We start from the raw sequence: 72089 nt of genomic DNA on the forward strand, positions 1-72089 counted from the left end.
ATTGATATTTCTTCCAGCAATCTTGATTCCAGCTTGTGCTTCTTGCAGCCCAGAGTTTCTCATGATGTACTCTGCATAGAAGTTAAATATGCAGGGTGATGAAGTCTTACCAATTTTCTATTCTCCTTGGAGCCCATCATGACATTTCCTTAAAATGCAAAGTACTGGAGTGGTACTCAGGCCCCAAAGCTATTCCTCCAGCCTTGTTTCCCTACACATTCCTCTACAATCCTCAGCTCCAGGTACTCATCATTCTCTGGCTTTACTTTCCTGCCCTGAAGGCTTTGGTCCTGCAGTTGCCTCAGTCTAAAAATCCAACAAATTTTCACCACTGAAAACCCTTCACATACCTCAGTGCCAAGCTTAAGAATGACCTCTTTCACCCATACCCCAAGTTAGGATGACCTATTCCTTCTTCTGTGTAGCTTACTCAGAAGACTATATTACCCTGCTTTATAACTAGCCATTTATATGTTTATTTCCACATAGTCATCTCTTAATTCCAGGGCCTTCTCATTTAATTTTTTGTTTATTTTCCTCTCATCTGTTGTAACAGTGATGTTAATTTGAATGGCTAACAGCTGCAATAGTAATCGTGGTAAGTAAGGAATGGGGTTTCCCTGGTGGTTCAGTGGTTAAGAATCTGCCTGCCAACGCAGGGGACACGTTTGTTCCCTGTTCCTGGAAGATCCCATATGCTGCAGGGCAACTAAGCCCATGTGCCACAACTGCTGAGCCGCAAGTTCTAGAACCCGTGCTCTGCGGTGAGAAGCCAGCACACCACAGTGAAGAGTAGCCCCACTCTTTGAAAATACATAAAGCCCTCAGGCAACAACAGAGACCTAGTGCAGCCAAAAATAAGTAAAATTAAAAATATAAAATAATAAATTAAAAAAATCATGATAGGAATGTTAACAAAACTTTGCTATGGTTACACAACAGCTTCAGCAATGTCTCTTGGACTGCAAGGAGATCCAACCAGTCCATTCTGAAGGAGATCAGCCCTGGGATTTCTTTGGAAGGAATGATGCTAAAGCTGAAACTCCAGTACTTTGGCCGCCTCATGCGAAGAATTGACTCATTGGAAAAGACTCTGATGCTGGGAGGGATTGGGGGCAGGAGGAGAAGGGGACAACAGAGGATGAGATGGCTGGATGGCATCACTGACTCGATGGACGTGAGTCTCAGTGAACTCTGGGAGTTGGTGATGGACAGGAAGGCCTGGCGTGCTGCGATTCATGGGGTCGCAAAGAGTCGGACACGACTGAGCGACTAATCTGATCTGATCTGATCTGAAAGTCACTTATTTAAAAATATTGTATCAAAAAATAAATAAAAACATTGTATCAGCTTAATCTGTTTTTTAAGATTATATTTAGTACAATTTAATAACCTTATATTTCTTCATCTGTTGACTTATTCTGATATAACGTGAGAACTTCATTTGAAATATGTTTCTATTCAACTTGATGCTCTGTGTGATAGGCTCATTTATTTCGTGGTAACATCAAAATCTGCCCATTATCCCTTAGAAATAAAATGCTTCCAAAGGAGGCCAGGGGTAGGGTTGGAGGGCAATCACTTTGTTTTTCTACTCTTCAGAAGGTATTCCCTTCGTTCCTGGATCTTGAAGCAGGTCTGCTTTGTTAGAGATGTTAGGTGATGTCCTGGCCAGTTTGCAGCTAACTAGGACTCAGTTTTATTTCATGATAGGGAATCAGTAAGTGCATCTCACTGCCCTCACCATTTGGACAGCTTGAATCCAGCCCTTATTTATTTTGGAGGCTTTGAGAACTGACATAAAATCAAATTCCATACTTCTGGGCAAGCAGAAGGAACCCAAAGAAGAAAACAGAGAAGAAACTAAATGAGCCCCATGGGAAATCAAGCCAGAGTGGACATTCAGTCCAAGTGGCAGAAATAACTTTCTGCTTAGAGGAAAAACTATTTAGAAGTCAGTCAGTCACGTGTGGATGATGAACCAAAATGGTTCTAAATGTGACTGCTTTAATAAAGAACAGAAGAAAATTTAATAAGGACTTAACACTTAATGAGGATGGAAGAAAATGATTCGGAAATAATTAAAAGGAAAACAGTATATTCTACAAAGCAGAAAAATGTGATGAAAAATTAAGTGATCACTCTTCCCCCTTGGGCTTTTTAATTTTTTTCCAGGCTGGAAAAATATTCCTGCTTCTGCCCATACTTTGAAATATCTAGAACATTGAATTTATTGATGGAAAGTGTACTTACCAACTAATCAGAGAAATTCTAAAGGGAAAAGAGTGCTGTACACATCAGAGGTACCCTAGAGACTCAGCTGTTCATAACTCTGCATGAGCAGGGGGAAGTGCTATAGTCCCATTAAAGAGCGACAGAGTTGTTTAAAGAATGAACAAAAAGCAGCATTTCTTCATTACTGTCATTGCAGGAAGCTGATGCTGTGAAAGCTGGAGGCCATCAAATGGAATATTGCAGCAATAAAACAGAATGAAGAAACAAAATGCTCCATTCTCTTGTCAATCTCACACGCTTGTCTCTTTCTTTTTAATATATTCGACACTCCCCTGGTCAGCTAATGCATATTTGCAGTTTCGTTTTGTGCTCAGTAATTGTGCTACGGGCGCTTATTCATTTGACAGAATTTGCTTTAAATGAAGGAAACTGGCAGGTTGGAAGACAAAACCCCAATGTTGCCAAATCACCAATTAAGGAAACTGCCAGAGGGAAGACTGATCCTGAGACTGGTGTCCGTAAAAATGATATAATGATGCCACACTTCAGAAGATGTCTTAAAGAGACACTTAATGAAGGACGTAAGAGAGGTGCATTATGGGCTGGCTAATGTATATGACTGCCAAATGTAGACCATGAGGATGGATACAATGGGGTACAGTCATTTTTACAAAAATCTGGACAAGGAAACAACAAATACATCCAACTGTAATGCAGTTGACAGGTTGATTGTCCCTCCATAACTGGAAGAAGTCAGCCTTATGATCAATTCTGTTCAAAACCCCTGTGACGGGATGTCACCTTGGTAGACAGTGCGTGTGTGGGTATCAGTCAGTAGAGACATGAAAGTGAAGGGGCCACATGGCTCTGGCCCACCTTCTTGGATCTCATAATCTAGCAAAGGAGTAGGCAGGCACATGGGTTCATTGGATGAAGGATGAAGCATGAAAGTGACTGCTTTTCCCACTGAGTCACCTGCCAGTATCAGGGTAACTGTTCTTCCTCTGGCCTCCGTCACCCTTCTTCACTATAGCATCCTTGATTTTGTTCGATTTCTCCAATTTCCCCCAGTATCTGGCTCCTCCTGGAGAGGCAGCATCAAGTCTTTCATGTCTTGGAATTGCTGAAGAGGCTTTTATTTATTCCTTCCTTCACCTTCTTAAATAAATGCACCTTTCTTTCTCTTGCTAATATGATCACTTCTATGGGTTAATTTCAATGAATTGTTTCACATTTGATAATATACATGTTTCAATGCTATTCTCTCAAATCATACCACCCTCACCGTCTCCCACAGAGTCCAAAAGACTGTTCTATACATCTGTGTCTCTTTTGCTGTCTTGCATATAGGATTATCGTTACCATCTTTCTAAATTCCATATATATGCATTAGTATAATGTATTGATGTTTTTCTTTCTGGCTTACTTCACTCTGTATAATTCGATGCACGAGACAGGGTGCTGAGGGCTGGTGCACTGGGATGACCCAGAGGGATGGGATGGGGAGGCAGGTGGGACGGGGGCTCAGGATGGGGAACACATGTACACCCATGGCTGATTCATGTCAATGTATGGCAAAACCACTACAATATTGTAAAGTAATTAGACTCCAATTAAAATAAATAAATTAAAAAAATAATTTCAATGAACTGTTATGAGCCACATCCTTGTCTCTTCAGTTTTACAGAAGGCCCTCTCCCCCAGGAAGTGTGGAGGAGGAAGAGATGAGAGAAGCCCCATCTTGCCACAGATAACAGAGACCAGAATAGTTGTGTGAATACAGTCCTGGGAAATGACTGAGAACGTGGAAGACTTCATGGAAGAGGTGATGTTTGTTGAGTGGGATACTTATGGTCACCGCTGGGCTGTATATAGTCAAGCTATGGCTCCTGTCCTGAAAACATTCTGAATCCAGCCAAGGAGATAAACATGCATGAAATAGAGAACAGAACAACCTATGGTTACATGTGTGATACAAATGCATTGAAATTTTTGGAACCGAAATTTATTTTCCTATCTCTGTGCTACATAAGACATTTAAAAAAAAAATTAGGACTAGGCAAAAGCAACTTAGCTATTTGTTCTGGAAGAGACTTGCTTCTGGAAGTTAGCACTGAACAACTAAAATAGCTCCCTTGTCAAGATTAACAGCTTGCTTGTCGATACTCTAAGACTCTTAATTTGTGGGGTCATCAATCAAAAGCTCTTGTGTCATTAACTCTCTTCAGTCCTAACTATTCTCTGCCTTGCAAGACCTGCCTTAAATCATCCATCCTTGGCCCTGAAACACTCAAAATATACTTCCCTGATGCCCTGCTCTGAGATACAATTAAGACACTCAAGTGAGTTCAGTAAACTTAGTTTTGCTTAATTGGAAGTTTTTTCCAGCGGCCTTTTTGAGAATTGACAGAATTTAATAATTTTCCATAAAGACAGTGTCTAGGTTATCTGGTAATCTCTGTAGCCATACAGTTTGTATATAAATACTTCCTTTATCTCAGGGTCATCTGAGGATGGAGCCTAGAAATTAAGCATGCTGTTGTTTAGTCACTAAGTAGTGCCTGACTCATTTGTGACCTCATGGACTGTAGCCCACCAGGCTCCTCTGTCCATGGAATTTCCAAGGCAAGAATACTAGAGGAGGTTGCCATTTCCTTCCAGGGGACCTTCCTGATTGAGGGATTGAACCCACGTCTCCTGCACTGCAGGCAAATTCTTTTCACTGGGAAGCCAGAAATAAAACAATAACAGTGACCAAAAGGTCACGCGGCTAAAACACTAATAAATAATCTAATAAATAAACTAAAAAAAACACTAATAAATAAACTAATAAATCCCTGGACTATGGTAAAGCATTCATCTTAGCGGTACCCAGAGACTGGTGGGGATGGCACTTTTGTTTCCTGGGGGCACTGATGAACTGGAACTGAGATTTAAATGACAGCTTTGGGTGAGGTTTTATTTATTAATTTATATTTTTATATTTATGGCTGAGGTTTTATAACCTTACCTTATTCCTTAATCTCTAGTAGCCAAGGTTCCTCCTGGAGAAAAAGCAAAGGCTTAAGTCATGTCAGTGCCTGGGAATCAGATGTACATTCAGTTATCTGACAAACTAGGCACAGAAGGACTCTCCCAGGGGCCAACTTCCAGATAGAGGGAACAAAACTCATTGTCAAGGCACGTGCAGGGATACACAGCCCTTCGTTCTTGGTCTTACCCAGGCCCCATCATTCTAGGAGTGCATGTATACTCTCGGCAGTGCTTACAACTGCAAACCATCTTACCGGACTCAGCAAGACCTTACTGGGGCCCAAACAACTCTGCTGTGGTGAAACAGCCCGACTCTTGGCAGGTCAGGGGGCTTGAGGCTCAGAGGGTTAGGAGCAATGAGGGCTGGGCATCTCAGAGGCTCCCAGAGAGTAGCTTGTCAGAGCAAGAGAGATCAGAGAGGCTGGCCCTAAGACCTGAACACATATAAGACATCCTAAGCTAACCTGACTCATTGGAAAAGACTCTGATGCTGGGAGGGATTGGGGGCAGGAGGAGAAGGGGACAACAGAGGATAAGATGGCTGGATGGCATCACTGACTTGATGGACGTGAGTCTGAGTGAACTCCGGGAGTTGGTGATGGACAGGGAGGCCTGGCGTGCTGCGATTCATGGGGTCGCAAAGAGTCGGACACGACTGAGCAACTGAACTGAACTGAAGCTAACCTGAGAAGGTAAAGAGACAGTCATCACTCCCGGTGTCTGATTCTCTGTGTCTGATCATATCCGCACTTGGGGGGCTGAGACCTTTATCACCTCAGTGTTATTGTGCTTGAGAGTCAGGAAGGAAGGCAGAGGAGTTGGACACAGTCTGTCACTACCTTGTATTTTCCCCATTGACTGCACATATTGATGTTAATTACTAACCCTAGTTTTTTTCAGGGCAGTACTGATTTCAAGTGATCTGCCCCACTGTCCCAGGAGAGCACTGGGGATAAAGAAAAGAACTGAGGAGCCTCAAAACTATCAGTACTAAAGCTCCAGTGCTACTCCTAACCAGCTGTGTCTTTGAGGAAGTCCATTTCTCTCTCTAAACCTGCTGTAGAAAAAGGAACTAATGTGAACCCTATGGAACGATGACACAGATTTCTGCTTTCATGTCTCGCTTTTCCCCAGAGTAATCAAAGTGTGCTAAGGCACAGGGCTGACTGGCTAGTGGACCTTTCACCACCTTCCATGCAGAAGATGTGACAGCATTCTCCCCAGTGATGTGTGGCAGAAGTGACGAGTCCCCTTCCCGCCCTGGTGCCTTGGGACCAGACCAGGCGAGGTCGCGTTTTCCTTTTCCATTGGCTGCACTCCTGACAAGGTACCCACTCAAAACTGGACAAAGAAGACTTCCCTGGCAGTCCAGTGACTAAGACTCCACGCTCCCAAAGCAGGGGGTCCTGGTTTGATCCCAGGTCGGGGAACTAGATCCCACATGCTGCAATTAAAGATTCCACATGCCATCACAACAAAGACTGAAGATCCCACGTGCTACAGCTGAGACCTGGTGCAGCCGAAATAGATAGATATTTAAAACATCAACAACTGGACAAAGAAACAAGATGGAGAGGACCCAGGGCCCAGAATAATTACAGGGAGGAGAGCAGCCTACTGAGCTGGTCTGTTTATGTGAGGAAGAAACAAGGTGTCTTGCTTGAGCTACTACATTTTGGGGATCCTTACAGTTTAACCTTATCCAAGTTGGGTGGATTTCACAGAACTGTCAGAAGCCAAAGAAAATAAAGGATGTGACATCCCCTTGTAAACTCACGTGTTTTACAGAGAGATTACTGCAGCCACATAATTGACTGAGCCATCAATGAAAACAAGAATTTTGAAAAACTAAGAATACTCCAAACTTGGAAAAACTGCCAAATGGCATTATCCAGCCTAATCTTCCTAATGGAGCAAATTAAACAAGGGTACAGGCACAGTGTTGCTGCCTGAGTGTTTGGTATCCATCCTGTCTCGGAAGTAGTGGCCACTGAGCCTGAGTAGCCACATCCCCGCTCTCTGCTTCTGCGCATGCTCAGGCTCATATGAGGCTGGCCCGAGTTCACGTCCATCACTCTGAGAAGTGGTCTTAGGACTCCAGATTGTGCCTGGGGCCTGCTCTTGGCTGAGGCCCCGCGCGATTGTCTGCTCTCCACTTCCAAGCTCGCTCACAGACACAACTAAAGCAATTAAACAAGATCGACCACTAGAATCTCCCAGTTCCCTTCATTACAGCCCTTCACCAACTCCCTCAACATCCGTGAGAAAGCGGAAAGCAGGTGTAGCTCTCTTAACCTGATAGCAAACAGATGTTTGAGGACGGAATGAGCCAGGCCACGGGGGACCTACGGGAACAAAACCGAACTCAGCACAGCTGCCCTGCAACGGCATCTGGCCGGGGCTGCCAGGCCCACTGTCCACCCAGAAAGCGTGTCACTGCCGCCCCATCCTAGACCAAGGCACTTGGCGTTTCGACTGTCAGAGATAAAAGACTCATTTCTTTGGATTTCCTAGGAACTATCTTTTCAGAAGATGCAACAAGTCCTGGGGGAGGGGCCCTGCGTATTTCATTATTACTTGCGCTGCCGAGTCACAGTGGAGGCTTTGAGCCCTCACGGGGAGGCGCACACAGAGCCCCCAGCTACAAATGACAGAACTCGGTGGGTGCGTGCGTGCTCAGTCGCATCTGACTCTTTGTGACCTCACGGATTTGTAGCCCACCCGGCTCCTCTGTCCATGGGATTCTCCAGGCAACCTACTGGAGCGGGTTGCCATGCGCTCCTCCAGGGGATCTTCCCTACCCAGGGATCCAACCCGCACCTCCTGCGAGGGCTCCTGCATTGGCAGGCGGATTCTTGACCGCCGAGCCACCTGGGAAGCCCCTTGACAGAACTGGGGGACAGAACTTTCTCTCCCACTCTCCAGCCCAGGCAGGTCCTTTCCATCTTACTGCACTTGGTCCCCAGAGCTGAAAAGGACAGAAGTCAAGAACATTAATTGGGTCCAGTTTCTGAAACCCCCTTTGTTTACTGCAATTTAACCTCCTGAGAAACTGAGTTTTGCTTCAGGGCCTTCTCTGCCTGTCTGATTGCCCCTGTTTCACTGTCTTCTCATCAGGTTTTCTTCTTTGTCATCGAGCAGTACAAATGACAGAAATTTTCCAGTAGCCCCGGCAACGTGAAAATGCCGGAGACAGAAAAGAGCTCAGAGCTCAGACCTCAGAATGCAGTAAAAGACCAGTGTGTTTCTCACCCGGGCACAGCACCACTGAGGCTCTGTCCAAAAAAAGTTGTACACAAACTTCACCTTTGAGTCACAGGCCATCCACCTACTGATGAATTTATACCAAACAAGGCACAGTCTGAATGCTTTGGACCAGTTTTGGAAGCAGAAACCTATTTCTTTCCCTTCAACTTTCAATGTGACACACTTAAGTTGGTTTCTGATCTTTCTTTAAATTCGTTCCCTGCTGTAGGCCTTGATTCTCCTAAAGACCAGTTTCTCCTCCCAGCCTATGATCATTTGACCTTTCTTGGAGGAAAATGTCATTTACTTCTTCAGAGAGAAAAGGAAGATCTAAAAGCCTATTTCCAACTTGTACTTTCACCGTATTCCATATCAAGATAGAAACTTCCTTATCAAAGGACCCCATTAGTCAGACAGGCTCCTTTTGACTTGAGGTAGGTGCCTTGGAGGAGAAATTCTGGGAAAGCAGAACCTGAAACAAGATCAGTAGTAGGTGGACCTGGAGACGGAGCCCAGGTTGGATACTCACTAGCTGTAACAATACAAGCTAATTACTTCATGACTCAGTTTTCTGCTCTGTAAAGTGGAGATAAAAACCGCTTTCTCAGGGGTTTGGTGTCATAATTAAGAGAAATAACACGTTAAATGCTAGGCCGTTGTTTAGTCACTAAGTCGTGCCTGACTCTGTGACCCCATGGACTGTAGCCCGCCAGGCTCCTCTGTCCGTGGAATTTCCCAGGCAAGAATACTGGAGTGGGTAGCCATTTCCTTCTCCAGGGATCTTCCCAACCCAGGGATCAAACCTGAGTCTCCTGCATTGGCAGGTGGGTTCTTTACTACCGAGCCACCAGGGAAGCCCAAGTGCTTGACACTAAATAATTATTAATTCCCTCATTTCCCAACATTCCGTAGATTAAAAAATTGGAGAGGTTAGTAGCATTCAGACTGTGGTTTCTTGAAGTATCATCCAGGACTGTTTCCATTATAAAATACAAAGTGACATTACAGGGAATTCCCTGGTGGACCAGTGGTTAGGACTCCACAGTTTCAACTGCCAAGGGCCTGGTTCAATCCCTGGTTGTGGAACTAAGATCCCTATAGCCTTGTGGCACAGGGGGAGATAGGAGGGGAAAGGGTGGCTTTCACACACTTGGCTTCATGCAGTGGATGCTGTAGTCTCAGGAGGATCTGGTCACACAAAAACAACTTTGTGATGGCAGGAGAACAGAGTCAAGGCAGAGTAAACTAGACTTGGTTTTGACTGAAGGCAGTACAGACAGAAGGTATCGAAGATGACTTCCAGGGGACTTCCCTTGGTGGTCCAGTGGTTGAGATTCTGCGCTTCCACTGTAGAGGGCACGGGTTTGATCCCTGGTTGGGGAACTAAGATCTCACATACCACAACTACTGAGCCTATATGCCGAACTAGAGAATCCTGTGAGCTAGGAAGATCAAGCACAGCCTAAATTTAAAAACAAACAAACAAAAAAAACAACAACCATGACTCTCAGGTTTCTGATAGGAGCAATGGGATAGACAGTGGCGGTAACCAGCCTTGAAGACAGCCCTTGTGATCCTTGTCTCCTGAAATTCACACACTTGTGTAGTACCCTTCCACACTGAATCGTGGCTAGTCAGGGTAACCAACAGAATACTGAGAACCTGATTCTGTTTTCTTTGTGAGTCTGAGTCACGATGGATATAACAGCTTTCTCCTTGTTCTCCTTTGGATCAACTTGCTCTGGAGGAAGCCAGCCTCTCTATGGAGCCCAATAGAAAAGCCTACAATGGGGAGGAACTGAGGTCTCCTACAGACAGACACCATCAACTTGCCTGTCATATGAGTGAGCCATCTTGGAAAGGTCTGTACAGTCAAAGCTATGGTATTTCCAGTAGTCATGTATGGAAGTGAGAGGTGGATCATAAAGAAGGCTGAGTGCCAAAGAACTAATGCTTTCAAACTGTGGTACTGGAGGACTCTTGAGAGTCCTTTGGACAGCAAGGAGAACAAATCAGCCAATCTTAAAGGAAATCAACCCTGAATATTCATTGGAAGGCTGATGCTGAAGCTGAAGCTCCAATACTTTGGCCACCTGATGTGAAGAGGAGAGTCACTGGAAAAGACACTGATGCTGGGAAAGACTGAGGGCAGGAGACAGAGGTGAGAGGATGAGATGGTTGGTTCACTGACTCAATGAAATGAGCTTGAGCAAATTCCGGGAACATGAGTTGAGCAAATTAGTGAAGGACAGGGAAGACTGGCATGTTGCGGTCTATGGAGTTGCAAAGAGTCAGACATGACTGAGTGACTGAATAGTAACAACATCTTAGAAGGTGATCGTCCATCTCCATTCAAGCCCTCAGATGACTGTAACCCTGGCCAACATATTGGCTGAAAATTCATGAGAGAAGTTAAGCCAGACTCAGTGGTACAGTGGTAAAGAATTCGCCTGCCAATGCAGGAGATGCAAGAGACCTGGGTTCAATCCCTGGGTCCAGAAGATTCCCTGGAGGAGGGCATGGCAACCTGCTCCATATTCTTGCCTGGAAAATTCCATGGGCAGAGGAGTCTGGTGGGCTACATCTATGGGGTTGCAAAGAGTCAGACACAACTTAGCTAAGCTAAGCCCAAACCCTTGACCCAGAGCAACTGTGAGATCATCAATGTTTATTATTGTTTTAAGCAATTAGATTTTGCAGTGATTTTTTTCACATCAATCGATAACCAATTAAACATTAATGTCCCATTGGGGTTTTTTGAAGGAAGAGTGATGTTTGGTTTGGGCATGTTTTAAAATGCCATCTAAGTGGAGATATTGAGTAAACAATTATATTAACACATCAGTGCCTGAAGCTCAGAAGAGAGCCAGGCTGGAGATTTAGATTTGGGAGTCCTTAGCATATGGATGATACTTGAAACCAAGAAAAAAGTGTGAAGAAACAGAAGAGAAGAGAACAAGGCTTCTGGGAAGAAGTGATAGCTGAAATAAATGTTTCTGCAGGAGGAGTAGGAGTGAGTCTGAACAAGGAGCTGGGGATGTGAATCGAACTGGGCGGGGGGAGAGGGGAGGAATTCCAGGGCCTTCAGGAATTTAGGGTTTAAATAAACTACTTGTGGAAAGTGGATTAAATAAACTACTTGTGGAAAGTGGAATCTGTTTGAACTGAGGCCATGTCTATTTCTGAGTATCTCCTGAGTGGATAATAAATTTCTCAGTCCATACAGGCACCCCCTCCAAAGGCCATTCCTGGTTTAGTATTAAAGGAAAAATGAAATTGAAACATAAATATAAATAAAATATTTGTGGTTAATAAAAGACACACATGCAACAAAGGAGTCTGTTTTGCAGATGGAAAAATTAGAATTAGAAATAACAAAGGAATTGGTAATATATTCTGTATTTCCTCAAGCCCCTTTTCACAAGCCACGTGGTTTTGGGAAATATGTAGTCCACTCAGCTAACTTGTTCATTTCTATGTGTCCTGGTTGCTACATTGAGTCTGTATTAAAATGAAGTTTTCATGTTTATGTATGGAATGCTATATTAAAAATGGTATAGAAAATACCTGGAAAGATTTTATAAATGTGTTAGATTATAAGACTCAAGTTAGTACAGAAGTAGCAATCAGAAAAAATGTATAGATATTTACAAGTACTCTATACTAATAGATTGGCCCAAACAGCAAAGGTCTATATACATAATCCCTGTGTTCAATAGAAAAGAGGAATATGTTTTCTTCTCTGACCATAGACATGTGAGAAAGGATTAACTCAGCTACCTGACTTTTGAAATTTAATGGATGTATTTATGGAAGAATATTAAAGACGACTGGTCTTGGTTCAAAAATGCTAAATTTCCTGAACCTGGACTATGTTTTCTAAAATTCAAGATGCATTTAGCAAAGCAAGGAAAAATAAATTCAGGCTGCTAGCTTGGCAGCTGGTCTGGATACAGTATTTTGCTCTGTTTACTCTGTCAGGAAGCCAGTTCCATTTGATTAAATTCTGAAATTAGAATGCATGCACTCTGGAAGATACCAAGCAGCTTCATGCTTTTACCTGTATGGAAAATGTGATTAAGGAAATGAACTCAACGGCTGTAGCATCCGAAGAGATCAATGCAACAGCTGTATTCAACTAGGCTCAATGGGCTAGACCTTTACTTTATTAAAATGGATGGCTTTAGCATAGAAACTGTGTCCACACCACAGAGCTGCTATATTGCTCTGAACTCAGGCCGAGAGAGGAGCCAAGTGGAACTGCCATCCAACATTATGGCAGCAGTGTAAAATGCAGAGCCACCGTCCCACCACACAGCTTAAAATTAGCCCAAAGAAGAGATAATCAAAGAATTTATATGCACAGTCTTCCCACATCAACGTACTGGATTACTTTCAAAATCGCTGGTATGTCCTAACTTGGCAAGTTTTACAGAACTGCCCCACAACAGTCTTAAAATTCTCTGTGCTATGGCAACATGTTTTGCTTTGCCTGAAATGAAGTAGGCTATGAATAATCATTTATATGTGAAATACTGTCAGAGGCCAGATATAACCAGATATCCCAGGCAAAAAAATACCTCAATGTGTTCATTTACCTAGTTAACACGAGGTAAATGGTAGGATTTTATTGGACTATACTTAAAGTGCGCCTATGAGTGCCAAGTCTTCACTTTGGCCATAAAGGCTTGTTAACAATTTGAAAAACGGAAATAGAATTGGGTATTGTCATCACACCCGTGAAGCACAGAAGATCGGAAGTGAATGTGATCCAAGAGATGCTGACTGAGGATAAGACTTCCTAGATCCAGCAGTACACTGATATGGATCCCACATTCCAGGGGCTAATCTTCAGGTTCATAGTCAAGGAACTCTGTGCAAGGGACTTCAAGTGTCATCAGATTCTCTGGACTGTTTCATGCTAACCAAACTCATAAAAAGTAAATGCATAAAGCAGAATACCAACAATCATGGGACTTGTAAAACTCAAGTAAGTCGATGAGTACATTCTCTTCCTAAGGACATGCTCCGCAGATGTTTGCTTGGTCAGCTTGGAGCCAGAGCAAGAAGAACTGATGGTTCTCACTTGTCAGTTTTATCTGGCTTTGTATTCATCTCTACAGATTAGATGTTCGTGTTCCTATATCGGTGCATGCTCCTCAACAGGAGAAAGCCTGTTAAATTCTTTCCTCTTGTACTGCTTTTTTAGAAGTACCACATAGGCTGTCCTTTCTATTAATGCCATTTCTGAAACAGTTTAAGACAAGTAATTCAATAGAGCTGATACTGTTGTTCATTAGCCTAGACTGTACCTTGTACCTGGTTATCATCTATGATTATTTTGAAAGGATCTATCAGGAGAACAACCAGACATTGATGGATTTATGTTATGTCTTTTAAAATATGAACATAACCTAATTGAAGTTAACATGATTAAAGAATAAAGAGAACACTAATGTCTTTATTAAAACACTTTACAGATGGGCTTTCCCTAGTCATCCAGTGGTTGAGAATCCACCTGCCCATGCAGGGGACATGAGTTTGATCCCTGCTCCAGAAAGATCCCACATGCCTTGGGGCAACTAAGCCTGTGTGCCTGGACTATTGAACCTGTGCTCTAGAGCCTGCAAGCCACAACTAGTGAGCCCACGAGCTCTAGAGCCCATGCTGTACGATGAAGGAAGACACCACGATGAGAAGCCTGTGTACCACAACTAGGGAGCAGCCCCCTGCCTGCCGCAACTAAGGAAAGCCCGTGTGCAGAAACCAAGACCCAGTGCAGCTAAAAAGAAATAAAAAGTTTAAAAACATACTTTACATATGCTTTGAATTTAAGCAAATATTTTCTGATAAAAATTAAAAATTATTTTGTAAATTAAAAAAATGTATTCATCAGATATTACAAATTTTACAAAATGTCACCACTCAAAAATAACATTTTGGCAAAATTATTCCTAGTCTTTTCTATATATATATTTTTTATATAGGTTAGAGCATATCATATATACAATTTTATATCCGTTTTTTAAATCATATGTAACATAACTGACATTATAACACACTGTAACACAAAGAAATTCTTATGTTGCTAAAACTTCATATTTGAATGGCTCAATGGAATTCTATCTTATATCAGAGACTGCAAGCTCAGATGGCTTCAGGGACCAGGTAGGTAACTAAAATATGAGAAATGTAAGGGTATAAAACACAGGGGTAACTAAAAACATATGCCTCACTAAAGGCATTCAAATTTAGTATTATTTTTAAATATGTGCTGGCAAAATCTAGAGGAGAATATAAGCAAGTCACAGAAGAATATGTACAGTATAATACTGTTGAAAAAAATTTGCACAACCTGAGGTTGTGAGTTAAGTTTTACGTGGGGCAAAATGAGAACCGCAGCCCAGGAGAGAACATTTCAGATAGCTCTGAGAAACTGCTTCTAGCCGGCAATGGGAGGAGGAGATAGGATATATATTTGCAACGGAGGGCACATAGGAGGGATCAAAAGATTACTCTTAAAGAAACCAGATATGTCAAGCTAAGGGATTTAGCACTTTTCTACGTATGGGAAGATTCAAGAGCCTGGGCTCACTGAAATCATTCCTTTGATAGACACCTTGGCTATCGAGGGCCAGTATCCTGTGCTTTCCCATCCTGAGGGCCCTCTGGATGGCCACTGGGAGGCTGCAATGGCTGAAGGCTAGGCAGTGGGCAGGCCGGTGGTCCACATTCTGAGTTCCCCAAGAGCTCGTTATTGGGATGGCTGTCATGCTTGACGACTGCAGCATCCTTTGTTTACTGATATGGCAGGATTCATTTTTCATTCATGTGGGTAGTGGTTGCATTTTACTTAACACTGTCTTGTACATATCATTGTGTATTTTAAAGGGGAAAACCACCACCTCCCCCAAACTGCTAGCTAAAGAAAACTTCTGCCTGGATTTGGCCACCAATCGCTAGCTGGCTACCCCAGCACCAGTTGTATAGCGTAGGCACCGAAAGGATTGACTCTGAGGCCAGGCTGCCTGGCCAGACTTCAATCTCCACTCCACCACTAAATAGTTTTGTGCCCTTGGGTATACTATATTTCCTAAATGCAGTATTTCCTACCATGTCAGTAAACAAGGATGTAACAGTCAATAGCGATTGCAGCTCTCTGGTGTGACTTGGTGAACTCTAAGGGAATACAGAAAGGAGAATACCTGCTAAAGGCCACTGAACTGCCACCACTCCCTACAGTGAGCACAGAGGAGTGGGAGGGGGGAAGGGGAAATATGAGAAGACAGGATACTAGCCCCAGATAGCTGAGATGTATTTGAAAAGAATGATTTCAAAGAGAACAGAATCTTGCAGAATCTTTCCTATTCATAGAAAAGTGCTAACGTCTTTAACTTGAGATATCTGCTTTTCCTTAATTAACAATAATATATTGTTGTTCAGACTATTTGACCCTTGCTGCAAACTTTTGTATCTCCTGATTCCTCTGCAATCCCTTAGGAGCAATTTTCTCAGGGTATCTCGAGAAGCTGTCTCCCAGACTTGAAGTCCTAACAATTCCCACCAAATAAACATAACTCACAACTTTAATGCAGGGTTCATTTATATATTTAACTTACATGCAGAGTAGATCATGCGAAATGCCAGGCTGGATGAAGCACAAGCTGGAATCAAGATTGCCAGGCGAAATATCAATAACTTCAAATACACAGATGACACCACCCTTATGGCAGAAAGTGAAGAGGAACAAAAGAGTCTCTTGATGAAGGTGAAAGAGGAGAGTGAAAAAGTTGGCTTACAACTCAACATTCAAAAAATGAAGATCATGGTATCTGGCCCCATCATTTCATGGTAAATAGATGGGGAAACAGTGGTAACAGTGACAGACTTTATTTTCTTGGGATCCAAAATCACTGCAGGTGGTGACTGCAGCCATGAAATTAAAAGACGCTTGCTCCTTGGAAGAAAAGTTATGACCAACTTAGATGGCATATTAAAAAGCAGAGACATTACTTTGCTGACAAATGTCCGTATAGCCAAAGGGATGGTTTTTCCACTTGTCATGTATGGATGTGAGAGCTGGACAATGACAAAGGCTGAGCACCATAGAATTGATGGCTGTGAACTGCGGTGTTGGAAAAGACTCTTGAGAGTCTCTTGAATAGCAAGGAGATCAAACCAGTTAATCCTAAAAGAAATCAACCCTGAATATTCATTGGAAGGACTGATGCTGAAGCTGAAACTCCAATACTTTGTCCACCTGATATAAAGAGCCAACTCACTGGAAAAGATGGATGCTGGGATCTTTGATCTTTGATCCCTGATGCTGGGAAAGATTGAAGGCAGGAGGAGAAGGGGACGACAGAGGACGAGATGGTTGGATGGCATCACCAACTCAATGGACATGAGTTTGAGCAAGCTCCAGGAAACAGTGAAGGACAAGGAAGCCTGGGGTGCTGCAGTCCATAGGGTGTCAAAGAGTCAGACACAACTGAGCGATTGAACAACTCAACTTTTAGGTTGCAGGTGGTTGCTAAAATTCTCTGCAAACTAAGGCTCAAAGGCGTCTGGCATCTTCCCATGCATGGAAAGATGCAAAAGGCCAGCCCTTTGCCAATTTTTACAGACACTTTCAGCTAAGAATGGTTCATACTTGCTTTTTTTTTTGGCCATGCAGCATATGGGATCTTAGTTCCCTGACCTGGGATCAAATCCAAGACCCCTGCAGTGGAAACGTGGAGTCCTAACCACTGGACTGCCAGGGAAGTCTGGGTTTGTATATTTTTAAGTGGTTAGAAGAACTGCCCTAGACCACTGTTATGGAATTGTGAATGACTCTGGAAATTAGCTTTTGCTGCAGGCTTAATAATGTTTCTCTGTGAATTAAGCCTAAAGTTATAAAGCAAAATAGAGCTTTATACACCAAACCTATACTGTGGTAGAGTTATTTCCACAACTAACCTTGTTTGAATCACAAGCAATTTCAAGCTGCTTTATGTACTTTACTATGCTATTAATAAGTTAAGAAGTGAGTTCTCCATATTCAAACAAATTAGTAGAAGACATATTTTCTGAGTTCAAACTACAGTTCCATCAGTCTTTTGGATCTAGATCTAAGTGCAAAGATAATTTTCATATAATTGAGGAGCTTCTGCTTAAACTTCAATTAATCTACAATGCCATGACATGCTAAAAGGCAAATATCAAAAGAAGAATTTAATAGAATTATATAAATGCTTTCCAATGAATATGTTCAGTTAAAACCATATGCTCATAGGCTAATATCAGTATTTGGTGGTACAGATGAAAATCTCAAAGATATTTTCAAAGATAAAATATATACAATTCATTAAAACCCATCATTTTCAGATGAGCATTTGCTTTTGATTCTGATGATAGGGAAGACCAAGTTTGAATTCCAGCTGAGCAAAAAGAATTCCATCTTCTCAATATTATTAGTGTTACTGAATCAAACTTGGGTCTGCTTGCCTGTGAGCGGTAAAGCCAATCTACTGACACTTGGTTGTGGTGATAAAAAGTGCAATGTTTATTGTAAATGTACTAATACAAGGAGGACAGTGGCTGGTGCTCTAAAACCCCAAACTCCTCAAACTCTTTTAACAAAGCATGTTTAAAGGCCAGGTGAGGGAATTACCAGGCAGTCCAGTGATTAGGACTTGACACTTTCAATGCCCGTGTCCAGGTTAAATCCCTGGTGGGGAAACTAAGATCCAGAAATCAGCACAATGTCATGTGGCTGAAATAAAATAAAGGCCAGGTGAGGGAGGAAGGGTTACAGGTTATGTGATCAGCTCATGCACAATTCTCTGACTGGCTGATCATGAGGTAACAAGGGTGGTGTCACAGGGGTTAACATTATCAGTCCTTAGGCTCCAGTAGGTTTGGGGCTCTGTGCTCATGGTTGTCAAGTAGTTAACATCTTCCATTTGATGTGGGGGCGGTGGGGGGCGGGGGTGGTAAATGTGCATAAATACTGTTATTCAAGCACTTCAGAAGGGAACTAAAGTAGAAGATATGGAGGAGGGACTGACCACAGGGCCCTGATGAGTTACAGTAGTGACCTGGCGTATAGCAAGTACTCTGGTTTGTTCGTTTTTTTTCTTTACTTGTCGTCTATTTTAGACACTTCAGTTAAGTTCAGTCACTCAGTCGTGTCCAACTCTTTGTGACGCCCTGGACTGCAGTGCCCCTGCAGGCCTCCCTGTCCATCACCAACTCCTGGAGCTTGCTCAAACTCATGTCCATCGAGTCGGTGATGCCATCCAACCATCTCATCCTCTGCCATTCCTTTCACCTCCTATCTTCAATCTTTCCCAGCATCAGGTTCTTTTCCAATGAGTTTTCACATCAGGTGGCCAAAGTATTGGAGTTTCAGCTTCAGCATCAGTCCTTCTAATGAATATTCAGGACTGATTTCTTTAGGATCCAATCAGTTTAGGATTGACTGATTGGATCTCCTTTTAGTCCAAGGGACTCTCAAGAGTCTCCAGCACCAAAGTTCGAAAGTTAGCTTTCTTTATAGTCCAACTCTCACATACATACATGACTACTGGAAAAATTGTAGCTTTGACTAGATGGAACTTTTTTCATAGTTGAAAATTATAAGTAGGGAATTTTTAATTAAATTAAATATTTATGTGCATAAAATGTGCATGCATGTGATCAGTCGCTTCATTCATTGCAATCCCATGGACTGTAGCCTGCCAGGCTCCTCTGTCCATGGAATTCTCCAGGCAAGAGTACTGGAGTGGGTTGCCATGCCCTCCTTCAGGGCATCTTCCAGACCCAGGGATCAAACTTGAGTCTCCTGTATCTCCTGCACTGCAGGCAGATTCTTTACCCAACTATCCACCTGGGAAGCCCAATCTGCATAAATATTAGTGCATATCTTGGATTAAGTGTAGGATTTTGTAGGTTATTGGTAAAGAATCCTCCTGCAGTGTAGGCAACTCAAGTTTAATCCCTTGGTCGGGAAGATCCCCAGGAGAAGGAAATGGCAACCCACTCCAATATTCTTGCCTGAAGAATTCCATAGACAGAGGAGTCTGGCAGGCTATAGTCCATGGGGTTGCAAAGAGTTGGACAAGACAGGAACTAACATTTTCACTTTCACTGGATTAGGTTATGTTCCTAGCGACAAACTGATTTTAAATTGAAGCAAACCTTCAAACAAAACTAATTTTTTTACTTATAAACTGATATGTTTATTTAAGTTATTTAATAGAATGAAAAATTCAAACAATTCTAAATACTCAGCTCTTGGAGGATGATAAAATAAATGCTATATAATCAGAATAATAGTCACATTTGGCCTCCAATGAAAATATAGAAGGTGAAGAGCCTAGTTCTCACTCATAACAACAGACCAAGTAAGTGACAATGGCATGGCTTTTTTTTTTTTAATTGAAGGAAACTTACTTTGTCTTATCATTTTACTCTAATTTGCTCAAGCAACTGGATACCTAGACCAAAGAGACTACTGTCAACTACAAATTCTCACTTGCCATGGGCACTTGCCATTGACCCCTAGAAAGACGAAATCACGTGCTGCTGCAGTTGCTGAAAGGCGTTCAGGATGGACAGCAATGACACCCTCCATACCGGGGAGGAGGTGGACTGGCAGGACAGGTCTTCAGATAGATATTTTCAGGAGCCAATTTTATAAGCCCAATTCTTATATCTTCTCATATCTAGAAAAGTACTAAAATCCTTCATGGTGATGACTGTTCTTCACGACTAGCAAAGGCTTCATGAGAGCAGAAGAAACCTTCAGGAAAAATATGTGCGTGATTGCATGTACTCCCCCTACACCAAAATCTCATATACACTGCCCTTCCCACTGCTTCTTTGGAGCAGTTTCTCAGAGCTACCTGAGGTGCTGTTTCCCAGACTGCAGTCCTCATTTCACCCCAAATAAAACTTAACTCTCAACTTTCATGATATGTGTGTGTGTGTGTGTGTGTTTAAGTTTACATTATAATTCCTGCACTTCCCTTCCTGGAGTGTTCCATTTTTGGATTTTGAGTCCATGGAGAAATAGCCGATCTGTGAAGTTCATTCATTCATTTAACAGGTATTTATTAAATTTCTACTTTGGGGGCACTTAATATGTTTGAATATATATAAAGATTAACTTAGACAAGTGGTCTGCCCTGAGACAATGTAGTAAGGGAGATAAGACCTAGATTACACCTCTATTCTTGAAGCTAGGTGTGACGCCTTACTGCAAACATGTGAACAGAGGATGAGGGAGGTGGTTCCAAAGAAAGGAAGAACCAAGGTGTTGCTACAGACAATGTATAGCTAGTTAGGTAGACTATCAGAAGTTACCACACTTTTTCTCTTCTGTGAGTCAATACAGTCCATGTTTTGCTTAACCTCGTTAAAAAGGGTGTGTTCCTTTGCAACAGTAAAGAACTTGAACCAATCTGGATGGATGAACTTAACAGGCAGAAAATGTGAAGGACAAGCAATTTAGTTAAAGGGATTAGGATAGGCATAGATATAGAGGCAAAATAAGAGCAGCAACCACCTGGAGGAATTAAGAATAAGAAAGAAGACTGGCAATATAGTTTGGTCAGATTATGGGAAGTCTTAAAAGTCAGTTTAAAGAACGTACAGTTTTTAAAGCTTCATTGCTTCGGCTACTCTCAGGTCTTTGGGGAGACAAAGACCCGACAGCAGCTTACTGTATTCATTGGCAAGACGGTGAAGACAATTATTTTTCTCCTCTGATTCAGAAGAAGTGTATTGTGAAGTAGGGCTACCTTCAGATATTCTAGTGAAATAAAAGCCAGGCAAACCCTAACTTTTTTTAACAGTACATTATTAGCATACTTAATAATTGGACCTAAGCACATACACTAGGGGAGAAGGCACTGGCGAGCCACTCCAGTACTCTTGCCTGGAAAATCCCATGGACGGGGGAGCCTGGTGGGCTGCAGTCCATGGGGTCGCAAAGAGTTGGACACGACTGAGTGACTTTACTTTCACTTTTCACTTTCATGCACTGGAGAAGGAAATGGCAATCCACTCTAGTGTTCTTGCCTGGAGAATCCCAGGGACTGGGGAGCTTGGAGGGCTACTGTCTATGGGATTGCACAGAGTCAGATACGACTGATGTGACTTAGCAGCAGCAGCATATACATTAGGGGATATTCCTAAATGCCCTTCCTTAGTAACAAAGCCAGTCTTGATCCTCCGTGGCTGGGAATCTGCAGCAGCATGCTTGCCTCCATTCTCCCACCCACTTGCCAAAGACATAGACAGGCACCAGAAATCATTTGGAATAAAGACACTGGCTTGAGAGACTTCTCTCGTGGTCCAGTGGTTAAGACTCTGAGCCTCCAATTCAGGGCGCATGGGTTTGATCCCTAATCAGATAACTAAGATCCTGCAAATGAATTACCAGAAATTTTAACAAGTTATTACACATTATGTCTCCCTAAGAAGGTGATAAAACATGCACTTGTCAATTTTACTGACTCTATGTCTTTTTTCAAAACAGCATCTTGTATTTCTCATACAGATTCTGTGGGATATACTATGGGAAGCACTGGAGTAATTTACAGTCAGTACTGTAAAGCTATAGTTTAACTGTGGGATCAGAGAGAGATGCTTTGAGTTTACTGGTCTGCAGCTATACACATTTAGGATGCAGAGAAACAGGGCAAACAAAACAGGACAGATGTTCAGGTAAATATAGTACAGGTGATGAGATATATAGAGAGAAATGTTAACATAAGTACATTGTGAAAATAAGAGGAGCAGGACTTTGCAATTGAATGGACACAGACAATAAAGGTAGGAAAATAGGTAGTATGGAGTCATAGGCATTCAAACTTACACATTGGTTGGCTAGGGAAATAAGAGTACTTTTCATGGAAAATGGGATCCCCAGGTGGCATTAGCGGTAAAGAACCCACTTGCCAACACAAGAAACTTAAGAGACAGATTCAACCCCTGAGAAAATCCCCTGGAGGAGGAAATGGCAACGCAATCCAGTGTTCTTGCTTGGAGAATTCCACGGACAAGAGGAACCTGGTGGGTTACAGTCTACAGGGTCACAAAGAGTTGGACACAACTGAAGGGACTTAGCATGCACACTTATGGAAATGGGAAAGAAAAAAGTTGCACTTGAGTGTGATCTGTATAGATTCACCAAAGGAATAAAAGACATAATTTTGTTTGAAATACAGCTAAGCCTCAAAATTAAGTCTACCTACTCTTCCCTCCCATTGGACTTTCTTTTCTGCTGAGTTACTCCTCTCAGAATTAGGCTTAGTACCAAATCCAGCTCCTTTTCCTGTACCCCAAATGGTCATTCTCTTCAAGACTTTTAGAGCTGATGAATAAAGGAAGTAAATATACTAATAGAACTTACCTTCAACACATACTAGTCAGTTGCCTAGTATGATACAATAAACAAAGGTCTATAAAAACAAAGTTACCATGGCTTTTTAAAAACTTACAATGGAATATTGAGGGACTATTTTTTGTCTTAAAAAATTCGTCTATTTTAGAATGGTAACATGCTACACAGGCAGTGATACCAAAAGTCATTCTGTATACCAACATATGGATTTTTAATAACATGGACTGCTTTTGGGAAACTTAGTTGTTCCTGCTTTAGATCATTTCAAGAGGTTTCTATCCATCCTTGCTTCCACAACACAGTCTTTGTGACTCTACAAAGATGTTGTAACTTGGGACACTTGCAAATGTTAAGAACAAGGAGAAATTAGACATTCATCAGCTTAGATTTAAAATTATGAAGCACTGGGACTTCCTCGGTGGTCCAGGGGTTAAGTAAGACTCTGCACTCCCACTGCAGGGCGTGTAGGGTTGCTCTCTGGTCGTGGAACTCAGATCCCGTAAGTCTGGTGGTGTGACCAAAAAAATAAATAAAATGATGTGGAATTTATGTGAACAAGGTTCTACTCTTATCAAACAAATTTTTGCATCATTTTATTTCTGGCACATGTACACTATTTTTTAATCAAAGCCCTACTTCTGATGACCCTATGTGAGAACAAACAGAAACCAAGTCACGTCCACTGGGTTCTGTTCCTCTTGCATGCTTCTGTGCACATTTATGCCACATTTTTGTCCCTTCCTTCACAAATCTCAGCCTTCTTCCCCTGAAGCTAAGGAAAATGCCTCAAAGGTGTATTTAATGCTGTAGCATCTCCTAGTGTGATATGACCCAAACTGGCTGCCTAGGACAGCCCTTTTTTTTTGCCTTTGCTAAAGTAAACATAGTTGATACCCACCACCCTTTCCTTCCTAAGTGCCCTGGTTTGCACAGTAAACATAGTCATCATATGTATCATACTTCATTTTTCTCTTCTTGCCCCCTAGTTCTCTCTTTTCAATTTTAATCAAGTTTTTAATTTAAAGTGTAGAATTAGAGGTCAAATGGGAAAGAACTGAAGAAGTCGTCTAGTCTGATTTCAAAACTGACACAATTTAGCCTCTATGAGAACTTTGGGCAGTTAATTCATTATCTTGTAAAGTGGTATTTTCCACCATTAGGCATCTCTAAGTTTTATGAAAATCCTTCTTACCTTCAGTCTTAATTTTACTATTCTTCCCCAAACTCTTCACATATAGGTTTGGGATTCTTTCTCAACCACATCCAGCCTAAGGAATCCATATATTATGAACTAACTTCTTTTCAGCTATCTAGAATAGCATTAGTTAGATACTATCTTTGGGAGAATTGAGAAAATAGTCACTCAAGTCCTTTTTGGTGTTACATTAATTCTAATGAGGAACCTGGGTTGAATGGCTTCAAGGTTCTACCTAGCTGCATGACCTTGGAAAGTTTACTTCAATTCTTCATACCTGGTTACTTAGCAATGAAATATAATACTTTTGTTATGGGCTGTTATGAAAATTAAATGACATATATAAAGCTCCATAAGAGCAGAGGCCTTATCTATCCTGTTCACCACTTTAGTCTATACCTAACACAGGTAGTAGCAGGCACAGAATAAGTTCTCAATAAATATCTGAATAAACAATAAAAGCCCCTAGCACACTGTCTTGCAAACAGTACTCAATAAAATGTAGCTATTATTACCCTGTCAAACATTTTTCTTAAGAGGTGGTTTCTAGACCGCTCACTACATTAATCACTCATATGGACACTCTTTGGTTTGTCAGAATTCTTAGAATGTAGTTTTCACGATTCAATTCTGTTTTGTGTGTGGTAATTTTGCTTTATCTAACACAATTATAGACCAGAGTCCACTGGGAAAAAGCTAGACTCTTACCTGCTTAAGATTTGCCACTTACAAAACCCACTTATTTTCTCCCAATATCACCCTTTAAACCTTGGGGAATATATGATTAAGATGAAATTATTAGCAGATTAAAGAGTAGTTTTTCCTGGTGGCTCAGATGGTAAAGAATCTGCCTACAACGTGGGAGACCCAGGTCAATTCCTGGGTCAGGAAGATCCCCTGAAGAAGGGAATGGCTACCCACTCCAGTATTCCTGACTGGAGAATTCCATGGACAGAGGAACCCAGTGGGTTACACAGTCCAAGGGTCGCAAAAAGTCGGGGTGGCTGAGCAACACTTTCACTTTCAAAGTGTAGTCAGCCAGGTTAAGAGAAGAACCAGGATAGTGCAGTACTACGGAAAGCCATGGCAACTAGGGTTATTTTCATCACTTGACCTAATGAACAATCCAGCCTGGTGATTTGTTGGCCACTAACTCCAAAGTATGCTTCATCTCCTTGTTAGCAGGGCTAGGAAAAGTTCATCCAAAGTGCTTAGCACTGGGAAGATCTTCAAATATAATTTCATGTTTGAATGGGAAAGACAAACAGGAAAGTTTAAGGAAGATGCTAGAGTGAATACATGATCGGCTTCCTAACAGTTGTAGACTGTTCCAATTTTTGCCTATTTGGGAACAAGATTCAGATTAAGGAAGCTGGGATTGACTGTGAGTAATAAAATGACATAGTGTAAAAATTAATTTGGAACCTTTGGCAAATCAAGAAACGTAAATCCGTTAAAAAATTTGAAGGGGCAGTAAGGTTTAGGTTTTGCTTTTGTTGCTTTAGTGTAGTAGAGAGTGAAGTTTATAGACATTCCTTAAGAAAAGATGAAGGAAGGGGATGAAGAAGTGTAAGGGACAAAATGATAGGCTTAAGTGTAGGACCATAGATGGGAGGATATGCCAGTAATAAACCAACAGAAGTAAAGGTAATATTAGCCTGAGGTGGAAAGGTAGGCAGTTAACGAAGCTCGGAATTACAAGTCTCAAAGTGGGAGAATCTGCCAGGGAGGTCCGTAAGACTTGTGGAAAGCGAGAAAAATGTGGTTCTTTGTTGGGAGGATAAAGGGACTATTGACCTCTGGGAAGGATGAGCCAATCAGCTCAGCTTTGTGACCACCTCAATAAAATCTCCGCTCCTCCTCCCTTCCAACCTAATCATCATGGCTATTTAAAACCCTGTGACTCAAGTAACTGCAAACACTTTCTTTTGCGCTAGGCTAGAATAAAGACGCCCCTCTAAAAAGAAGACTTCGGTTGCACCAAGTATTTTAGAGAGAGGCCTTGTTTACACGCTAATTGAAGGGCCGAGAGAGGTATTGGTTTTAAGCTGAAAGACGGGCTACGATAACTCCTCCAAGTGCCGCCAGACGCTGTTGCAGGACACTTCTTAGAAGGTCGAGTTTCACCGCAGGGCCCGGGTAAGGTGAGAATCTGGCCTGGCGGCTTCGGCTCCGCGCCTCCATTTCCCTTCCCTCGTTAAAGCGGGTCGGGCTTCGGCCGCCACCAGGCGCCCGACGGCTCTCGGTCCGGAAGTTCAGCCGCACGGAGGATCGAGGAACAGGCTCTGGAAGAATCGCCTCGGGCCTGGTAACGAGGAAGCTGTCTCCGGAGACCATCGCCAACGCTAAGGCCGACGAGCTGAGGTCACCGTGAGAAGAGCTAAGGTAAGCCACCCGGCTCCTTCGATCGCCGGCGGACAGGGACACAGAGTTCTGCGCCATCTTCAAACACTTCCCGTAGTATCTAGTGTTACGTCTCTCGGTCAAGGTAGGCCCTTCGCGACTCCGCAGATCAGTTCAGCGGATCTCGACAGCGCAGAACGACTTCACAGGAAGCCATCGCTACAGCAGTGGCGACCAGGAGCCTTCCCCCAGCTCTCTCCTCGGAGCATGCGCAGTCCGTCAGCGCACGTCAACGCCGCGGAGAGCCGGCGTGATTGACGTTTACGTCGGTGACGCCTGAGTGCGCGAGGGCGTGGGGTTTCTGAGAGTGCGCAGTGCGTGCGTCGGCGGCGACCCTTCGGCCTTTTTCGGGAGGGGGCGACGCTGAGATGGGGGCGGCGGCAGCCGAAGCGGATCGCACTCTCTTTGTGGGCAACCTTGAAACGAAAGTGACAGAAGAGCTCCTCTTCGAGCTTTTCCACCAGGTAAGCGGCTGGGATAAGCCTCTTCCTTTCCTTTTCCGGCCCGCCTAGGGTCCGGCCCAACGGCTTTCCGCGCTTCCTTGGCGGAAGCGGGATCCTGGTGCGTCCCGGCACCCTGACAGGTGGGCGGGCTGGAGGCGGGGGTCACGCTTAGAAAGGGAGGCGCTCGCTGCGTGTGCCTTTCTGAGAAGAACCCTAATTAGTTCAGGCCAAAGTGAAGACTAAAGGTGGTGGTGGGTTCTCAATCGGGCATTCCTATGGTAAAGATTCAGGCTCTTTAAGGGGCCTCAAACGTATGGGTCTTCGTTGAGCTGTACTTTTCCTCCTTTTCTCATCTTCTGCTTGTGAATTTTATTTCAGTTTGTTTGTGGTATCCATTTTCCACTTAAGTTTCTTACGAAGTTGCAGCAAAGACAGACTCATAAGGAAAGACTCCATAGAAAAAGCTTAGACTCCGTAGGAAAGCGGCATTGTAGTGTTTCTGTATTAAGATCTTTATTAAAACGTGCTAAACTTGTTCCCTCCAGTTGTACCCTCCAACAGCTGGTAATGGTTTGATTGATCGATGCAAAAGTGAACTTTTAGCCCAAGTAAACTTTCTCTTGCTCTTGATAAACGTTAATTTGCACAAAGTGGGAAAACGATGGGTGTTGGCCTCGACGTTAAAGTCATAAAGGGCAGTGAAGTGTAAATTCAGTGATTGGGTTTCCAGTTCATTATGGGCTCCCTCCCCCGAAGTAAGTTAACCTAATTTTCAGTTATAATCTATAGGATCTTTAACCGTGAGGGAAATCCCTGTGTATCCGGTTTTTAAGAGTCCATGGTTACATTATAAACTTCGTAACATTTGAGTATTTTCTGAAACTGCCTTACTGAAATTCTGAACACTTTTTTGTGTCTGTAGGCTGGTCCAGTAATTAAAGTGAAAATTCCAAAAGACAAGGATGGTAAACCGAAGCAGTTTGCCTTTGTGAATTTCAAACATGAAGTATCTGTTCCTTACGCCATGAATCTGCTTAATGGAATCAAACTTTTTGGAAGGCCTATCAAGATTCAGTTTAGAGCAGGTAACTATTTACTGATGATTTGGGGAGAGAGATTGTTCACTGCTTTGTTTTTTGTTTTTAATTTTGTTATTCAGTTTTAGAGAACCTCTTTTTTTGAGAACCTCTTTTTGGGTGAAAATGCTTTAAGCTTTATAAACAGTAAACTATATATCGCTAAAAATGGGTAACATTGACAGTATGGATTTTGAAAGTGGTAATTTTCAAGAGAGTTAAAATTTCAATTTGGGTTGGTGAAAAGAACATAAACCTTCATTGTTAGAATGACTGATTTTGGTTTCATGCTCTAAAAGCACAAAGATTATTTCCTGAAAGTCTTCCTGACTGTTTTGTAATTTACTTTTACAAATTTTGATGTGAGATCATGTGAGGATGAAACTTTCCTTGTATTCAGTTTTACAGTTTAGTGTGGGGATCAGAGTACTATGGCCAAATTGGGTGTTTATACATTGTCTGTTGTACATTGGGTAGTACCTTATTTGTAACCCTTTGTTTTAAATATATCTGGTATTAAACACTTAGTTTTCACTCTGATGAACTATAAAGTGATTTACTGAAATTTGAGGTTTTCACCTTAAGTTATGTCCACCTGTTTTGGAATGATTGGGCTGAGGAATACAAAGTTTCAAATTAAACTTTCTAACAATAAGAATTTCTCAAATTGTTTCATTTAGGAAGTAGCCATGCCTCACAGGAGGTCAGTTTGTCCTATCCCCAGCATCATGTTGGAAATTCAAGCCCTACTTCCACATCTCCTAGCAGGTAATGTTTTGCACCTATTTTAAAAATCATTCATCAGAAATTTTTTTTTAGGTTGTGATCTCAAAAAATACATGAGTGATTGGCTTCCTTCATTATGCTCCTACCTCTTTTTTCTGCTGCTGTATTTGCTATTTTGGATTATAGTTACACATAGTATCTATTCCTTGGGGACTGTATGCCCATTGTATATAGTTCCCTTAAAATAAATACATGTATAACTATGTTCATTGTAAATACATATACCCAAACCCACATACATGTATATACTGACACAGAATTTCTCAAAACATTACTTAACCCTTGCTATTTGTACTACCCTCTGTTTTCTGTTTTATTTTTTTAAATTCAGTTTAGTTCTATGACCACTAATTGGTTGTTACTTTCAGATTAAAAATACCTATTAGTAAACAGGCTAAGAGTTCATAAGGCTGGATTCTAAATACGTCTCTTAATAATTGTGTAATCGTGAGCTAGTCTCTGGCCCTATCTTTCCATTTGTAAGGAAAAAAAGTTGATTCAGATGATCTCTAAAATCCCTTTTAGTTACTAAGGATTAGAAAAGGTACCATATTTGTATCTACTTAAATAGTTTTCTTTGGGGAGGCTGATTTTTTACTAGGGATAGTTTTTTCCTGGTATGTCCTTAGAGCAATTTATCAATCATAATGGGCTTCATTCAAGAAAGAGTTAAAAAATCCTGTCACCTGTCAGATTTGTCACCAAGTCCTTTGTATTTATGGTCTCATTTATCCCTCACAGCAGTCTTAAGAGGTAAGAATTATCTCTGCCTTACGTATGAAGAAAATAAGGGTTGGAGGTTAACTTGCTCAAGTATGAGCTGCTCATAAGCATTGAGCTTGTTTTCAAACCGAGGCAGTGTGATTGAGCACACCCACCATGATATGAGTAGGAAGTGTTTAGAAAGTTTTATAAGGAGAGATAAGTGAATGAGGACCTGAGAGAGGCCAGTGTACCTAGATCATAATGAATGAAAAATGGAGAGTAGTAGTTGATCTTGTCAGAGTAAACAGAGGCCAGATGGCATAGGGTCTGTCTTATATGTCATAATTAGGATTTTGGAATTTCACCTTAAGAACAGTAGGAAGACACTGAAACATTTTTGGTAGGATAGTAAAAGGAACAGGTTTGTATTTTAGTGAGTTACTTGGTTGCACTGGGAGAGGATGGACTGAAGGAGACAGGGGTGAAAATAGACCAATTAGGAGTCTGTTGGTAGCAAAATATTGGTATTAGAAGCAAGGAAGCTGTTGCAGTTGAGTTGATAGTTTGGATTAAGGTGGTGCCAGGAGCTGAAGAGAAGTGGGTGAATGAATATGAAGAGTCTGGAAGGTGAAATTCTAAGAAAGCCGTAATCTGGAAGGGTATGCTCTTCTTGCCAGCTGAAATTGTGTTTAAATGCTTTTCAGTACAGTTGGAATTTGAAGCATCTCTAACCACTATGATAGAAACTTGTAAGTTATCTTAGATGGAGGGGGGAAAAAAAGTTTTTAACCCATCTTAGAAATTCTTGGGGGGAAAAATACACAAGTAAATAGTTATAATCAAGTGTTAGTGTGTACCTGATTTTTATACTCTCTACAAGTAAAATTATACTTTTTTTCCCCTTGGCATGCAGACACATAAGAAAACAGAATATGAGACTTCCCTGGTGGTCCAGTGGTTAAGACTTTGCCCTTACACTGCAGCGGGCATGGGTTTGATTCCTGATCAGGGACCTGAGATCCGTGTGCTCAGTGGAATGAATGAACAAATGTGTAAATAGCTTGCTTTGTAGAGTATAAGTAAAATCAGTTCTGCTTTAGAAAAGTAAGAAAAAAGAACCCTAAATAAAAAGATCTAAACTATAAGATAAATCAATTGGTGGTTTGATTCCAATGGTGTATTTTAAAATAAAATTAAAACCTTTTCTGAGCTTTTCTGTAGAGCAAGTTACCTCTTAGGATAGGAAGTGAGGAATAAGGTTTAAGTCCTTAAGATTAATATTCTGTTTATGTTATAGAATTCCTTATTCCCCAAAGCCTATTATTCTTTCCTGTCTCAGTAATTCTTTTCTTTGAAAGTCACTCAGTCATGTCTGACTCTTTGTAACCCAATGGACTATAGCCTACCAGGCTTCTCTGTCCATGAAATTCTCCAGGCAAGAATACTGGAGTGAGTGTTGTTCCCTTCTCCAGGGGATCTTCCCAACCCAGGGATCAAAGCCAGGCCCTCGGCAGTGAGAGCGTGGAGTCCTAACCACTGGACCGCCAGGGTATAGCCCTAGATTTTATCCTTTTCTTCTATTTTCTTCACCTATTATGTCTAATTGATCAAATCCTTTTCATTTTAGTGCTCGGTCTAGGCCTTCGCACTATTGGCCCAGGGATTGACAAATTTTTTTTTTTTTTCCTGTAAATTGACAGGGTTTTTTGGTTTTTTTTTTTTTTTTCCTATAAAGAACTAGTTTCTTCTGCCATTGTAGCACCACACAAAAACAAAAGAGGTTGGCCGTGTTCCAATAAAGCTTTGTACAAACTGGGTTTGGCCCACAGACTATAGTTTGCTCCAGCCCTTCCCTCAGCCGGAATGTGTTGTCTTCAGGTAATCTTGTTCAGCTCTCACTTCAAATACTTCCTTTTTAGAAGGGCCATTCCTGACCAGTCAGGCTAAAATAGAATCCCCTCTCTGTCACCTCAACTTATATAGTTGTATTTTACTGTGTCTTTATAACCATGTGAAATTCTCTTATTGTCTGAATCCTTACCCCTGGCTCCTTGAGAGAGCAGATACCTTGTTGGTCTTATTGATTCCTATCTTTGAAGACTGTGTCTTACTCATGATTGACATGTTTATTTGTTGAATGAATGATTATATGTTGGTTTTCTTATTTTTCACTTTTCATGAAAGGACGGTGGATAACATGACTCCATCAGCACAGACAATTCAAAGATCTTTCTCGTCTTCAGAAAATTTTCAGAGACAAGCAGTGGTAAGCTGATTATTCAACTTGAGTTGCTAAAAAAGAAAAATTATACTTAGTTAAAATTCTTTTTTAACTTCTTAAATTTTAGTTAGACTAGCATGGTCTTTGTAGATTTCAGTTTTCACTGGGCTGAAATACATATTTATAAGATCAAAGATAAATAGAAGAGCTGCTTCTCACATTTGTATTATTTTTCTTTAACCATTGTTGGTGTGTGTGTTGCAAGTATTGGAAATGCATTCTCTGATGTTCTTGTAACCTATGCTGAGTAATTTCTATCATATACTGTCTTTAATACTTAATACCGTAATATACTGGCATCTTCTAGATCCCTTTCCTTGTGAACTTTCCATTTTTTTCTGTAATAATATCACCAGTAATAAAATCTTAGATATCTTTGCTGTTTCTTTGATCGGTCTCCAAATCTTTCATTGTATTCTTTTTCTTACATTTCTTTCTTTTTATTTTCTTTGCCCAAATCACAGTCTTGGCTCATGGTACTTAGACTTGTGTATTTCACAGTCTGCAGAATAAAATACAAGAGTGAAATAAAATTAAATTGAGAAATTAGTATAAAGGGATATGAACTTTTATAAATGTGTTTTTTTCATTTTGCTATAAACCATTAAAAAAAATCATCATTGTCTAATATCTTCCCTCAGGCAGAATTTGAGAACCAGTGATCTAGTCACTTAGTACTTACCTCTGTTTTTCTCCTTACTAGTCCATTTCACTCACCATTTCTACTATTTTTAGTTGTGTTTAACTTAAAATTCAGATAGGCAAGAATGATTTTGCTTTTCCATTATTGTGTTTAACCATGGGCTAGATAGCTGTTGCCTTTGATACCTAGAAATATTTGTGCTTAACATTTTCTTCTTTTTCTCTTCACTCAGATGAACAATGTTTTGAGACAGATGTCATATGGAGGGAAATTTGGTTCTCCACATCTGGATCAGTCAGGATTTTCCCCATCAGTTCAGTCACATAATCATACTTTTAACCAGTCTTCAAGCTCCCAGTGGCGCCAAGATACACCATCATCACAGAGAAAAGTCAGACTGAATTCTCATCCCTACGTGATGGATAGACATTACAGCCGTGAACAGCGTTACAGTGATCTGTCTGACCATCATTATAGAGGAAACAGAGATGATTTTTTCTATGAAGACAGGAATCACGATGGCTGGAGCCATGACTATGATAACAGAAGAGACAGTGGTAGAAATGGAAAATGGCGCTCATCTCGACACTAACAAGTGTTATAAGGATTTTTCATAGGGTCATTTTAGGTCCTTTTTGTTAAGTTGTTTCTGAGAATGTTTTCTTAAACTATAGAGCAGCTTTACAAGTTGCCACATTTCTTTGTAAAAATTTTAAAACTCAATAGCAATTCAATACAGACATGAGAAGAATTGTGGTTCTAGTTTCATTACATTCATAGCCTTTCACCTCAGGGTTTTAAAAAGAGGAAAGGGTTTTATGCAAAAGAAAGTACCACAGTTCCTAATCATTTTAGACAATTGACTAAAGGATGTATTATATGGATTAGTTGTATTACAAAGAAAATATTTTAATTATTTTTTTGTATTGCAAGAAGCTTCTTGGTGGTGAATCAGATTTTTGGTGTATATAATGAAAAATATTCAAGTTGATAGTCAGAACTGACTCAGTATTTTGTTAATAAGAAAATGTTTAACTTCAGTGATTCATTTTACTAACATATGAGAAAGCTTTTTGATAAAGTTTGGGGATAAACCATATTTAACTTCTCAGAGAACTTAAGTTTAAGTTCTGTGACATGATCTTGAGCATAGAAGTGTACATCTAAGACATGCTATTTCGTTGTAAAATTTTAGAATTTGCTAATTAAATCGATGTAGGACTGAAGCCACTCAGGAAGTTAAATATCACTAAATGTATTTTTTTACAGTAAAAATACAGTGTTAATATAAATCCCCTATTTCTGGAAGAACAAAAATATAAATGCATAGTTGGATAAATGGTAAAATGTTTTACTGAAAATGTACTTTTTAAAGTACTGCCTCTCTGACTCAAACTTTGAAAATTTTAACATTGTATCCAGGACAAGTGTACAGGGACACATTTTATTATGGATAGTGTACAGGTTGCCTTTTGTTTTTGTTTGAATTTGAAAGAATTTAGTCTAATGATTTAAAAATTTTTAAATCTTGTTTAGCAACACTTTTATGTATCAAGATGCTGTTTCCCTTTCATTGTAGAACTTGTTTATAAAAATTAATTCCTTGTAAAATTTGAGTCCTTTTTAATATTAACTACAGCATTTGTACTATGTTGCTTTTTAATATATTGAAAACAAAATGAAAGAATGTCTTTTTTTTTTTGACATCACTAGGGACATTGCACACAAAAAACTAGCAACACACTTTTATTCAGTGATTGCCTGGTGTTAAAGGTGTCAGTTTTTAGAGTATCCTGAAATATACCTTTTGAACATACCAAACTTAATATTTTAGAATCAGATTTTCAGTAACACATGGTTTATGTTTCTGAGCACTGTAAACTAATTTGGTTACTCTCCCTGGTGTCTAGGAATTTGTACATTTGGTTTTCTCTGTTTTTAAATATGCACAGCTTTTCTGTGCCTAGGTTTGTGAAGCCATGCAGTTACTAGCACAGAGAACATTAAGATCAGAAGTTTCTGTCCTTTTAAGCAGTTCTTGAGAAGAAAAGGCAACCCACTCCAGTATTCTTGCTTGGGAAATCCCATGGACGGAGTCAGGCAGGCTGCGGTCCATGGGGTAGCAGAGGAGTCAGACAACCTAGCAGCTAAACAGCAACAAAGCAGTTCCCGTAAAGCGTCTGCCTACAACGCCGGAGACCCAGGTTTGATCCCTGGGTGAGGAAGGTCCTCTGGAGAAGGAAATGGCACCCCACTCCAGTACTGCTGCCTGGAAAATCCCATGGATGGAGGAGCTTGATGGGGGTCGCGAAGAGTTGGACACAACTGAGCAACTTCAGTTCATGGCTGATTGATGTTGAGGTTTGACAGAAAACAACAAAATTCTGTAAAGCAATTATCCTTCAATTGAAAAGAGTCTTTAATGAAAGTGAAAGTTGCTCTGTCGTGTCTGACTGTGACCCTCCATGGACTGTACAGTCCATTGAATTCTCCACGTCATTATCTCTAATGAGCCTGTTATTTTCAGTTGTCTTACTGAAATGGAAATTTATTTATTAGCATTTGTAGATAGTGACAGATTAATACTATATTGTGATTTACCTGTGGGTCAGTTCAGTTCATCAGTTGCTCAGTCGTGTCCGACTCTTCACAACCCCATGAATTGCAGCACGCCAGGCCTCCCTGTCCATCACCAACTCCTGGATCCCCTTATATTGATTTACCGGTCACTGGTTCAGAATAAAATTTTTCTTTTAATGTTTTTTGGGACACCCCTTATGAGTTCCCAGGGAATCTTTTTTCTCTTCAGCTTCACCCAGTTGAAAGTAACCTAACTGAATATGTGTGCTGTGTAAGGCAGTGGTTCCTAACCTTTTTGACCCCAGGGGCTGTTATCATGAAACACAATTTCTCCATAGACTGGAGAGCGTAGGGGGGATGGTTTTAGGATCATTCAAGTTCATCACATTTACTGTGCACATTATTAATACATCAGCTCCACCTCAGATCATCAGGCATTATATCCAGGAGGTTGGGAACCCTGGTGCAAAGGGATAGAAGATAGCCATAAAGAATTGAATAGAGTTGGTGAGACTGTGCACTGAGGTACTGAGAGTTGCAGAAGCAGAAAGGAAGAAATTTTTTTTATGGAGAGCAATTTCTCCCAGTGTGTGTTCCATGAAACTACTCTCATAAGTTCTGCAAAACAGCAGGGTTCTGTAGTCCAGTGTTGCGTAAGCATTATATACTAACATTGACTTTTTCATAGTGACAGAACAGTGCCATAAAACTTGCTGCAGTAATGTTTATACCTAACAGTATTTTTCAAACCTGACCTTTATTTTACCCTTCTATGCATAACAAATGTATAAATTAATACATTAATCTGAATACCTTAAGATTCCCCCCAAAGAATCTTTTGACTCCACCCTCCTCCATCCAATCAGTCGTCAGAAAATTTTATACCACTGTGTTGTGTAGGGCCTTCGTCTCTGTATCCACTGCCACCATCCTAGAATAGACAATCATCTCAACAGGAATGTTCTAACATCCTAAAGTTTACATGCCAATTTATGTGTTCCCATAGTACCCTGCATTTCTTTTATCATAGACTTTACATTGTATTTAAATTTTCTTTTTATTTGTATCTATATTTGTATTTATATATCTATTTGTATTTATTTATCACTAGACATCTCCATGACGGAGAAGGCGATGGCACCCCACTCCAGTACTCGTGCCTGGAAACTCCCATGGACCGAGGAGCCTGGTAGGCTGCAGTCCATGGGGTCGCTAAGAGTCGGACATGACTGAGCAACTTCACTTTTCATATTCATGCATTGGAGAAGGAAATGGCAACCCACTCCAGTGCTCTTGCCTGGAGAATCCCAGGGACGGGGGAGCCTGGTGGGCTGCCATCTATGGGGTTGCACAGAGTCGGACACGACTGAAGCGACTTAGCAGCAGCAGCAGCAGCAGCAGCAGACATCTCATATTTTCACCACTGAATTCCCAGTACCCAGTGCCTGGCATATATACAATGCATGGTACATTTTTGATGAATGAATAAAGAACATTGCTCAAATAATTGAACAGAAAAGGGAGACTTCAACATCAAAAACTTCTCTGGTATAGATTTCCTAACCCTGAACCATCATTGTGTCCTATTATAAAAACTGTATCACAATATACTGTGCCTTTAATACACTCTAGAATGTCTTTCAAAATTTTAAGTTATTGGATCTATATTCATGAGATTTCTTAAAATAATTGTTTAGTTTAGTTTTAGAATTATGATCCTGCTGGTTTTGTAGAATGAATCAGTAAGCTTATTTTTTCTTTGCCCTGGAAAAAAATTGAATAATATGAGAATTACCTGTTTCTTTAGAACTAGTTAAACTCCTTTATTAAAACTATCTGAGTCTTAGAAGTAATCATTTACTTCTCATTGTCTTTTGTGGTTATTGATCTATTTAGATTTTTTACGTTCTCAAACGTCAGTTTGGATAATTTATATTTTTATTAAAAATAACATTTCCTCTGTCTTTCCAAATTAATGGATATAGAGTATTAGAATTTTTGTAAACTTTGTTCTCAACATATAGTCCAGTTTAACTCCTATTATAGTAATATTTTACTTCCTTCCCACACACTGTTCAGGCTTGCTAGAGACTTTTGCTGCTATTCATTTCACATTTGTGCATGTGTAGTGACTTCACTTTCACTTTTCACTTTCCTGCATTGGAGAAGGAAATGGCAACCACTCCAGTGTTCTTGCCTGGAGAATCCCAGGGACGGGGGAGCCTGGTGGGCTGCCGTCTATGAGGTCGCACAGAGTCGGACATGACTGAAGTGACTTAGCAGCAGCATACACATATGGGGCTTCCCTGATGGCTCAGATGGTGAAGAATCTGCCTACAATGTGGTAAATCTGGGTTTGATCCCTTGGTTAGGAAGATCTCCTAGAGAAGGAAATGGTAACCTATTCCAGTTATTCTTGCCAGGAGAATTCCATGAACAGAGCAGCCTGGTGGCAGTCCATGGGGTTGCAAAGGGTTGAAGAACACGACTGAGCAGCTAACACACACACACACACACACACATATACACACCCCACTCAATTGTTTTTATTTGTTGTTTTGGGTTCTTTGTTGTCATTGCTATCATTATTTTAAATAGATTTTCTTTTAAGAAGATTTAGGTCCAAAGAATAGCAAGGAGAGATAAGAAAGCCTTCCTCAGCAATTAGGGATACAAATTGAATGTTTCATGCAAAAATGGGCTTGATAAAGGACAGAAATGGTATGTACCTAACAGAAGCAGAAGATATTAAGAAGAGGTGGCAAGAATACACAGAAGAACTGTACAAAAAAGATCTTCACGAACCAGATAATCATGATGGTGTGATCACTCACCTAGAGCCAGACATCCTGGAATTTGAAGTCATGTGGGCCTTAGGAAGCATCACTACAAACAAAGCTAGTGGAGGTGATAGAATTCCAGTTGCGCTATTTCAAATCCTGAAAGATAATGCTGTGAAAGTGCTGCACTCAATATGCCAGCAAATTTGGAAAACTCAGCAGTGGCCACAGGACTGGAAAAGGTCAGTTTTCATTCCAATCCCAAAGAAAGGCAATGCCAAAGAATGCTCAAGTTCAGTTCAGTTCAGTTCAGTCACTCAGTCGTGTCCGACTCTTTGCGACCCCAGCAAATTGCAGCATGCCAGGCCTCCCTGTCCATCACCAACTCCCGGAGTTCACTCAAACTCACGTCCATAGAGTACGTGATACCATCCAGCCATCTCATCCTCCGTCATCCCCTTCTCCTCCTGCCCCTAATTCCTCCCAGCATCAGGGTCTTTTCCAATGAGTCAACTCTTCACATGAGGTAACCAAAGTATTGGAGTTTCAGCTTTAGCATCATTCCTTCCAAAGAACACCCAGGACTGATCTCCTTTAGAATGGACTGGTTGGATTTCCTTGCAGTCCATGGAACTCTCAAGAGTCTTCTCCAACACCACAGTTCAAAAGCATAATTCTGCAGCACTAAACTTTTTTTATAGTCCAACTCTCACATCCATACATGACCACTGGAAAAACCATAGCCTTGACTAGACAGACCTTTGTTGATAAAGTTATGTCTCTGCTTTTTAATATGCTGTCTCAGCTGATCATAGCTTTTCTTCCAAGGAGCAAGTGTCTTTTGATTTCATGGCTGCAGTCAACCATCTGCAGTGATTTTGGAGCCCGCCAGAATAGTCTCTCACTGTTTCCATTGTTTCCTCACCTATTTGCCCTGAGATGATGGGACCTGATACCATGATCTTAGTTTTCTGAATGTTGAGTTTTAAGCCAACTTTTTCACTCTCCTTTTTCACTTTCATCAGGAGGTTCTTTAGTTCCTCTTTGCTTTCTGCCATAAGAGTGGTGTCATCTGCATATCTGAGGTTATTGATATTTCTCTGGGAAACCTTGATTATAGCTTGTGCTTCATCCAGCCCAGCATTTCACATGATGTACTCTGCATATAAGTTAAGTAAGCAGGGTGACAATATACAGCCTTGATGTACTACTTTCCCGATTTGGAACCAGTCTGTTGTCCCATGTCCATTTCTACCTGTTGCTTCTTGACCTGCATACAGATTTCTCAGGAAACAGGTCAGATGGTCTGGTATTCCCATCTCTTGAAGAATTTTCCAGTTTGTTGTCATCCACACAGTCAAAGGCTTTAGTGTAGTCAGCAAAGCAGAAGTAGATGTTTTTCTGGAACTCTCTTGCTTTCTTGATGATCCAGCAGATGTTGGCAATTTGATCTCTGGTTCTTCTGGCTTTTCTAAATCTGGCTTGAACATCTGGAATTTCGCGGTTCACATACTGTTGAAGCTTGGCTTGGAAAATTTTGAGCATTACTTTGCTAGCATATGAGATGAGTGCAGTTGTGGGATAATTTGAACATTTTTTGGCATTGCCTTTCTTTGGGATTGGTATGAAAACTGACTTTTTCCAGTCCACTGGCCACTGCTGATTTTTCCAAATTTGCTGGCATATTGAGTACAGCACTTTCACAGCATCATCTTTCAGGATTTGAAATAGCTCAATTGATTTCATCACCTCTACTAGCTTTGTTCATAGTGATGCTTCCTAAGGCCCACTTGACTTTGCATTCCAGGATGTCTGGCTCTAGGTGGGTGATCACACCATCGTGGTTATCTGGGTCATGAAGATCTTTTTTGTATAGCTCTTCTGTGTATTCTTACCACCTCTTCTTAATGTCTTCTGCTTCTGTTTTAGGTCCATGCCATTTCTGTCCTTTATTGTGCCCATCTTTGCATGAAATGTTCCCTCGGTATCTCTAATTTTCTTGAAGAGATCTCTAGTCTTTCCCATTCTATTGCTTTCCTTGACTTCTTTGCATTGATCACTGAGGGAGGCTTTCTTATCTCTCCTTGCTATTCTTTGGAACTCTGCATTCAAATGGGTGTATCTTTCCTTTTATCCTTTGCCTTTCACTTCTCTTCTATTATTAATTATTTGTAAGGCCTCCTCAGACAACCGTTTTGCCTTTTTGCATTTCTTTTTCTTGGGGATGGTCTTGATCACTGCCTCCTGTACAATGTCACGAATCTTTGTCCGTAGTTCTTCAGGCACTTGTTTATCAGATCTAATCCCTTGAATCTATTGGTCAGTTCTACTGTATAATTTTAAGGGATTTGATTTAGGTCATACCTGAATGGTCCAGTGGTTTTCCCTACTTTCTTCAACTTAAGTCTGAATTTAGACTTAAAAACTACAAGATGTCAGAGTAGAAGGACGTGCACTCATCTTCTCCTGTGAGAACTCCAAAATTACAACTCACTGCTGACCAACCATTGACAGAAGAATGTTGGATCCCACCAAAAAAGGATACCCCATGTCCAAGGGCAAAGGAGAAGCCCCAGCAAGGTGGTCAGAGGGGTGAAATTGCATTTAGAATTAAACCCCATACCTGCCAGAGACACTCAGAGGACTCAAACAAAACTTTGTGCTCACCAGGAAACCCCACAGATACTGAGCCAGACCTGCTTTTGAGTATTTGAGTATCTTGTGTGGAGGTATGGGTCGGTAGTGGCCTGCAGCAGGGGCAGGGACTCTTGGTGCAGCAGACCTGGGTGTGGCATAAGCCCTCTTGGAGGAGGTCACCATTAACCCCATCACAGAACTGCCAGAGCTTACACAGGACTGGAGAAACAGACTCTTGGAGGGCACACACACACAAAACTTGTGTGCACCAGGACCCAGGAGGAAGGAGCAGTGACCCCACAAGAGACTGACCCAGACTTGCCTGTGAGCGTCCAGGAGTCTCTGGTGGAGGTGTGGGTCAGCGGCGGCCTGCTGCAGGGGCGAGGGCTCTGAGCACCGCAGTGTGTGCATGGGACTTTTTGAAGGAGGTCGCTGTTATCTTCATTACCTCTACCATAGTTTGGGTTGGGTCAAACAGGGAGGGAAGTCAGACCTGCCCATCAACAGAAAAGTGGATTAAAGATTTACTGAGCGTGGCCCAGCCCATTAGAACAAGACCCAGTTCCCCCCACAATCAGTCTCTCCCAACAGGAAGCTTCCATAAGCCTTTTATCCTTATCTGTCTGAGGGCATATAGAATGACAACCACAATCACAGACAACTAATCAAACTGATCACATGTACCACAGCCTTGTCTAACTCAGTGAAACTATGAACCATGCCTTGTAGGGCCACCCAGGACAGACGGGTCATGTTGGAGAGTTCTGACAAAACATGGTCCACTGGAAAAGGGAATGGCAAACCACTTCAGTAGTCTTGCCTTGAGAACCCCATGAACAGTATGAGAAGATTCTATTTAGTTACTTTTAAATGGCTTTTCCACTACATACTTCTATTGTGACGTCTGATCTTATAGGCTTGTGAACAGAAAATGTGATAAAAACTTGTAGAGAGACAAACCAGTTCACGAACTGAATGATCACAGGATCTTTCTAGGTTGCCTGCCTGAGCTCGCAGGGCTGAACCTACAGCTTTAGTACAGCTCTCCAGAGGCTGCTGAGAGAAGCTGAAGCCACATGCATCATTCTTAGCTGACCCTCCTGCCCGTGCGTTTCATCCTGCACGGTGTGATGCCCACTTGGTGTTTCTTTTCCCCTCTCATAACCACTCCACAGACATTTGAAAAACACTTGTGAAGTATCCGGATTTTCTAGGATTCACATCCATTCTTTTTTTTTTTTTTTTAATGTACAAGTGGACTAGTGGCTCAAACAGTAAAGACTGCCTGCAATGCAGGAGACCCAGGTTCAATCCCTGGGTTAGGAATAGTCCTTGGAGAAGGGAATGACAATTCTCTCCAGTATTCTTGCTTAGGAAATTCCATGGACAGAGGAGCCTGGTGGGCTATGGTCCACAGGGTCACTAAGAGTTGGACACAACTGAGTGACTAACACCAACACCATACGCTTACTTTCAAACATTATGTGTTAGTCACTCAGTCATGTCTGACTCTTTGCGACCCCATGGACCGTAGGCCGCCAATCTTCTCTGTCCATGGAATTCTCTAGGCAAGAATACTGGAGTGGGTAGCCATTTCCTTCTCCGGGAGATCTTCCCAGCCCAGGGATCAAACCCAGGTCTCCTGCATTGCAGGCAGATTCTTTACCATCTGAGCCACACTTAAACTGAGAGCAAATTTTTATAATGATTTATCCTTTCTGTATTCAGTTAGTATTCAATTAGTTTACTGGAAACTACCATAATTTTCACATTCATATTTTATTGGGTTAAATTTAGAATGGGGTTAAACATGTTTCTAGTATGCTAGGTAAATCCTGTTAATTATGTTTTTTGAACCTTGTATTTTTTCTTCTTGATCTTTTCATTCTAAAAGAGGTGATTTTATTTTGTTGTTTTTTCCAAGTATATCTCCCAGATTTTGTGGGACATTTCTTTACATGTACTATAACTTTTATCAATGTAATTATTCTTGATCCACTTTCATGCTATTAACTATGAATTCTATTTTTATATGACTATTTCATATCTTTAGTTTTACTAATATTTGCTTGCTATGTCTATTAGTTAAGTTTTAAAACTTCTTGATTTTAGAAGTGACTGGTATTAAGATATGTTTTGCTATACTTCCTTGTGTGTATATAAGATTGATTAACTTTTCTTTGTTCTTTTTCTTCCTTCCAGGGCAGCATTTCATAAACTGGATGCATGCTAGGATCACCCAGGAACCTTTCACAGAACAATTCAATGTCTAAACTCTATTGTAGAATCTCAGGGAGGAGCATGGTATCAGATTTTTTTTTTTTTAAAGATTCTAGCATGAAGTTGGGATTGACAACCCTAGTGTTTCTATTCCTGTAGTGCTTCTCCTTAAGTTCTGAACAATTACTTTTAAATTTGTGCTTTTCTATCAGTGGATAGACTGAACCAGTTGTGGCAGTCAAGGTAAAATCAGAGAGGCAGAAGTAACAGTATCAGTGAAAAAAGAACTTATTACAGGGATTCAAGTTGATGCAGTTGCTGGTGAAAGAATTTGTTACATGTGCCTGGTGTTGGCCTGAAATCATTATAAGCTAGCCACACCAGCAATTGGGAAGGAAAGCTGAATAAGAACAGGAGCAGGGACAAGTTGGAAACTGCTGGGGGGAAGAACTGGAGCCTGCATGTCTCCCATCCTTTACCTTAGGTGACTCATATGACCTGAAGCTTGCAGGCTGGGTGCTGCCCCACACCAACAGGGTGAGCCAGGAGATTAGCAGCAATGTGTTTAAGGAACCACAGTGCCTGGCAGCCTCTACCAGGCTACCACAGTGTAGAAAACATGCCTGCTGCTTCCCTTCTGGATCTCAAGCAAATTTTTCTTGTGGTGAATTACATTGTAATGCTGACACTAACTACTTGAGGTCAGGCTAAACTTCACAGGTTCAGGGCTTAGTCCTCTGCGTCCTCACCTCCTGGATTGCCAGGCTGCCTGCACTTCTGAGAAGGCACCCCACTCCAGTACTCTTGCCTGGAAAATCCCGTGGATGGAGGAGCCTGGTAGGCTGCAGTCCACGGGGTTGCTAAGAGTCTGACACGACTGAGCGACTTCACTTTCACTTTTCACTTTCATGCATTGAAGGAAATGGCAACCCACTCCAGTGTTCTTGCCTGGAGAATCCCAGGGACGGAGGAGCCTGGTGGGCTGCCATCTATGGGGTTGCACAGAGTCGGACATGACTGAAGTGACTTAGCAGCTCCACATTTGGGGGTTCCCACAACCCCCTCAGTTTTGATAATTCACTAGAATGACTCACAGAACTCTAAAGAGCTGCACTTATGGTCACAGTTTCACTGTAGCAAAAGGATACAAATCAAAACAGGATGAAAGAGGAGAGGCACATAGATGGGGTTCGGGAATTCTCAAATGGGAAGCTTCTGTGTCCTCTCCCCATGGAGTCGGGCAGTATCACACTCCTGGCATGTTCATGAGTGTTACAGCCGGGAGGCTTATCCAAGCTTTGCATTCAGAGTTTCTTTGGGTTTCTGATTGTTTGAATTCTTGGCCATGTGATTGAATTCAATCTCCACCACCCCAATTTCCCTCCCTCCTCCTTCACCCCCTCCCCCACCCCACCCCAAGGAGGTTGGATTGATATCACTTGGCTCAAATCCCAACCCTGTAGCCACATGGTTGATCTTTCCAGTATGGCCAGGCCCATCCGGGAAACCAACTAAGGGCTCACCAGCCATAAATAACAAGGACACTACTATCACATGGGAAATTCCAAGAATTTAGATTCCTTCCCAGGAACCAGGAACCAAGGCCAGTCAGATTCTTTGACTATACAACACCAAAGCCAAATGGGAACTAGATATGGAAGGGAATTCTGAGGACCAGAGTTCCTGCTTAGATGTGTGCATGCTAAGTCACTTCAGTCGTGTCTGACTCGTTGTGACCCTGTGGAGTCTAGCCCACCAGACTCCTCTGTCCATGGGGTTTCCCAGGCAAGAATACTGGAGTGGGTTGCCATTTCCTACTCCAGGGGATCTTCCCGACCCAGGGATAGAACTCGAGTCTCTTACATCTCCTGTATTGGCAGGCAGGTTCTTTGCCACCAGCTTAGATGATACAGTACAAAGCCACCCTGACAGTATTATCTCTGACTCCCATGCACCCCACAAGAAAACACCTTTAATGCACTGCCACTTTCTTTGGTGTTTCTCTCTCACCACTAGAGAGAGAAAACTATTTTTCATTTCACACTTCTAAGGAGAAAGCAAGATTGAGAAATTTAAAATGAATGTATATCATATTGGTTTGGGCTTTGGTATACTAAGATGGAGATGGGAATAACTTTTTTTCACTTATTGAGGATTTACTGTGTCTAAGGATTGTGCTGGACTTGCCAGGTGGCTCAGTGGTAAAGAGATCATCTGCCAATGCAGAGGAGACAGGTTTGATCCCTTGGTCAGGAAGATCCCCTGGAGAAGGAAACGGCAACCCACTCCAGTATTTTCGCCTGGGAAATCCTATGGACAGAGGAGCCTGGTGGGCTGGGGTCAAGAAAGAGTTGGACATGACTGAGTGACTAAACAACAAGAGTGTAATCTGGAGATACTGATTTGCGATTATTTGAATACCATATTTATGTATCTGGTAAAGAATATCATCCTTCAGCAAATTTTCAGAATTATCACTTTCATGTGCCTTATTACCTTGCTTTATTTCAGTAGCAGTCTATCTTATAATTTCTTTGTTGAAACAATTAATAGTAAGTGTAATGTTCCTCAGATGCACTGACATTTCTTTGCTAAGAAATAAGAGTTCCTGTTGGTGAAGGTAAAAATGAATGTACCATTTTGTTCCAGTTATCTATTGTTATTTAACAAACCGACTCAAAAGTCAATGGCTAAAAAATCAATTATTTGCCCAAGACTCCACAGGGATGGCTGTTCTATGTTTCATTTAGTTCCATGCGAAGTGACTCACATGAGAGCTGGAAGATACACTTTGAAGATGGCTTTCTCATATAACTGTCTAGTGAGTGCTGGTTCTTGGCTGGAAACTCAGCCAGGGTTGTGAGCTGGGTACTTTGGTTTCTTTGCACGTGGGCCTGCTTGGGCTTCCTTTCAGCATGGTGGCTGGGTTCTAAGAGTTAGCATCCCAAGAGAGCAAAGTGAAAGTACATGGTGTTTTATGATCTTGCTTTAGAAATCACATTTGTTGTCAAAGCAGTCACAATGGTCTACCCACATTCTAAGCAGAGATCAATGAGAGGGTGATTATTCTCAGAGAAGGGTTATATTATAAGAAAACGTAGGCCAAAAGGTATTGTGACCATCTTTTAAAAATTCATCCTGTCACATCATTCTTCCAGGACCTGAATTCTGCAAACGATACCACTAAACACAACCACTGGCAATTTTATTTTATTTTTTCCCATTTAAATGTTTAGTTCATTTAAATTTTATTTTGGTCTAAATTGTAAAGTCAAAAGCCAATTTAATTTTTCTTTTCAGATAGCTGCCCTGTTGCTAACAAATTATTAATCCCCACTTTTATAAAAGATGTCATTACCATATTCTAAAATTTCACCTATTGTATTAAATCTATTTCTATAGTTTATAGTTAAATGTCTATTTATGTCCTAGAACCTAATTTTTGCAGGACTGGTTTCTTCCATACCCACCCCATTGTTCTTCTTTTTCAGAATTTTGCTGGCTGATTCTTCTGTGTTTATTTTTCTATGTGAACACTATTATCAGCTTGTCCAGTTTTAAGCCAATCTGTTCATATTTCTTTCAAAATGGTAATTACTGATTTTTAAATTAATTTTATTATTAAGAGGATTGAGTGTTTTTGCTTCTTTGTATCAACCAATTATATTTCTTCATATTTCTGTTCATATCCTTTGTACCTTTTCCTATTAGAGTTTTGATTCCTCTTATCTGTGAAAGCTCTTTGTATTGAATACTAGAGCTTTGTTGAAATGCTTTTTGTAAATGTTTTCTCCAGTTAGCTGATTATGCTTCTGATGTTTTTTTGAAGTCTTGAAATAAAGAGTAGATGTGTGTGTGTGTGTCTGTGTGTGTCTCTGCGCATTTGTCTGTGTCCATGCATGCATGTATGTGGACTGGGGGAGTAAAAGCTAACCATCTTCTGTTGTATGACTTCTTCTGTTATTTTGAGAGCCATACAGTCTTTCCCAAACCAAAGTAAATGAAGCAGTCATATTGTTTCCAGGAATTTTTAATTACTTTGTTTTTATGTTTAACTATTTAATCCATTTAAAATTTTAGTATATTGTATATATGAAGTTCTGATTCAACTTTGTTTTTCCTAGACAGTTTCACCAGCACTATTACAAATGCTGCTGCTGCTAAGTCGCTTCAGTCGTGTCCGACTCTGTGCGACCCCATAGACGGCAGCCCACCAGGCTCCCCCGTCCCTGGGATTCTTCAGGCAAGAACACTGGAGTGGGTTGCCATTTCCTTCTCCAATGCATGAAAGGGAAAAGTGAAAGTGAAGTCGCTCAGTAGTGTCTGACTCCTAGCGACCCCATGGACTGCAGCCTACCAGGCTCCTCCGTCCATGGGATTTTCCAGGCAAGAGTACTGGAGTGGGTTGCCATTGCCTTCTCCCACTATTACAAATGCCTTTACTTAAATATTTTTTCAGAATTAAAAATATGATCAAGAAAACATTGTTTTTCAGTTTTGAAGAAAAATTCAAGTATGGTTTGACTGTGATTGTGTGAAGCTTGTAAACTAGTATAGGAAGAACTTGCCTTATGTTGCCTGAATGTAAAATAATTTGTTCCTAGAGTAAAAGCACATCAAGTCTCAGATTTAAGGTCCTCTTGGTATATATTTTAAGAAGGTGAGTGGGCCTTTCCCCAAATTTGATGATCTTCTGGTTTGAAATTAAAATTTATAGTTCCTATTCATAAGGAAAAATTCCATTGAATTTTTATTGTGGTAAAATATATTTACCATAAAATTTGGCATTTTATATGTAGTTCAGTGGTGTTTAGTACATTCCTAGTGTTGTACAACCAATCACCCTATGCATTTCCAAAACTTTCTCATCACTCAAAATAAACTCTACCCAATAAGCAATAATAGCATCTCATTTTGCTCCTCCCTCCCCCTCCACCCCTGGTAACTTCTAATCTACTCTCTGTCTCTATGACTTGGCCTGTTCTAGATATTTCATTGGAGAATGCAATGGCACCCCACTCCAGTACTCTTGCCTGGAAAATCCCATGGACGGAGGAGCCTGGTAGGCTGCAGTCCATGGGGTCGCTGAGGGCCGGACACGACTGAGTGACTTCACTTTCACTTTTCACTTTCATGCATTGGAGAAGGAAATGGCAACCCACTCCAGTGTTCTTGCCTGGAGAATCCCAGGGACGGGGGAGCCTGGTGGGCTGCTGTCTATGGGGTCGCACAGAGTCGGACATGACTGAAGCAACTTAGCAGTAGCAACAGTAACAGACATTTCATATGGGCTTCCCAGGTGGCGCTAGTGGTAAAGAACTGCTAGTGGTAAAGAACTGCCAATGCAGGAGACACAAGTGTGTTCCCTGGATTGGGAAGAGCCCCTGCAGGAGGGCATGGCAACTCCAGTATTCTTGCCTGGAGAATCCTATGGACAGAGGAGCCTGGCAAGCTACAGCCCATAGGGTCACAAAGAGTAGGGCACGACTGAAGTGACTTAGCACAGATATTTCATATAAGTGAAATCGTGCGGTATTTATCCTTTATGTCTGGTTTATTTCACTTAGCATAATATTTTCAAGGGTCATTCATATCAAAATATGTATCAGAGATTTGTTACTTTTTTGGCTGAATAATAGTCCCTTGTGTGTGTGTGTGTGTATGCACAAAACCACATTTTATTTATCCATTCATCTTATTTATGGACACTTAGATTGTTTCCATTGCTATTTGCATATAGATAATTCTATTTTAAGCATATTTAATCTGTTTGTCTACATATATGTACATTTAATCTATTTATTCCCAAAGCTCCCACATTTTTTTTCCTTAAAAGGAAGAAATAGATGATTAATTTTTGAACAGCTCTTAAAACCAAGTAACCTGAAAAACAGAGTCAACTTAAACAGGTTAATGAAAGAAGCCCAGTGCCAAGAAGAGGTCCCTTGAATAATGTATAGTTCTGTTTATGGTCTCACTGAACTGAGACTTTTCTGGAAACCATACAAAAGTGAATGGGGAAGACGGTAGTTTTTGAACTGAAAGAAGTCCTGTGCTCTGTTTGCTATGCTCTTCAGTTCTTAGGGAATCTTAAAAGTCTAAGAAGAAGAAAAAAACAGTTTCTATTATGCAAAAATTCTCAAATATCTGCCAAAATAGCTTTTCTTAGGTTAAAGCAAATATTAACAAATATTTATAATTAATATCATAGTTACTAATGATAAATAGTCATTTATCTATGGTTTGTGATGTGGGCACATGAGCTAATTTAATCTTTACAGCAATTCTAAAAAGTAGGGCATCATTGTTACTTTTATGAGTGAAGAAAATGTGATTTAGACAAGTTTCATTGCTAGTTAATGATTGGTACAGCCAGAATTTGAATTCAGGGCTTTCCTACCCATAGCTTTAAAAACCGTGGTACCGCATGTGGACAAAGAATATTGCCGGCCGTATCAGTAAACAAAGGATGTCAGGGCGTCAAGCCATCAGCTACCGCATGTACCCCCCATTTTCCCCACCCCACCCCTAATTGAGCACCCTAAGGGGATTCAGGATGGAGAAAACAAGATAATGGTCCTAGATTGTAATGGAGCATATCAAAGGAATGATTTCAAAGAGCCCAGACTCTTGCATCTTCCCATACACAGTAAAGTGCTAAATTTATTAACTTGAGATACGTGGTTTTTAACAGTAATTTTTCAATGTTCTGACTCCTGGTTTTTGTTACAAAAACTTCCATGTGTCCTGGCTCCTCCCCTGTCTCTCTGGAACAGTTCTGAGTGATCTGACAGACTGTCTTCCAGACTTAAGTCCTTAGTAGGCCAAATAAAACATAATTCTCTACTTTTAAGTTGTGCTTTTCTTGTTTTTTTTTTTTTTTTTCAGTAGACACATGTATTCTTTTTATCCCCCCCCAAGATGAAGTGCTTTACTTTGGAAACAACTGTTTAGATGGGGCCAAAACAAGTGAAAATATTTTAGTCCTTTCCTTTTCCCTTTAGAATGGAATCCAAAGACAACTTTAAGATCAGTGCAAAATTAGATGCCAGAAAATGAAAGATGTATTTCTGTTTAGAATATTTGGAATTAGTAATCAAAGTATTCTCTGATGTGAAGTACATACCTACAGTACTTATTTCTTATGGTTCTTAGAGGAAGCAAAATAGGTACAATAAATTTCAAGAACAAGATAATACCAAGGAATTTACAGAGTTTACAGTTAATGAGTGTTGCAAGAAAGGAGACCCCTTCCAGGGCCTGAGAGTGGGCTTTTGTCTAACACTAGGAAATGAATTGTCTGAAGAGATACATGTGCTGATAAAGCAAGAAACTTTTTTGGAAAAGGGTGCTTGAACTGAGAGCAGCAGTGAAAGGGAATCCAGGAGAACCACTCTGCCTTGTGGCTTGCAGTTTTGGATTTTATGGTGATGGGGTTAGTTTCTGATTTGTCTCTGGCCAATCATTCTGGCTCAGAGTCCTTCCTTGCCCATTACTTGTTCAACCAAGATGGATTCCATCATGAAGGATTCTGGAAGGTTGGTGGACACAGGGACTGGCATCTCCGCTCTGTTTTTGAGCTTTCCTGAATTATTCCAGTTGATAGTAGCTAGTTAGTTCCTCACTCCTTACTGGGACCTCTTGTAATTAAGATAAGTCAGGCAAGTGGTTATTATGGTACCTGGCCTGAAGAGGCAGTTTTGATCAGTGGTTCCCCTTAAATTTAGCAGTATCCCTTTGATAACTTTTGTAAAATAAAATCAAGTGTGTACAATTAGATGAAACAGAAATTGATCATTAAAATGTTTGGTTGTGGCACAAGATGACTAAAATTCAAAAGTAAATGATAAGCTCTGAAGAGGGTCTGATTTTATAGACACACTTCTGATTTATTAGTTTACTTTTAATATATTTGTTGATACTGACAATTTTAAAAAATGGAAAGGCCATTTGATTTAAGATAATGATGCAATTTTCCCAGCAATTATGTTTCCACATGAAGGTTTGTTGTTGTTGCAAGATTTCTACCCTTTCAAAATTAAATGCTGTGTTGTTATATGTGTTTAAAATTTAATGTAAGTGTTTGAAGATGGTACTTAATTTCCCATGTAGAAATAAAATTGTTGTCAGCACTTACATTTGAAAAATTTTGTCAGGACAATTGAATTATTTTAAACAAATAGTATTCATTCAAAGGAGAGGATTTTATTTGTTAAAATGATAATTCTAAGCCTGGTCTCAACAGCTGTGTTTTATCCTTTGCCTGTATCCTTTACTTAGCTTCATGCCTTTCTTCACCTCTTTCCCTTTAACTTCTTGAGTTTTTCCCTATCAAATACAATGTAATTTTTACTCTAAACAAATTTCTTTTCTCTATTAACATTTATCTTCCATTCTCTACAAGATATCAAGAAAGGGCTTTATCACCTACTTTCTCAACTTGCAGATTCTCTTATTTGTTTCTAAGTTGCAGAAGAGTTTTGTGCTCTAATGACCAAATACAGTGACATCTTTCAGGCTTCATCCAGAGATTATTTCCAATGACTTCATACCTTTGTTCAAACTTTTTCTTCCTTTATTTTCTGCCTCGATAGAAAAAAAGAAAAAAAAAAGTCAATAATCAATCTAAGAAAGAAAGAAAGACTTATATTTGAGCCAACCTGAGGATTACAACCAGGGAGACAGTCTGAGGACTGTTCTATCTATTAGCGGTCAATGCACAGTCGCATAAGCTTTTGAGACAAAAGGATATGCATAAAGGGCTATAAGTGAAAGTAATATATTGACAGTTTACATAGCACAGCAAGGTGAGTAGTGGTCACTGTGATCCCTTATAGGATCAAGGAAGGAATGTTATCTCCTAAGGAGTAACCTTTCCTGGCACTAGGAGAAAATTGCTTTTTTTTTCCTTTTTATGAGTAGGCATTCCTGTGTCTCCTGAGGAGATCTGGTTAACATATAATACAGATGCATGCTGCTGCTGCTGCTGCTGCTAAGTCGCTTCAGTCGTGTTGGAGCCTGTGCAACCCCACAGACGGCAGTCCACCAGGCTCCCCCGTCCCTGGGATTCTGAAGGCAAGAACAATGGAGTGGGTTGCCATTTCCCTCTCCAATGCATGAAAGTGAAAGTGTAGTTTGCTCAGTCGTGTCCGACTCTTAGCGACCCCACGGACTGCAGCCTACCAGCCTCCTCCGTACATGGGATTTTCCAGGCAAGAGGACTGGAGTGGGTTGCCATTGCATTCTCCAACAGATGCATAATGCACACTAAAGGGGAGAGGGTAATGGATGGCTCAAATGGTAGAGAAAATTTTATGTTAATTTTTTGATTCCGCCTTAAAATAATTTTATTTCCTTATCCATAATGCTGCATTTTCTTGAACTTCTTCCTATCACTTTGACCAACAGTTATTTGTCTTTCTGAATTCCTTTCTTCACCCACCAACTAAATATTATAGGCAATTTCCAAAGTGAGTTCTATAAAGGTTCAGGATCACATTCAGTTATTAAAAAACAAACAACAAAAGCACATAAAACAGAACAGAGACTCAAAAATAATCGTGTAACAATAGGAATTTTTCTTTTCACCTAACCAAGTTTCTAGTTAGTACGGAAGTTCCCTTAAGTCACCATGCATGGAGAGACCAAGGTTGTTCCCATCTTTCTACTTCACCATCCTCACCAACAGTTCCAGGCTCCAGATCACATCATGTTCCAATACAGGCACTGGGGCTTCACCACCACACCAAAATTCTAGATAGCAGGAAGGGTAAAATAACACCTCCCAGTTATATCAATTCCTTTAAGAAATGTTTTTTAAATTCCATAATGTCATTGGCTAGAACTTGGTCACATGTCCACATCCAGCCACAAGATTGGCAAAGTGTCCTGTTAAAATTCAAAAACATGTTATTAGTGATGATGCTTCTAAAAATAGACACATATTTGCTAGATAATGATCAGTTTCTGCCACAATCTGCTTTCTCAAACACTGCCTACATGATCAGAAATGATCTGTGTTTACAAACAGTGAGTGGAGAGGGCTTATTAAGAATAAAATGATTTATTTATACTATTTATTAAGCACCTACCATGGGTAGTGCTACTCAGTGATCAATGAAAAGAAATCGAGCAAAACAATAGAATGGGAAAGACTAGAGATCTCCTCAAGAAAATTAGAGATACCAAGGGAGCATTTCTTGCAAAGATGGGCTCAGTAAAGGACAGAAATGGTATGGACCTAACAGAAGCAGAAGACATTAAGAAGAGGTGGAAAGAATACACAGAAGAGCTATACAAAAAGATCATCATGACCTAGATAACCACAATGGTGTGATCACCCACCTAGAGCCAGACATCCTGGAATGCAAAGTCAAGTGGGCCTTAGGAAGCATCACTGCAAACAAAGCTAGTAGAGGTGATGGAATTTGAGCTATTTCAAATCCTGAAAGATGATGCTGTGAAAGGGCTGCACTCAATACGCCATAAAATCTGGAGAACTCAGCAGTGGCCACAGGACTGGAAAAGGTCAGTTTTCATTCCAATCCCAAAGAAAGGCAATGCCAAAAAATGTTCAAATTATCCCACAATTGCACTCATCTCACATGCTGGCAAAGTATTGCTCAAAATTCTCCAAGCCAGGCTTCAACAGTATGTTAACTGCAAACTTCCAAATGTTCAAGTTGGATTTAGAAAAGGCAGAGGAACCAGAGATCAAATTGCCAACATCCGCTGGATCATTGAAAAGGCAAGAGAGTTCCAGAAAAACATCTACTTCTGCTTTATTGACTACACCAAAGCCTTTGTCTGTGTGAATCATGACAAACTGGAAAATTTTTCAAGAGATGGGAATACTAGACCACCTGACCTACCTCGTGAGAAATCTGTATGCAGGTCAAGAAGCAACAGTTAGAACTGGACATGGAACAATAGACTGGTTCCAAATAGAGAAAGGAGTGCATCAAGGCTGTATATTGTTACCCTGCTTATTTAACTTATATGCAGAGTACATCATGTGAAATGCCAGGTTGAATGAAGCACAAGCTGAAATCAAGGTTCCAGGAGAAATATCAATATCCTCAGACATGCAGATGACACCACCCTTATGGTAGAAAGTGAAGAAGAACCAAAAAGCCTCAATGAAAGTGAAAAATGAGAGTGAAAAAGTTGGCATAAAACTCAACATTCATAAAACTAAGATCTTGGCATCTGGTCCCATAATTTCATGGCAAATAGATGGGAAAACAATGGTAACAGTGAGAAACTTTATTTTTTGGGACTCCAAAATCACTGCAGATGGTGATTGCTGCCATGAAATTAAAAGACACTTGCTCCTTGGAAGAAAAGCTATGACCAACCTAGACAGCATATTAAAAAGCAGAGACATTACTTTGCTGACAAAAGTCTGTCTAGTCAAAGCTGTGGTTTTTCCAGTGGTCATGTATGGATGTGAGAGTTGGACTATACAGAAAGCTAAGCACTGAAGAATTGATGCTTTTGAACTGTGGTGTTGGAGAAGACTCTTGAGAGTCCCTTGGACTGCAAAGAGATCAAACCAGTCCATTCTAAAGGAGATGGGTCCTGAATATTCATTGGAAGGACTGATGCTGAAGCTGAAACTCCAATACTTTGGCCACCTGATTGGAAGAACTGACTCATTGCAAAAGACCCTGACGCTGGGAAAGATTGAGGGCAGGAGAAGAGAATGACAGAGGATGAGATGGTTGGATGGCATCACCGACTTGATGGACATGAATTTGAGCAAGCTCCAGGAGTCGGTGATGGACAGGGACGCCTGGTGTGCTGTAGTCCATGGGGTCACAAAGAGTCGGAAATGAGTGAGCAACTGAACTGAACTACGGTGGGCCAGAAATCATGCTGCCTTTATGTATATTCTCTCAAACTTGTAATAATTATTCAAATGAAGAAGTGTTATGACTATATTAAGGAGGAAAATGAATTTTAAAGATATTAAAGTCAACTTGTTTAATGACTTATTAATAGAAATGAACTGAGGTTGGGTGTGAATTCAGCTAGAATGGTTCTAAAGCCCATTTTTTTTTCATTGTCATGACCCACAGTGAATATTCATTTGTGTGCTTAGTTGCTCAGCTGTGTTTGACTCTCTGTGACCTCATGGACTGTAGCCCGCCAGTCTCCTCTGTTCATGGAATTCTCCAGGTAGGAATACTGGAATGGGTAGCCATTCCCCTCTCCAGGGATCTTCCTGACCCCGGGATTGAACCTGGGTCTCTTGTGTTGCAGGCAGGTTGTTTACTGTCTGAGCCACCATTATACATGGCCCACACTGAATATTTATACCCAAAATCTTTTGTCCAGTAATTTGGCATTGACTTTGGACTATTCAAAATTAAAGAATTCTTGAAGTTTGGCTGCCATGCAATTACTACTTGATTTAAGCTTTTTATCAAGACAGAGATTACCCAGTAAATTGGGAGCATAGTGAAGTGAGTGAAAGTCACTCAATCGTGTCCAACTCTTTGTGACCCCATGGACTATATAGTCCATGGAGTTCTCCAGGCCAGAATACTGGAGTGGGTAGCCTTTCCCTTCTCCAGGGGATGTTCCCAACCCAGGGATTGAACTCAGGTCTTCTGCATTGCAGGCAGATTCTTAACCAGCTAAGCCACCAGGGAAACTGAGAGTATAGGAAATGGTTAAATCTCAACAGCTGTATGGGTGCAAAGGAGATCCCACTGACAAAAACTTAACTTTCTGCTGCCCTCTACCTGAATAACACAGGACCTCAGCTCTCTGCAAAGCCTCCTACCTGGTTGTTTCTGGGCTTCCTAAACAGGTTCACCTACTCCTAAAATACTGCCTTTGTGCTGGGTTCTCTATGTCCATCTAATATCTGTCCGAAATCTTGAAAGTTTACCCTATCATCTTTATTCTTTTTAAAAAAGATTCATTTATTTTTGGCTGTGCCTGATCTTCATCGCTGCAAGCTGGCTTTCTCTAGTTGCAGAGAGAGGGGGCTACTCTTTAGTTGAGGTGCACAGGCTTCTCATCGTAGTGGCCTCTCATTGCAGAGCACGGGCTGTAAGGCTCTCTGGCTCAGTAGTTGCAGTGCCTGGGCTCTACAGCATGGACTCAGTAATTATGGATCACGGTAATTGCTCTGAGGCCTGTGGGATCTTCCCAGAGCAGGGATCAAACCCGTGTCCCCTGCATTAGCAGGCAAATTCTCAACCCCTGGGCCACCAGGGAAGCCCTTACCCCACCTTTTTATGGAGAAATAAGAGAGGCCAGATACAAGAGGCCAGGACTGTTCTGCCAGTGACACTTCCTCCACGTGGAAGGAAGTATCAGGAGTGAGAAGAAATTTTTCTCTCTGTTCCTCATCTCTGTTACTGTCTTGCTTCATGTTTGTCTTCCTGTGTGTCTGTGGGCTAGCAGAGAACTCACTAGGGTTGTGATACCATTATTAAACGTGCTTTTTGTTAGAAAAAAAAATCTATTTAGAATACCTCTCTGTTCTTTAGACATGACTCCAGTAGGGACTCAACCAGGAAACAGATCTGCTACTGACTGTTGCTGTTCTGTCCGAGTCCCTCTTTTTCCTCCTCTGACTTTGTCAGCTTTTGTGCTGCACTGTGCTATTTCTTTTGGACTGGTTCTTCCTTTAGCTGATTTCTCCCCCAGGATATTCCTTACCAGTCCCAGAAACAGACTTCCAGTAGGTTTGCTTCACCAGCTTATTTAGTATGTCCCAAAGCCTACAAATCAAGCTGAGGAACCTCTTTATATGCTAATTGGATTTTTGAATTTGCACAAACTTGAAATTCTCAAGTTTGGCCTGGGCTTATGGTTGTATTTTTGTAGACAACTTGCAATCCCTCTCCTCTAGCTTCAGCTATGCTCTCTAGGTACATGACCTCCAAGTTGACGTCTCTATCCCCCACCCTTGTTCAAGTTCCATTTTGGAATGGAACTCACCAGTTCTTACTTTTTCTTTCTGTGATTTGTACTTTCCTACTGGTTTCTCTCTCTTGCTAGATATCTCTTGCTAGATCTCTCTTTCTCTCCTTGCTAGATATCTCCATTTAGTTGTTCCCTTTGAAGTGCAACTTATCCTGTCCACACTAGGGACATTGAAACTTCAACCATTCCAAAATGGAACTCACCGATTCTTACTTTTTCTTTCTGTGATTTGTGCTTTCCTGTTAGTTTCTCTCTCACTTATTTTATTTTTGGCTGCTCTTGGTCTCCATTGCGCTGTGCAGCTACTTCAGACACTAGAGCCTGCAGGCTTCAGCAGTCGTGAAGTGTCGTGTCATGTCGTGTCATGTGGGCTCTGGAGCCCGCGGGCTCAGTAGTCGTGGTGCGTGTGTTTGCGCCAAGGAATGCGGGATCTTCACTGACCAGGGATCAAACCCGCATCTGTCCCTTGCACCAGAAGGTGGATTTTTAACCACCGAGAAGTCCCTCTCTCTCATTTTAAAGGCTAATCATTCTAGCTGCTTAGATCTAAGATGTTCTGTCTAACTGGGATATTCTTACTCTTAATATGTTTTGTTAAAGTTCTCTTCTCTCAGGATCTAATCCAATTTCTATCCTGCACCTCTTTGGTCAAAGTTGACCCTTTCGCTCTACATCCCCATGCTGCTAAGTTGCTCCAGTCGTATCCGACTCTGTGCGACCCCATAGACGGCAGCCCACCAGGCTCCCCCGCCCCTGGGATTCTCCAGGCAAGAACAATGGAGTAGGTTGCCATTTCCTTCTCCAATGCATGAAAGTGAAAAGTGAAAGTGAAGTCACTCAGTCATGTCCGACTCTTCACGACCCCATGGACTGCAGCCTTCCAGGCTCCTCCATCCCTGGGATTTTCCAGGCAAGAGTACTGGAGTGGGGTGCCATTGCCTTCTCCCTACATCCCCATAGTGCTCTGTAATTCTTTAAAGCATTGGCCTCATCTTCCTTGTATTAAATTGTATCTCCTGATTCTTGTAAAAAAATAAATGAGCAGCTACTGTATAATGTATTAGAAAGCTCTATGTTTTTATGTAGTCATCACACAATCTATTTTACAGATGGAAAAATTAAAGCTGTTTCATTATCTGTAGAACAAAGAAACAAACAAAAAAATAAACTCTAAACCTAAAATGAACCATCAATATTTTAAATACTTCTAGTGTCTGGTATAATTTCAGCTTAACAAATATATTTTCCCTTTGGCATTCTAGGACAGTTGTTTGATACATATTAAGTAGTCACTATTAAGTATCAAGTATCATACATGTTTCTTGGACTAAAGCGAGATAAGATGCAAATCAAATTTCATGAAAACCTATAGAGTGTCCATTTTATACAAGATTATATTTGGCTTGAATTTTTTTGCAGTGGTAGAGTTTAAAGGCAAAAGGTTTATCATCCTTTATTCCTCCCAAAAATCACTAGGAGGAAATAAACAGCAATGTATCTGTTATCAGCAGTAAACCTGACGTCAACATTTCTCAAGACAAGGTATCACAAGGCAGGAAAATAAGAGATATTATCACCAGTTATTCATGAGGCATCTACTGCCTATTTTAAAATGCTTTATGAACAGTAGGACAATTTACAGCTGTGAGGTAGTCACATTATTTTGCTGACTATTAACTAGTATTACTACCATTACTATAAGGCTCTGTGCTAGTCCTACACAAATATAAAAATTATTGTATTCTGGAAGGTAAACTCAAGGTAAATAGGACAGTGATAAAGCATATCAGATAAAGCTCACTGAGACATAACTGTAACAATATTAGGTTTAAGAACTTGCTGTAACAATTAACATGAGGAACTAGGGGTGTCTCAGAAGGAGTACAGAAGGACTTTTTAAAAATAGGGTCTGGACAATTCTAAAGAAGGACCAGGAGAGGTAGGGATTAACTTTGGATTGATTATCACAGCAAACTCTGCTCAGCAGGTAAGAAGATCAAAGCAGGGCTGCGGAAATCCTGGTAAGAAAGCAGCAATAAATAAAAAAAAAAATCCGTGTAAATATTCACAGTATCCAAAGGGCAAAAGCAACCTAAGTGTCCATTGGCTGATGAATGGATAAACAAGATGTAAATACATACAATAGAATAATATTTGGCCGTAAAAAGGAAAGACATTCTGACACATGCTACAGATTGGATGGATTTTGAGGACAGTAAGTGATAAAAGCCAGACACGAAAGGACAAATGCTGTATGATTCCACTTATATGAGGTACCTAGAATAGTCAAATTAATAGAGACAGAAAGTAAAACAGTGGCGACCTGGGGCTGAGAAGGGTGTGGGCGGAAACAGGGAATTAGTACTTAATGGTATGGAATTTTCAGTTTGGGAAGATGAGAAAGTTCTGGAGATGAACGGTGGTGATGGTTTGCATGACAGTATGAATGGATTTAATGCCACTGAACTGCAGACTTAAAAATGCTTAAAATGGGAAATTTTATGATATTTTACCACAACTGAAAAAATGAAGATTAAAAAAACACTTAAAACAGAAGTAGTGATCTTTAAGTAAGGAGAGGGTTGGTGCAGTCTTAGCCATGTCCTATTAGATCAGAAGTAGGTTGTAGTCCCAACTCAGACCCTTGTGAACAGAGCACGACCTTGAATGAGTTGAATCCTCTCTCTCTCTCTGGCCTTCAGTTTCCTTCTTTATGGGATGTGGGGTAAGGGTGCGTCACTGCCAGAGTCCCCTCTAACTTAAACAACCTGGGGTCTCTTGAGGCTGGGGAAGTGGGGTCTAGCACAGTCGCTGTGCCCACTCCTGCCCTTGTGACCTTAAGCTCAGAGGGACAGAAACATTACAGTCTGACTACCAGCATTGTTGAAAAGCTGACTCAGGTCCTGTTTCCTTAGAAACTACAAAGTTAAGATAAATGTGGAATGCTGCATCTGTAAAACTCTTATCTGAATCTCTGCCCCTGCACTGAAAATCGAGGCAGTTTCTCTGTGTCAAAGTGACACACATGGTCCAGATTCTTTAAGAGGAGCTGTTACATTGTCTCTGAAATTACTTCAAACAGCAAAGTTTCTCATAGTCTATGATTTTAGAGAACGAGGTTTCTTGGCATTTTATCCTTGTTAATTAACAAAAGCGGCTTCCCTGGTGGCTCAGCTGCAAAAAATCTACCTGCAGTGCAGGAGACACAGGAGGTGTGGGTTCAATTCCTGGATTAGGAAGAACCCCTAGAGAAGAAAAAGGCAACCCACTCCAGTATTCTTGCCTGAGAAATCCCATGGACAGAGGAGCCTGGCAGGCTATAGTACATGAGGTTGCAAAGGGCTTACCTGGTACCTGGTAGAGAATCCACCCCACCTTCAATGCAGGAGACCCTGGTTTGATTCCGGGGTTGGGAAGAGCCCCTGGAGAAGGGATAGGCTACCCATTCCAGTATTCTTGGGCTTCCCTGGTGGCTCACCCAGTAAAGAATCCACCTGCAGTGCAGGAGACCTGGGTTTGATCCCTGGGTCGGGAAGATCCCCTAGAAAAGGAACAACTACCCATTCCAGTGTTCTGGCCTGGAGAATTCCATAAACTGTATAGTCCATGGGGTCACAAAGGGTTGGGCATGACTATGTGACTTTCACTTTCACTGTAGCAACTTAACAACAACACAACAAAAGCAGTTCTTACAGGTTCATGATAGAAGTGAAAAAGCATAATCTCTGAACAGAGTGGTGCGGCTTTGAGATAAATTGTTATGAAATGAAAATGGAATGAAATGAGTGAGTCCACTGTGGGACAACGCTGATTTCAGTTTCAAGGGCCCAATATTCTTCTGTCTGCCCTCCCTCTTTTTTTTTTTTTTTTTTGGCCACACACAGCTTGTGGGATTTTAATTCCCTGACCAAGGATTGACCACAATAGTGAGAGCCCAAAATCCTAACCTCTAGACCACCAGGGAACTCCCTGTCCTCCTACTTATTTACATGGTTTGGATTTGTGAATTTGGTGCATGCATTGCTCTGCTTTGAGATATTAACCTTTTCAATTACCACTCTAATATTATTATACACAAAACCCAATAAACTATAAATCTCCTTACATTATAATATCAATCATATAAAGTGTGTCTTTATTGTTATGATTAAAGTACATTACTATGAAAACTGAAGTTTCAAAAATGTCCATACATAATTTTAACTACCCAATATTTTAAGATTATGATCATAAGTTTTCAGGATACAAGTTCTTAAATGTGAATAGCATTTCTTAAACTGTGATTTGTAACAAAACTGATCAATGTTAAAGTAGGAAATTTGAAAACAAAAGGTGATCTTTGAAAAGTAAGGATATAATAATACTTCAGGAGGATAAAAACTGCAATTGATAAGTTTACATACTTCACCTGATTCTACTTTCTATGAATCAAGTTTAAAATGAAGAAAAAACTAAAGAAATGTAGACTATTTCTTTAAAAAAATAAAAAAAAAATTTACTTTTTGTACACTCTTTCTTATAAAGGAAGCTGCTGCTGCTGCTGTTAAGTTGCTTCAGTCGTGTCCGACTCTGTGTGACCCCATAGAAAGCAGCCCACCAGGCTCCCCTGTCCCTGGGATTCTCCAGGCAAGAACACTGGAGTGGGTTGCCATTTCCTTCTCCAGTGCATGAAAGTGAAAAGTGAAAGCGAAGTTGCTCAGTTGTGTCGGACTCTTTGCAACCCGATGGACTGGAGCCCACCAGGCTCCTCCGTCCATGGGATTTTCCAGGCAAGAGTACTGGAGTGGGGTGCCATCGCCTTCTCCAAGTAAAAAGCTGCAGGAAAGTGAGTAAAAAGCTACAAGTGAGTAAAAAGCTATAGGAAAACAATGTGATTCATTATTAGAACACACACACACACACACACACACATGACCTGCTCATGATTTGATGATCTTTTGAAGAGATTTTTGGGGTGCCCTAGCAGGCGGTGGGTTGGGTATACAGAGAACTTGAAGGTGAAATCCAGGACACTATGTTATACTGACGGCTCTTCTTAGGCAACATGTCTTCTCGCTCACAAAACCAGCTCCCTGGGTATGAATTACTGGGCGATGGACCACCAACTCTGTAATTACAGGCAATATGGCTTTCAGAAAAATATACAGAAGATATAATTCCAGGCCTAGACCAATGCTTTGTGACAAAGTCGTACTCAGCACTCCAACTTGCTACTGAATAGCCAAAGGTTTAAGAGATTTATGCAATTTGACACTCCAGGGTCAAAAGATCCTTTTGGGGGCCATTTCTACTCATGGAAATAATGGAAACTATAGCTGTTAGTGGAGATTAAAAACTTTCATCAAAACCAAAGCAGACTGCAGAGCGGGCAAAGCTGTTTTTACTTCATTTTAATTTAATTTGCTGCATAGATTTGTTACACAAACAGACTATTTAACTACGAGAACTTGTAAGGGTGGAGTAGGAAGTCATTACCACTGACACCTAACAGGTGAACTGAAACAAACCACGGCGTCAAGTCCCTCCGTAAGGAATAAGAAGTAACCCTTTGCCAATGAAGGAAAGGGATTTTATTCAGCACCTAAAGCGTGCTAAGTGATCACTCCGATAAGATCTCATTTAAGGATTTCTAAAGGTGGAGATGGTCTTCCGGCTTTAGAAAGGTGGAGATGGTCTTCCGCTCTGCTGTCGCATGTAAATAAGAAAGTGTGTGGAGTGACAGCAAAGTAAAAAAATAAGGGGGGCGGGGAGGAACAGCAATGGCAACCCACTCTAGTATTCTTGCCTGGAGAATCCCATGGACAGAGAAGCCCGGTGGGCTACAGTCCAGGGGTCGCAAAGAGTCGGACACGACTGAGCGACTTCACTTACTCAAACAGCAAAAAAAAGAAGGACACATTTGAAATAAATAGGTAACCAGGTCTTTTTCGAGTTAAAGTAAGAGAGCTCTTTCTCAACTAGGCGATTTGCAACTCATCCAAATTCAGGAAATAACTCTTGGAAGAGAATAAACTTAGTTCTGAAAAACATGCGCGTCCAGTAACATCCGAAAACACGTGGCGGGGGCGGGGCAATCGGGCGCAACAGCAGGCAAGACTCTAAGTCCCAACAGCTCATGCGGCAGCTAAGCCGGACTGCTCAGGTAGAGTCGGTGCACTGGCTGCTGGGACTTGTAGTTTTCACTCCTGCGCCTCCCCGCGGGTTTGCGACGTTTAGCGACTATCGCGCCTGCGCCAGCGCCGGCTGAGAGGCTGGGGCCGTGGCGGCTCGTGCCGGGTGATGCTAGGCGGCTCCCTGGGCTCCAGGCTGTTGCGAGGTGTGGGTGGGAATCGCGGGCAGTTCGGGGCTCGGGGTGTCCGCGAAGGTGGCGCAGCCATGGCGGCGGGGGAGAGCATGGCTCAGCGGATGGTCTGGGTGGACCTGGAGGTGAGTCAGGTCGCTCAGGGGGACAGGGGAGACGAGTGAGTTTTCTCGGGTGGGACCGAGTAGCTGAGCGTGTCCGGGGAGAGCAGCGGTGTCTGGATCTCAGGTGTGGCAGGTAAGCGCCTCCCGGCTGCGGGCGGCGCGGGGCAGGTCGAGGGACCGGAGTCCTGCGGGTGTTGAAGACTGTGCCGGACTGTGGGGTTTCTTTTCCAAAGGGAGGTGTCATCCATATGGCTTCCCTTAACCCCCAGTTCCACCCAGATGTGGACCTCCCTAACGCGGTGGTGGGCTTCGGGTCCCTGGGGTAGGGGGTGGGCACAGCAGTTCTGCTAGACCCCACTTCCCCAGCCTTACGGGACCCTAGGTGGTTAGAGCCAGATGGGATTCCGGAGATGACTCAGCCTTACCCCACATTCCATAAAGGAGAAAACTGAGGCCCAGAGAGAGAGAGAGAGAGAGAGACAGAGAGGATTCAGCTCGTTCAAGGTCGTGCAGTTAGTGAGGGTCGAAGCTGGGACTACAACCCAGTTCTGATCCCTTTAGGTTTTCCATACTCAGCCAAAGATTCTCCTCTCCCTTGAGCCTCACTTTTCTCGTATTTGAAACGGGGATAATAACATTGAATTGTGATGAAGATCAAGTGCTGTAATTAATATGAAAACTTTGTAAACTCTGCAGAGATGCAGTGAAGTTAGTTGTCTAACTCTTCCAAAATTGAATGCTGTCAGCACTCAATTTTGCTAACTTTGCATCTACCCCAGAGTAGGACTGTGATGCCTGACATGTAGCCCGCCCTTGGTAAATGGTTGTTGAATAAATAGCCCGTATGAGTGCCTTGAGGACTTGCCTAAGGAGCAGTATTGTCTCTTCTATCCTGGCTGTGGAATATAAGTTAAATATGCTTGAGGGATGTCCTATTAAATAAACTTGGGTGCAGTAGGCTATAAAGATGGTTTTGTGTGTATATATATATATTTTGCTATATGTGTGTGTGTATATATATATATATATATTTTTTTTTTTTGCAGATGACAGGATTGGACATTGAGAAGGACCAGATTATTGAGATGGCCTGTCTGATAACTGACTCTGATCTCAACATTTTGGCTGAAGTAGGTGATGCCTTGTAATATAGCCATACTGTTCACAGTGTATTGGAAATCTAAAGATTGTCTCTCCCCACCCTCCTCATCTCTTTATTTAAAAAATAAAACTGGTATAGATTAAGGTCCAAAATAATGTTCTAGGTCATGGTGGGCTTGGTACTAGAACCAAAGTAATCCATCTCAGAGCCTAGTATTTTTCAAGAGTTATGGCAAAAATTCGAAGTATAAATTCGATCATTTACTAAGAGTTTAGTGTGTGCCAGGCACAATTCTAAGTGCTTTACATGTGTTCACTCTTAATTGTTACAGCAACTATAAGGTAAGTACTGTTATACTCATTTTATGGAGAGAGAAGTTTTGGTACAGAGTTGTTGGGTAATTTGCCCAAGGCCACCTGGCTAGTTATTGGGCAAGCCAAGAGTTTAACCAGGCAGTCTGAGTAAAGGGCTCCCAACCAATAAGACAACCGACTACAGTCACGCCAGGATCGGTGACTCATGCCAAAGTTGACTTCTTTGTATCATAACCTTAGCTTTAACTAGACTTCGTATATCCCGAATCTACCGTTTTAGCCAGGGCATGTGATTCATCTAGATCATTATTAAGATTTTAGAATTTCTGTTGATACAGAGCCATGAGCTCTCCTGTTGACACAAGGAGCATGATTAAGGTTTTAACGTGCTGCTTTTAACTGAAACATTAAGCAAAACAAATAAAATGCACCTGTTGCAGGTTGCCTTTCAGCCACTCACAAAGCAGTTAATAAGTATATGACAGCATCTGATTGGTAGAGGGTGAAGCTCCGGGCCCTAAATAATCCTGTCATACTGTCAGCTGTATTAGAGGCAGTGAGGAACTCCAGAGTAGGAACACAAGTTTAACTAACACAGGTTTGTTAAAATAAGTTTCTGCAGCTTCTGATTGATGTGTTACTGGCACTGGATACATTTCACAGATCTAACCTTAAGACTTCTACTTATTTTCTTGGTGAGGTAAGGGAGGAGGAGCCATTTTAGATAAATTGTTACTTTTGTGGATTACCAGGCAGACATTCTGAGGTTCCTCCTGGTATATCAGCTGGGGGAGAATCATGCTACTTTGTATTTCTCATAACAGCAACTACCTCTTTTTTCTTTTCTTAAATAGACAGCCACCCCTACCCCTCCCAACATGGCAACTTATATAAATCTTGAGTTTTAGGTTTGGTTGTTTTTTCCTGTCACTTGGAATTTTCTAGAGGTGAATAGTGAAGAGAAGAGTCTTTATTCACCAACCTTACTTACCCTTGGCTGGAGAAGAGTTTTCCCCTCAGACTGTTGATATAATGTGAAATACTGACAGTTTAATGGACCAGTTACTTGATATGTACCCTGGAGGAAATTTGGGTCTGTAGTCTCACAGCTGCAGATGAGTGTGGCATTTGTAAATAGACCCAGTCGGATGAGGATAAGGATGTTAAAAAAAAAAAAAAAAAAATTGCTACGGGCCTGTTGGCACTAAAGTGTCAGTTCTTTGGAAAATGTTTTATTTTTGTATACAAGTCTGGGGAAGATGTTTTATGTTAGAAGAACAGACATCCCACCCCAGAAATTTTTCTGTAGGTAGCTTAGTGTGCCATGCTGTGATCTAGAGTAAGTTATATAGTCTTAAGTTGATAGACGTTGGCTTTTTCCATCATAGTTTTTTTAGAATTGTGTTTTGTGATATGAGGTTTTTGGTTTTGTTAAAAAAAAAAAAAAAAAAAAGTGTTACCAAAACAAGGTCCTGGGGACTTCCCTGGTGGTCCAGTGGTTAAGACTTCCTGCTTCCAGTGCAGGGTGGGGTGGTAGGGCTGTGGGTTCCATCCCTAGTCAGGGAACTAAGATCCCACATGTTGTGTAGCACAGCCAAAAAAAATAAATGAAAAAACAACCAATAAAAAAGGTCCTACTGAATAGCACAGGGAACTATATTCAATGTCCTGAGATAAACCAGAATGGGAAAGGACATATGTATAACTGAGTCACTCTTCTATACAGCAGAAATTAACACAACACTGGAAATCCACTACACTTCAATAAAAAAAAAAAGTTATCAGAGCACATATTTTTGCTTCTTCATGGAGATTGCCATCGCCCGTTTTCTTGTTTAGCTTAAACTCCTGTAGCTGTCAGGCCTATTGTAGTCAAATTCTTGCCATTCCTCTCAGTAACTGAAAACTACTTTTACTACCTTTGTAGTGATAGTACGTTGGATATAGAGTCTTCCCCTCTGCCCAGTTCAAATATTCATATCTATAATTTCTTTTATCCTGGTAACAGCCCTGTCAGGGAAGGGGGAGGGGTGGTCTGTTATCTCCATCTCCCAGAAGGAGCGACTAGGAGGTGACTTGCTTTAATGCCACAAGTTGAGCTTCTGTGTTTGTGGGAACTCTGACTCTCAGGTGATTGTTCAGTTAACTGGAGCTGAGAATTTCAGGGTCAGGTTTTCTTTTTTGTGATCTTTCAGATGCCGCCAATTACTTTTTCAACTGTCAAATGTGAAAATACTGTTAAAATCAAACAGTGTAGCTTTATACAAAACATATTTATTGTGAGCTGTTGGTTTTTTCAACAGCTATTCTTCTCTTGCCTGATCTTACTCCCCAACGTTTTTGTATTTTTGTAGTATTTTAGTATTTTGTATGCATATACAAATGTGTGCATTTCTTTTAAACAAGTGTAAGTGAACTCCTCGGAGAAGGTGATGGCACCCCACTCCAGTACTCTTGCCTGGAAAACCCCATGGACGGAGGAGCCTGGTGGGCTGCAGTCCATGGGGTCGCTAGGAGTCGGACACGACTGAGCGACTTCACTTTCACTTTTCACTTTCATGCATTGGAGAAGGAAATGACAACCCACTCCAGTGTTCTTGCCTGGAGAATCCCAGGGACGGGGGAGCCTGGTGGGCTGCTGTCTATGGGGTCGCACAGAGTCGGACACAACTGAAGCAACTTAGCAGTAGCAGCAGCAAGTGAACTCCTAAGCATATATATACTGTTCTGCAATTTGCTTTTTGTTTTTTACTTGGCAAGATAGGAACTGTTTATAGTCAGTGGTTGGCAAAGCCTTCTCTAAAAAAGACCAAATGTTAAATATTTTAGGCTTAGATACCACATACCTCTCTGTCACATGTTTGTGTTTTACAACCCCCTTTACAAATGTAAAAATTGTTGTTAGCTTGCTGGCAATTAAAAGTGCCAGAAGCTGAGGCTATAGTTTGCTAACCCTTGATAGGTATCTATGTCCTTTATTTAAAAAAAAAAAAAAAATTTTAATTGGAGGATAATTGCTTTACAATGTTGTGTTGGTTTCTGCCATACAACAGTGTTAATCAGCCCTAAGGATAGATGTGTCCCCTCCCTCTTGACCCTCCCTCCTCCCTCCTACGCTCTGCCCCATCCCACCCCTGTAGGCTGTCACAGAGCACCAGATTGAGCTCCCTATGTCATGCAGCAACTGCCCACTAGCTATCTGCTTTACATATGGTAATGGGTATTTTTCACTGCTGCTACTCTCAATTCGTCCCACCCTCTCCTTCACCTCTTGTATCCAGAAGTCTGTTCTCTATGTCTGTGTCTCTATTCCTGCCCTGCAAATAGATTCATCACTACCATTTTTCTAGATCCCATATGTGTGTGTTAATATACAATATTTGCGTTTTCTCTTTCTGATTTACTTTACTCTCCATAACAGGCATTAATTGGCATTTCGGTTTTCAGTTGTGTACATGTGTGTTCATCATTTTTTTATTGCCACAAACAATGCTGGAATGAATGAGGACCACTTTTAGAGTTAGCAAAGTGCCCTCATCTTTCTTCCTTTCTCTGGTGTATATGTTTACTTCTTAAAGCAGCTTGAACTCAGAAACCAAGTGTATCCCCAGTGGTTCTGGATGATTAACAGCTTTTCCTATCCACAGGGTCCTAACCTGATTATAAAACAGCCAGATGAGTTACTGGACAGCATGTCAGACTGGTGCAAGGAGCATCATGGGAAGGTAACATTACCACATGGTAGCATTGCTGCTTTGGGGATCAGTAACAAGCTTGTTGGCCCCACATCTGAGTCCTAGACCCTTGTTGGACGGTATTTTTAGAAGGGATAGACGAAGATTGCTTGGCAAGCCTGGGAAACTGCTTGCTTGTTCACTTCATCTTTGGGATCTCTCGAGACCATCTCCTCCTGAATGTCCTCTTTTTCGCCTCTCCTGCACTCAGTCTGTCGCGAGTGCATTGCGGATTATCGAGTGTTGCTCAAGTCAGTCTTTGGGATAAGGTTAGACATCAACTTTCAGAGAAAGGAGAACGCTGCTCTCCTGTTACTAGTTGTTTCTTCCCAGAGGTTGTATCCTTGGACCTTGAGCACCATGTTTTCTGACCATGGGGAAATGCTGTTAACTATCAGGAACATAACTTATTTGACTTGGATTCTTAAAAAAAAAAAAAAACCACTGCAAAGATGGCAGTTTCAGTTTGAATTTGAGCTCTGTAAATGGTCCATCTCTGATTATATATGCCCTCTTTAGAAGTGGAGTTTCATATCTGGATGCCTTTGAAAACTGACTCCGTGTGTCTTGGTGGGGCTGGGGATTCTCTCTTGCAGTCTGGTCTAACCAAAGCAGTGAAGGAGAGCACGATGACACTGCAGCAGGCAGAGTATGAGTTTCTCTCCTTTGTACGACAGCAGACTCCTCCAGGGCTCTGTCCACTTGCAGGTAAAATCCAGTCCCATGTCTGCCTTGTAGATAGTCTTCCATTGTAGCAGTTCAAGAGACTGGTTCCAGAAAGATCCACCCAGATTGTCATGTCTTCTACTTACCCTGATTTGGATTATGCCTCTTACTTTTGTGCTCAAATTGCCTTGTATAATTTATACATGAATATCAGGGAAAATGCCCTGAAACCTGACATGAGCTCTGGGATACCCAAATTAGCTCAATAACATTTTCCCACATATTTTTATTATGGGAAAATTTTAAATATACAGGAAAGTTGGATATAGTTGTTAACCTTGTGCCATATTTATCTGTCTTATTTTTGTGGACATGTGAAAGTAAATTTCAAGCATCATGACACTTAATTCCTAAATAATTCACCCAGCATTTCCTAAGAATAAGGACCAAGAGATCGTTGTTATATTTAAGTAACCACAAGATCCTTGTCACATTTAAGGTGATTAAAAAGAATTCAGTAACCGAGTCTGATATCGAGTCCATAGCTAAAATGTCTGTTTTTCAACCAGGATTTAGTCAAGACTCATGCATTTCATTTGGTTATTCTGTCTCTTTAGTCTCTTAATCAAAGATGTATACCTGTCTTTCCCCTTGGGGCACTGACTTTTTACAGGCATAGGCCAGTTCTGCTAGTATTTGGAAACAGCTGTCATTGTCAAAGGGAGGTTAATGTCCTGTGGTGGTGTATTTGTATTTGTAAATGTAAACTGGTACAGTTACTAACACTTTTCTGAAATATTCATAAAAAGTTTTGACCTTAAGTACTAGAGCGTGTATTGTATAAAATTTCCCCCTAGCCAATGCAGTCTATTTTAAAGTTCTTATTAAAAATTTAGTGTTTTTTTAAAATATAAATTACTGTGTGGAAACACGAATGTGGATATGATTAAAACTGAAATGTGAATAAAGGCTTATCTACTTATATGATTCAGTTAAATTTTTAGTGTTAGTGGTGTGGATTTTATGATACTGGGAGAAAATTTGCACATCTGGTATTAGCTTTAAAAGTAACAGATTTGAGCATTATTTTAAGTATGTGGAATGATAGATTCATCCTTTTGTCTGTAGAGTGCCATTTACAAATTTATTACGAGCTAAACTGAGACTAAATATGCTGAAATCTGCACTTGTAATCTAATCAGATACACTCAAACCTAATTTAGAAGTTTGGAGATGCTTTTACACATTGTTTGAATTTATAAAAAAAAAAATCATCTCCAATTAAATACAGTTTATGAATTTTTATGTCCTCTTGTGTACCACTAGAAATACACAGATAACGTATGCTTCGTGTCTTTCTAGGAAATTCAGTTCATGCAGATAAGAAGTTTCTTGACAAATACATGCCCCAGTTCATGAAACATCTTCATTATAGAATAATTGATGTGAGCACTGTTAAAGAGCTGTGCAGGTAAGGGCTGTATTTAGGATCCATTCAGTTGCCTCATTTAGCATGTTTTACTTTAGAATTTGTGCAGAGTAATTGAATAGAGCTGTAGAACTAACGGGGCCAGTTGGCTGTATAACTTCCTCATCCTATTCTTGCTTGAACTGGTGAGTCCTGGGGAAAGAACATCAAAAATCTTCCATATAAATTTCATTAATCCATAAAATTTATTGAACACCCATCCCTGTGTTGCATGTTGGCCAATGTGCTGGGGCCATAAAGCCCTTAAATGCTTAGAGTCTAGTGAACTGACAGATACGTTAAAAAAAAAAAAAATCCACCTGGGACGTGTACTGTGTGATGACATCGGTCAGGGAAAAGTGTGTGTAGAATTTTGCAGGCATGAGAGAAGGAGCACCCAATTGCAGGAGTGAGGAAGGTGGGGAGTTAGTGGAAACTTCACATAGAAAATGGCTTTCAAGTTGAGATTTAAAGAAGAGTGGGCATTTTCCAGGTATTTAAGGTGAGGAGAGAGCATTCCAGAGAATGGGCAGAGGTTCGAAGATACAGGGTACAGGAAGGTAAGGGTGATATGATGAGAGAATTCTGATTAAAACGTGGTAAGAAGAGGGAGAAAGACTCTCACCATCTTGGAGAGAGAAGGAGCTAGGGAAATGGCAGTGATACGATGAGATAATTCTGATTAGAACGTGGCAAGAAAAGAGGGAGAAAGACTTGCACCATCTTGGAGAGAGGGAGCTAGGGAAATGGCAGTGGGTGGCAGAAGCAGTGTGGATGTAGCGTGTTGGAGAAGATCAGTAGCAGGGCCTTGAGTGCTTGAATGGGGGCGTGAAGACAGGGAGGAGGTATAAAGTGTTTCTAGTTTGGGCAGCTTGGTGGGTGATGGAACTGTTCAAAGACAAAGGGGGACCTAAGAGGAGGAGGAGATTTGGCTGTTGGGGGAAGGGAGGTGTTGAGGATGGTGAGTGACCCAGTGTGTGTGGGGTTGGAAATGTCTGGTGGATTTTAGGTGGAGTTGTCCTGGATACCTGTGACAGAAATGAGGGAGAGGGCAAGGCTGGAGTGCACAGATTTGGGAATCTTACATAGTGGTGATCTTGCCTGAAAAGAAGCTATGGAATGAAGAGAGGTGAAGGAGGGAGATGGAGTCCCAGACAAGGTGGCAACACTCCACAGTCAGAACCCAAAGGCCTTTTTCAGTGTTATTACGTTACTTGAAGGACGTATTTATTTCGTGCATTTGAGACAGTTTCCTTTGAGAGTTCCGTTTTTGCTGTGTATAGACGCTGGTATCCTGAAGAATACGAATTTGCACCAAAGAAGGCTGCTTCTCACAGGTAAGTTTGGGTCCTTTCACGTGCCTGGTCATCTGACATGTACATAACCCCCAAATTCCTGACTGTTTGAAATAATGTCACTTATCCCTTGGGGGAAAAGTAAAGGACAACTACATAAAGATAACTTTCTTTTGCTAAGATTATCAGGAATTCTGGTCAGGTTTCTAACATTCACTTGTGAGATAATGTATGGTCTTAACATCTCTATTTCTGTTTTGAAACTTGTGGATAACTTAGTCTGGAACGTATGTGAAATGGTGTAATTTTTCTAGTAGTGAGCAGTATTTTCTTCCCAGCAAGCATATGGGCTTGTAACTATTTAAAATTTGAGCACTTTGTGTACAGGTGTACAAGGCAGTTAGCCTGATTTCAACACTTCTTAGTTTTTCAGATTCTTATTGTGTCTGCAACCTTAGGCCCAAGTACACAGGGAATTTAAAGATCTTGTGTATCTAGAGTCC

The 72089-nt window shown here is 41.1% G+C and overlaps 3 protein-coding genes across 4 annotated transcripts in view; 2 read left to right on the plus strand and 1 right to left on the minus strand.

Moving 5' to 3' along the window:
* Positions 1-25474: 25474 nt before the first annotated feature.
* C15H11orf71 (chromosome 15 C11orf71 homolog) lies at positions 25475-26704 on the minus strand. The gene has a single exon (XM_055548131.1). It carries the CDS (start codon positions 26544-26546, stop codon positions 26148-26150), a length of 399 nt encoding a protein of 132 aa, XP_055404106.1. The 5' UTR covers positions 26547-26704; the 3' UTR covers positions 25475-26147.
* A 19-nt stretch (positions 26705-26723) lies between these two features.
* Positions 26724-34128, plus strand: RBM7 (RNA binding motif protein 7). Its single transcript, XM_055548130.1, has 5 exons — positions 26724-26971; positions 27873-28035; positions 28707-28794; positions 31702-31783; positions 32674-34128. Exons 1-5 carry the CDS (start codon positions 26876-26878, stop codon positions 33031-33033), a joined length of 789 nt encoding a protein of 262 aa, XP_055404105.1. The 5' UTR covers positions 26724-26875; the 3' UTR covers positions 33034-34128.
* Positions 34129-62702: 28574 nt separating this feature from the next.
* Positions 62703-72089, plus strand: part of REXO2 (RNA exonuclease 2) — an 11268-nt gene continuing 1881 nt past the window's right edge. Inside the window, exons 1-6 of one of the 2 annotated variants that reach the window (XM_055548134.1) lie at positions 62703-62744; positions 64054-64137; positions 68071-68148; positions 68754-68865; positions 70186-70294; positions 71575-71628. In XM_055548134.1, coding sequence (XP_055404109.1) covers positions 62718-62744; positions 64054-64137; positions 68071-68148; positions 68754-68865; positions 70186-70294; positions 71575-71628 — 464 coding nt within the window. In that variant the 5' untranslated portion in view covers positions 62703-62717. Of the gene's footprint in view, positions 62745-62815; positions 63029-64053; positions 64138-68070; positions 68149-68753; positions 68866-70185; positions 70295-71574; positions 71629-72089 lie in introns of those variants that run through there. The other variant, XM_055548132.1, reaches the window with a different exon arrangement.

This window comes from Bubalus kerabau, chromosome 15 (genome assembly GCF_029407905.1).
Source record: "Bubalus kerabau isolate K-KA32 ecotype Philippines breed swamp buffalo chromosome 15, PCC_UOA_SB_1v2, whole genome shotgun sequence".
NCBI lineage: Eukaryota > Metazoa > Chordata > Mammalia > Artiodactyla > Bovidae > Bubalus > Bubalus kerabau.

What these genes read in the sequence shown, in the direction of transcription:
- C15H11orf71 (XM_055548131.1), bottom strand. Translation starts at nt 26,546, where the DNA reads ATGGCGCAGAACTCTGTGTCCCTGTCCGCCGGCGATCGAAGGAGCCGG.
- RBM7 (XM_055548130.1), top strand. Translation starts at nt 26,876, where the DNA reads ATGGGGGCGGCGGCAGCCGAAGCGGATCGCACTCTCTTTGTGGGCAAC. An exon ending in TCTTCGAGCTTTTCCACCAG is followed by an intron (nt 26,972 to 27,872) that starts GTAAGCGGCTGG and finishes TTGTGTCTGTAG; the next exon opens with GCTGGTCCAGTAATTAAAGT. An exon ending in CAAGATTCAGTTTAGAGCAG is followed by an intron (nt 28,036 to 28,706) that starts GTAACTATTTAC and finishes TGTTTCATTTAG; the next exon opens with GAAGTAGCCATGCCTCACAG.